The sequence below is a fragment of the Polypterus senegalus genome, chromosome 3 (assembly GCF_016835505.1).
Source record: "Polypterus senegalus isolate Bchr_013 chromosome 3, ASM1683550v1, whole genome shotgun sequence".
NCBI lineage: Eukaryota > Metazoa > Chordata > Cladistia > Polypteriformes > Polypteridae > Polypterus > Polypterus senegalus.
The window spans coordinates 29,916,436-29,988,524 of record NC_053156.1 but is presented as its reverse complement, the minus strand read 5'-3'; the positions used below and the strand labels follow the sequence as shown (position 1 = coordinate 29,988,524).

The 72,089-nt window shown below is 38.8% G+C and overlaps 1 protein-coding gene and 3 gene segments (V, D, J or C); 3 read left to right on the top strand and 1 right to left on the bottom strand.

Moving 5' to 3' along the window:
* Positions 1 to 23,439: 23,439 nt before the first annotated feature.
* LOC120524972 lies at positions 23,440 to 24,402 on the bottom strand. The segment is given in 2 exon segments: positions 23,440 to 24,118; positions 24,343 to 24,402. Coding segments are annotated over 2 exon segments (390 nt in total).
* A 3,112-nt stretch (positions 24,403 to 27,514) lies between these two features.
* On the top strand, positions 27,515 to 28,300 carry LOC120524971. The segment is given in 2 exon segments: positions 27,515 to 27,697; positions 27,806 to 28,300. Coding segments are annotated over 2 exon segments (399 nt in total).
* A 2,616-nt stretch (positions 28,301 to 30,916) lies between these two features.
* On the top strand, positions 30,917 to 33,833 carry LOC120526445. The segment is given in 3 exon segments: positions 30,917 to 30,941; positions 31,144 to 31,173; positions 33,380 to 33,833. Coding segments are annotated over 3 exon segments (414 nt in total).
* An 8,871-nt stretch (positions 33,834 to 42,704) lies between these two features.
* LOC120524961 (UDP-glucuronosyltransferase 2C1-like) lies at positions 42,705 to 54,564 on the top strand. Its single transcript, XM_039746871.1, has 2 exons — positions 42,705 to 42,774; positions 52,939 to 54,564. The coding sequence occupies exon 2, from the start codon at positions 52,946 to 52,948 to the stop codon at positions 54,545 to 54,547; it is 1,602 nt and encodes a 533-aa protein (XP_039602805.1). The 5' UTR covers positions 42,705 to 42,774; positions 52,939 to 52,945; the 3' UTR covers positions 54,548 to 54,564.
* The last annotated feature ends 17,525 nt before the right edge of the window (positions 54,565 to 72,089 follow it).

Here is a 72,089-nt window from a genome sequence, read left to right as displayed (position 1 = left end):
ATGATAAATATTACAGTATGAGGCATAAACATAAAAAAATACTGCAATACTTGTACAGTACACTACTGTATTTAGTTCACACTACACTACTGTAAATGCCTGCTGCCAGAAATTTATTGTAAAATGAATGCCTAATGACTCAAAAATTCTGAAAAATTAAGGTACCGTGAAATTATATTCCATTCTCCTTTCATTTTAAATGGTACAACACGTATCGACTGAGGTTAAGTTTGCTTTTAATGTTAAAAATTGAAGCAGGGTTAACAATAGGAGTGACTTCAAACAAGAAAGTCTATTGGTATGTATTAGATACAGTAACTACAAATTCAGATAATAAACATGCTATAATAGTACAAATGGTGTTGTGGCCAAGTGACCAGACATTGTACATGAGCTCTCAGCAGGAAAAAACATACAGTAAGTTCAATATCTGCTAATGTGAACATACTAACAAATCAATAAAGACTATTTTCAATGCGCAATCTGAGTCTTCTTTAGCAAGCATATTTAGCTCTGTTGCATTTTCTGGCAGCGTTTGAAAATGTTTATTCTAATAATTAGAAACAAATAAACAATTTTACCAGAATAGACTTACCACAATTTAAAACACAAAATAAATAAAAAATCATATTTAGTGTAAATCACTTTTTACTACTAAATGTATACAGAGATGGTGACACATTGGAAATTCAAAGAAGCTAACTCATAAAACACGTTTTAACTCCTTATGCTATGTTCCTGTTCAATCACTGGGTCGCTCCAACTTCCAGGTTTCACCTTTTCACATTTTGGCACATCCACATAATTTTCTGTTGGGCACATGGGACAAATACAGGGTTGCTGTTGTTTTGGTACTTGGATGAAAAAAGTTAATAAACAAATTAATTGTATGCTATTGTTTTCATGGAAGTAAAGAGCAAAATAAACATTTAAAATATGTATAATGCAATTAGACCAAAAAGTGGCATTGTTTTATGGACCAGGTTTGCCAGTAATGGATGTCATGCATTCCACTTCCATACTTCCACTTCCAAAAATTGATATTTGCAATGTAAAAAGTATTGCAGGAAAGCACTACAGAACAAAAGCATCAAAACATTTAGAAGAAAATAAAATTTCATTGGAGTAAGGTAAGCCTGTTCACTTTCTTGTGCCAGCATGCTGTTTCTGGTAACCTGTATTTTTATATTTAAAATTAGTTGGCTCTGTTTCAGCAGATGTAAGTATAATGTAAAACAGAACATGGATGGATGAAATAGTGAAACATAGGGATTGGGTGGTTCATTCTCTTTTCATATTTGATAAAACACATTGAGTGTCAGTCATAGGAACTGAATCTCAACACACAAGTAAAAGAATAAGTTCATAAACAGGCAAGCTGTCATTGATTATTTATTTCTGAATTGATGATCACTTATTAGTCAATATACCCTTTTATTACAAATGAAGCAGAGAACTGAGAAAAAGTCACAAACAAGGTATAAGGTATGGGGAATGGAAACATCTAGAATCAACAGATTAACCATAGGATCCACAGAAAGCTGGAAATTCAAAATGATGATGAAGGGATTGGGATTGGAATGTGAATTTTTCTCTCAAACAAAATGTTAAAACTTGTGTCAGTATTATTAATTGCTCAGCAGTCAACAGAGACAGGATGGGAAAGCCACAATCTGTGAGTCCTTCACTAGGTGGGTGCAGGCTATGTTTGAGTGGCAGCAGTGCCCTGGCAAGTAAAGGATGATTGAATTCTTTCAATACCCTCAAAAGAATTTAAGTAAGAAAGCAAAGACTTTCATAGAAAAGGAATACATAGGAGCTCCGTACAGGAATTAGAGGCTCTGTTGGTCTGAAGGCTGTGACTGTGGATAGCGAGAAGTGACAAAGATTGCAGATACCATGATAATAACTATATTCCAATTACAGGAGATCACTGCTTTAACTTTAAAATGGCATACTTCTGCCTTTAACGCCCTGAACGTTTTGATTATATGGTTATTAATTTTTTTATCTTACAACATTAATTCTATTGATGTTGTAGATATCTTACCTTTATAATTGTGTTTAGCTTTTTGACACTATTTTGTTCACAGCAATTACTAATATACTATTATTATTGTGGATTCTCCCTTGATGCATGTGGTGCCATTAGCATCCCAGGTTGCTCTTCTCTTGCTCTTAAATTTTAGCTTGGATGTGCTATGTCTGATGCTCTCTTTTGTCATTGTTTTGTATTACTTTTCATGTATTTATTAAATGCATCCATATTTGTTTTCATTAGTCTATTTTGTCATAATTTTGAATTTATGTAATTTTCTGGGTGTAACCCCAAATGGCAGGACCACCTTTGCATCACAGCTAAGGATTCACCACCACTGGGGAGCAAGTCCCGTTCTTTAAGTGGCAAGCAATTTCTTTGCTTTTGCTGGTTTTATTATTATGTTTTGCTTCTGATTTTTACTTGAATTTGTACATGTATTTTGGGACATATTCTTCTTAGTATTGTTTTTCAGGTAATTCCTTTTCGCTTTTCTGGGCATTTTCTTATATATGTCTATTTTGTGAATGAATCATGGTTTTATTATAAAGATTAATGTGGCACTGTATCTTCACAAGCCAGAGTTTTATAGTTTTCTCTTGGGAGACATTTTGAGATATCTGACACGCTCTCATCATTTTTGAACTTTAAAATCCTGTTAGATACTTAGAAGACCTGGACATCCCAAAGACTCCCATTTGCCTTCTATTTACTTAGGTTTTAGGCTTTCCTGGGTGAGATTTATATTGGGGCAGGTCAGTGAGGATTCTGACCAAATTTTGCCTGTTCCATTTAGCCATTGTTCTGGTATCCCAATATTTGGTGGCCACAATTTATGTATTGACAATAACAATTTTGGCATATGTGATTCTCGAAGGATTTTAGGAAAACACTTTTCTTTGCAAAAATTTTTCAGCTTTGAGTTTTCGTTGATGGTTTAGGCTTTGACTTCATGTTTTGTTGTCGTCCTGGCTTTCTGTACACATATTGTAACTGACAGCATTTTACAAAGCAATTTTATTTTCCATAGTACAAGAGTATGACTTATATGTTTATCCAGTACTGCAGTACTAATGGTACTCTCTGATCACCACATGGTATTTTATGTTCTGGTCGTAGGTAATGACAAAACTTCATTAAACTTTATTAAAGTAAAGTCTATTTAAGCCCTATTTCCTTGTATGGACTCCATATAAAACATTAATCCTGTATGGGATGTTCTATTTATTTTCAATCCCTGACATATCACTCAGAAACCATAAAACAGTTTATTTACTCACCTAATTCAATAGATCACATGTGATCTTTGGCCGGCTTATCATCCCGGCCAATACCCCCAGGCCACCAGATGGAGCCCTCCCTGCAGTATGGAGGTGCCCCGAAGACCAGCAGGGAGTCATGGGATATGTAGTTTTTATACAAGACCCTGCTGGATACCATAGGGGCCGCAAGAGGGAGCTGCAGGGAGGACCGAAGACTTATTTGTGCCCTATAACCCTGAAGTGAGTCAGAGGAAGAGCGACGTGCTTCCGGGGTGAAGAAAATTGACTTTTTATTTGACCCGGAAGTGATTGAGAATCACATGAACTGGGGATTGGAACACTTCCGGGTCAGGATATATAAAAGGACTGTAAGAGCTCCCAGACGGTGATCTGAGCTAGGTAGAAGGGTGGCAATGCGTCTGGGAGTTGGAGGATTGGATTATTGTGTTTGTTATTGATTTGTATGAATATAGTGGAGGAGAGGGTGCTTTGTGCACTGTGGCAATTTGTCAAGTCAAGTATTGGACTTTTACCTGGTGTCTGGAGTCGTGGACAGGGGTTCAAGGGAGCGATAGCTCCCCCTATCTGTCACACACAACACAACTACATGCAGAAAGGCTACAAATTGTGCCAGATGAAACATAATTAAATACATAATTAATGTTATTTGTAAAAAAAATTACATTGTATCATTAAAATCTGACATTCATAAAAAATATTAGCTAATATATGTTGGGGACAACAAGAATGTGACTGATTATCAGGTCTTTGCTTACAATGTATTTTTTTTTGCACTGGATGGTGGAGCTGTTTGCATTCAATTGCAGGTATCCTTAGAAATTAACATTATGCCCAATTTCAAGGAAAAAGGTTTTTGTTGTATGTAGTGCATGCGGTTTTTTAAAAAATATTGGATGTATTCAAGACTGAAATAAATTTTGCTTCTTAAATGGATGGTCTACCAAGTGAGTTTTCCAAGCACGTGTAACAAGTTTTCTGTTGCTCAATCCTCTTATGATTCTTGTTTGAAATCATTTTGACATTTATTCCGTTAGGTACTTTGTGCTTCCAATCATAATGAGCATTATTTTATTTAGTGAATATCTATCTATCTATCTATCTATCTATCTATCTATCTATCTATCTATCTATCTATCTATCTATCTATCTATCTATCTATCTATCTATCTATCTATCTATCTATCTATCTATCTATTTTACTGCGGTGGGCTGGCACCCTGCCGGGGGTTTGTTTCCTGTCTTGCACCCTGTGCTGGCTGGGATTGGCTCCAGCAGACCCCCATGACCCTGTGTTAGGATATAGCGGGTTGGAAAATAACTGACTGACTGATATCAATAGTGTTCACACTACAGGCTAACATTACTTTAACCTTAAAATCGCCTGCTTCTGCCTTCAGTGCTTTAACTAGGGTAACTTGTCATAGATAGATAGATAGATAGATAGATAGATAGATAGATAGATAGATAGATAGATAGATAGATAGATAGATAGATAGATAGATAGATAGATAGCTCTTGAAAAACTTTGAAAAAAGAAATCCTTAAATGGAGAAATAAATGTAAAAATTAAAATTGAAAGTATAAAATTGAAATTGAAAATAAAAGTGAATAAAATAAAAAAAAATATTTTACAAGTTTATGACTTGTAATTGAACTGTTATACTGTCATAACATCTCATACTGTTAATTATTAGTATTTTGTTACACAGTACCCACTAGTGTTGATTGATTGTGTGAGCTTAAGGGACTGAAATCAGCTGAAGCCTGAACAGTTGACCTATAATTAAAAAATATGAGGCAGGGGTCGGGATAAAACATTTTTGCTTGATTAGAAAGAAAGAAAGAAAGAAAGAAAGAAAGAAAGAAAGAAAGAAAGAAAGAAAGAAAGAAAGAAAGAAAAACAGACTGAACTGAAGGTTTAAAAAGTCTAGCTTGTAATACTAAGAAATATCCATCCATCCATTATCCAACCTGCTATATCCTAACTAGAGGGTCACAGGGGTCTGCTGGAGTCAATCCCAGCCAACACATGCAGGGCGCAAGGCAGGAAACAAACACCGGGCAGGGCGCCAGCCCACACACACTAGGGACAATTAAGGATCACCAATGCACCTAACCTGCATGTCTTTGGACTGTGGGAGGAGCACCTGGGGGAAACCCACGCAGACACGGGGAGAACATGCAAACTCCACGCAGGGAGGACCCGGGAAGCAAACCCGGGTCTCCTAACTGCGAGGCAGCAGCACTACCACTGAGCCACCATGCCACCCTGCAATCGTCTCCAACATATAACATCGAAGAGCAATGATCGGGGAAAGGATATCAGACTTAACAATTAAAAAGAACTTCAGGCTTACTGGCATTAGTCTTGTGCATAACTGGGAAAAAATCAGGGGCTGGGTGCAATAAATCAGAGATTAAAGCCTCTAATGCCCAAACCCGATGCTAATACTCTCACATGTCATAGCAGGTTAGATTAACTGACAAAGGCAATTGTCTTTATTGCTAATTTTAATTAAAAATCTTACCAAATATTGATATTCTATAAAGAGTGTTTCATTTAATTTAGAAAATAAGCAAGATTTTAATACAGCAAGTCCTGCCCTCAATGCAAAGAAGGCATTAACATTGGATGGATATACAGTGCTTACTGCTGATAGATAGATAGATAGATAGATAGATAGATAGATAGATAGATAGATAGATAGATAGATAGATAGATAGATAGATAGATAGATAGATAGCTCTTGAAAAACTTTGAAAAAAGAAATCCTTAAATGGAGAAATAAATGTAAAAATTAAAATTGAAAGTATAAAATTGAAATTGAAAATAAAAGTGAATAAAATAAAAAAAATTAAAATTAATACCTAAATACACAAAAGTATGGAAGGAAGTCTGAATAAAAACTAAAAATGTTGACATGAGGAGAAATTGTATTCACACAGGCACAAGTTATGGTTTAATCAGACACTGTCCATGCCTTCTATAAAGCCACATATATAAATAACATTCACAATCCTATCATAAATTTACTGTTACTTTCTAATAAATGGTACTGGATTTTTTGTTCGTAGGTATTCTGTATGAGTTTGTGAATCCTAAAAAATCACCACATAGCAGAATTTTGACAGAAACCAAAATAATATTCAGTATAAGCAAAGAAGTTAAACTGAGATGAAAGGTAAAGCACATATTGTGTACACGTACAGTTAGACTACTAACGAGTTGGCTTAGACTGTATGTGTGTTAACGTCCTTTTCCTGTTAATCAAATCAAGTTTTGTGATATGGGAGTGTCCTTTGGATGCATAGCAAAACTTGGTAGAAATAATAAAACCACATCCCAGACAAGGCGATTTTACTAATTGCCTCATTCTCCGTGAAGCTCTCTGGATTTGCAAATTGAATTCTCACTTCCCAATTGGCTCAAGCGAAGCACTTGGTTTCACCTGTTTTCTTTGAATCCCCTCTCCTAACATCACTTGTTCACATCTGTTACTGTACAGTATTGATGGAAGCTTCGGTAAGGTGATTTTACCTGATAACATCCGTGAACCCCACAAATCCCTCTTTTTATTACCTTCTTTGCCGCTCCATTTTTTATTAAAATTGTGTTTATGTTTTATTCTTTCTGCTTCAATTACTGTAGTTATTTAAATAAAGTTTCATTATTTTCAGTTTTTCTGTGTACTTAGTTCTTTCCGATCAACATTGCTAGATATCCATGATTGTGAGAATCTCTTTGCTTATGATGTACTGGTTCTTTCTTTGTCATCCTTTGTATCTTTCCCTTTCACCTTCTACATCGTATAAATACCTCTTCAATTTTCGTATTTAGTTAATTGTTTTTCACGGCCTTGAAGAAGAGGGTTTTTAGCCCTTGAAGCATGTTGCCAAGCCTTCGTTTTTTAAAAAGGTACAAGTCTAAGTTTAGCTATAGAGCCCAAAGACTGTCTCTCATCACGGGACGTGATTTGATTAACCCAGAAAGGACACCAATACTGTTCAGTAGTGATTTTCAATTTATTTATTTTCAATATTTTCTTGGTCATTTTATTATTTATATTACTTAGGAAAATTTAGCTTTTTTATGTTTTCATATTACTTTTTGTTGAATAAACATGTTGAATACCTGTATTTATTGATCTACTTGTTTTTAATGATATCTTAACATTCCACTGCTCATTTGTTACCACGTTCACATTGTTGTTTATATGTTTATTTTCAGTATATCTTTTTTACAGTTTCTAATATTGTGGCACAATTGTTTTGATTTTTAATTTTGTTATTTTTATTTCTTCCATCTACTATGTTCATTTATGTTTATGTGAATTTCCCCTTGGGATTAATAAAGTATCTATCTATCTATCTATCTATCTATCTATCTATCTATCTATCTATCTATCTATCTATCTATCTATCTATCTATCCATCTTTGAATTTACAAAGATCAATAGACAACATTTTCCAAAACCACTTCCATGTCTGCTTTAGTCCGGAATCAATTATTCTACATAAGGAGATCAATCACCTGTAATATATTTTGGCTTTGTTGAAAATATTTTGATAATGTTACTACAGTATATTCATGTAAAACCAATAATTATTAATCTTGTTACTGTACATTGCAATACACTACAGAATAACTTTGTTACAAGCATTAAAAGTGTATACTACTGTGGTCGAAATATAACATCTTATTAAAGAAAGAAACGTCCTCTAACAGGACAATTCAGTAATCAAGCAGGGGAAAAGCTTTTCATTATATCTTTTAATGACTCCTCTGCAAAATGCCTTTGAGGGCGTATTCTTCAAAAGCAGTCTGTTACAGCAAGGTCAGAATGATCAGAATCCAAGAAACTGTTCAATTTACATACAGTGTAAATCAATGCATACATTTTACTCTGGTTGGTTCATTGGTTTACACCCAAATTATTTATATAAATTTAAAGTCTATTATATTATATTCTGGTTTTTCTTATACCTTTTGAGATGAGCTACCACCCTTGAAATTTCTGTGCATATAACAACTGCCAATTCTAGTTTATAGGACATCTGGTAGATTTCGTAGTCATCCTTCAGTACATTTTGTATATCAACCTTTCTTCTGGTACATTCTTTGTTTACTTCACATAAAGCCTAATGGCAAGGCTGAAGCAGCCTTGAAAATAGCAAAGAATCTCATCAAAAAAAAGCACTGTGTGATGGCACCGATGTCTGGAAGACCATACTCCAGTGGTCTAACACGCTTACTGAAACAATGGACAGTAACCCAGCATAGTGCGTAATGTCCAGGCGCTTGAAGACTGCCCTTTCAGTCGCCAATACACTGTTAGATCCCAGTGTCGTGACAGGTATTGTGGAGAAACTATTACAGAGAAAACAGATAGCAAAGCTTACTTATGGTCATTGTGCAAAAGATCTCCCAGAGCTTTCAGCAGGGGAAGCCATTCAGTTGAAGCCGCCACCATGTGATCAAACAGGCATCTGGAAGCTGGGATCCAGTGCACAGAAGGTAGATGTAGATGGCTCACTGTATCATCAAAATAGAGTGGATTTGAGGCCAACAGAGTCCTCTGTGCAAAATACAGATTTAATGACTGGGAGTTTTACAACTTACAGTCAATCTGAAGGAAATGGCAAGGCAGAGGTATAGAAGGAGGAGGAACAGTCATCTCCTGCAATAGTAACAACATCCCCTCTTTAGGACTCCTGCCCTAACAGTAGTGATAACACCTCCAAACAACATACCACTGTCATTTCACGCTTTGGTCTGGTGTCCAGGCCTCCCAACAACCTCAATTTGTGATGTGCTCCCCTTTTGCCGTTATTTCTGAATGCTTTTTTTTCCTACTTGTATGTTATTGTTGCAGTTAAGTTGATTGTTTAAAAAATAAAAGTATATGTACATTGTGGAATATGGCCGGCCAGTCATCCCGGGCCAATACCCCCGGGCCGCCAGGTGGAGTCCTCCCTGCAGCATGGAGGTGCACAGAATGCCAGCAGGGAATTATGGACTATGGAGTTTTCATCCACAGACCTGCTGGATACCACAGGGGCCCCTAGAGGACGCTGCAGAGAGGCCCAAGGACTGTTACGTGCTCTATAACCCGGAAGTATGTCTTAATCACAGCGACAGGGAAAATGATGTACTTCCGGGATGAAGAAGAGGACTTTTGATCTGACCCAGAAGTGCTAGGAAGTCACGTGGACTGAGGGATCAGAAGCACTTCCGGGTTATGAACTATAAAGGACTGTGGGAAATCACAGACGGGCAAGATGAGCTGGGTGGCAGGGTGGCAACATGTCTGGGAGTGGAGGATTGTGATTGATTATTGATTGTATTGTGTTTATGAGTATTGTGGAGAGGAGGGTGCTTTGTGCATAATTTGGACTTTTATCTGGTGTCTGGCATCTAGTCTGAGTTTTCAAGGGGACGACAGTGCCTCCTGTTACAACATCTATACTAATAAAAGGCAAAGCCCTCACTGACTCACTCACTCACTCTCTCACTGACTCACTCATCACTAATTCTCCAACTTCCCATGTGGTTAGAAGGCTGAAATTTGGCAAGCTTATTCCTTACAGCTTACTTACAAAAGTTAAGCAGGTTTCATTTCGAAATTTTACACGTAACGGTCATAACGGTCGACAACATCCGCCATGTAGAACTTTCTTATTAATGGCCCCATCTTCAAGAAATCTGGTACGCGGCTTCCCTGCGCTAACCAAAACCGATACTTATACGTACTTATTTCACTGGTATGACGCCACTGTCGGCTGCCATATTGAAAATTCCAACGTCATTAATTCTCCAACTTCCCGTTGTCGCAGATGCCAGGGGTGACGACCTGGCCAGGACGCCTTGGAGGACCGGAAGTGGGCGTGCGCCCAGCTGGGATCACGTTTGGGCCGTCATCCTGGTTGCTTTGGGGGCCACGGGTCGAAGGCATGGAAGCCCCACCCTGTAGGGGCCCGTGGTCACCGCCAGGAGGCGCCACAATGCCTTGGGGACTTGTAACCTCAGCACTTCTGCCACACCAGGAAGTGCTGGGGGGAAGATTTAAGAGGACACCCGGAGAGCTGCCGGGAGAACAGCCGGTACTTCCGCCATGCTGGGGCGTGGCCAACGAAGGAGTGTCGGGAATCACCTGGAGCTCATCTGGGAGGATATAAAAGGGGCCGTCTCCCTTCATTCAGGGCTGGAGTCAGATGGAGGAAGGACAAGGCACGAGAGGTGTGTGGAGGCGGCCCAAAGAAAGACACTGTGAGGCCAGGACTGTGTGTTGGGGTTTGTTTATGTCTGAGTGACACTGGAAACGTGTGGTGGTGATTAAGAACATGTCCGCCTGTCTGTGTCTGGGTCGGTTCCACACCGTGTAGGTAGAAGGCTGACCCCATCTTCACGAAATTTGGAAGGCGGCTTCCCTGCGCTAACTGAAACCGATGTACATACTTATTTCAGTGGTATGATGCCACTGTCGGTCTCCATATTGAACTTTGCAACGTCACTAATTATCTAACTTCCCGTGTAGATATTTGGGAGGCTCATTCCTTATAGCTTACTTCCAAAAGTTAAGCAGGTTTCATTTCAAAATTCTACGCGTAATGGTCATAACGGTAGACAATGTCCGTCATGTTCAACGTTCCTATTTATGGCCCCATCTTCATGAAATTTGGTAGGCAGCTTCCCTGCGCTAACCAAAACCAATGTACATACTTATTTCGGTGATATGACACCACTGTCGGCCACCATATTGAACTTTCCAACGGTCTTTGTTACTTATGGGCCCATCTTCAAGAAATTTGGTACGCGGGTTCCCAACACTAACTGAATCCTACTTACATACATATATATGTCCATAGCCTGCAGCTCGGTCACCGTGTGAGGCGGTGTTGGGTCCCCCATCCCAACGCCTCCCACGTTATTGGCTGCCTGCCTATATAAGGCCGTCCGTTGCTCTGGTCTCTACATTCCCTTCCTTGCTTCGCCACGGGATTCACGTCTCCTTGATGATAACTGCAGCCTTTTTATTTAATCCACAGCTTCTCTGCTGTTTAATTGTTCGTTTATTACGATTATAGTTATTATGTAGGTATTTTAGACTTACTTTACATTGTTCAGGTACCAATTTCCATTATCATTCCAACCGTACCCCCATTAACATGTCTATCGAGGTGATCACCATCGATCAAAGAACTGTAACTTACCGAGTGGTTTCCATGACCGGAGATGGCACCTGGCCATATCAGGCTCACTCTTGATATACGGACGAACATTATGTCTTGTGTATTGAATGACTGGGACAGGTTCAAGGTGTGGACTGATGACGGTACAGGAGATAATTATACTACACAGGAGCACTATAAGAGTGAAATGCTTAAGCCCTTCACCTATGGTTCTGCATGTGAGTTGATGGCTGCCGCTGAATTGTTCAGTTGTTGCTTTGAAGTGTACCGAAATGGCCAAATATTTTACACCTTTTGAAAACCGCTAATGCCTCTTAAACATCTTAGATTCACAGGTGACGATATCAGTAGTGGACACTTTGATGATTATGAATGTTTCAACTCTCAAAAGCTGGATGTGAATTTATCTATGAAACCGGTTGTTTCATCGGTTTCACCGGTTGCTTACAACACTTGACAGATGTCGAATGTCACTTCAACACAACAAGTTCTGCAAATACTGTCGTAATTGAAACAAACCATGAAACTCAAACCGATTATGACAGAGATTTGAAACAAGATTACTATTCCCATGGTCAACTGTACGTTGCATGCTCAAGAGTAAGCTCAGCGCACAGCTTGGTCATATTACAACCGAAGGGCTGAACTGACAATGTAGTATACAAAGGGATCCTTAACAAATAATTATTGATATATTTTCCCTCAGTTTAAAAAGGTTTAATTTTTTTCTTAATAAAAATTCTAAGGCAGTACTTCTGCGAAGCGCGGGTATTTTGCTAGTGTGTATATATATATAAAGACATACTGTATTTACTGTATATTGAAGAAACTGCAGTACTTACTATTGGTCTATTATGAAAAACCAAAATAGTTTACTTGGTGTCAATAGTAATTCTAGTTATTGATTTGATGGCTAATTTTGTTCAGAAAACAGAGAGGTTAAGAGATGTTAGCTAGTGGGCTGGTGCAGCACATGATGTTATTAGTGTGAGTCGACACCAGCATGCTTTTGTTTGTGCTGTATTCTTACAACATGACCGTCTTTGAACTGACTGCCTGAGTGTGATGATGTGGGTTCGGCTCCATGCTCCCATCCGCTGTTCAGAAGCCCTTCAACCCAACACCGTCAATAGTTATAACCGAGATGAGCTAGACAGTGGCGTCAATAACAATTGAGCAAGGGGATGGTTCAAAAGGTGCAACGTGCTTTTATTTAAAAGACAATCAAAAACAGTGTTCAAATAAATAGTGCTGTGCTTTCAAAATTCATCAAATAAATAATCCGTAAAAGAAAAATGTGGAGGTTAAAATCAATAAATAGAAAATCTTCTTAAAACAGTGAGGTTAAAAAGTTCCTTAGGAAGCAATCTTTAAAAATCAACAACAATGGCAAGCCTGGTGCTTCTTTCCTGTTAGCATTAGCGTCTCACCTACTTCTCCCATACAGGCCCTTCAACAGGCGAGACGCTCTCTCTGCAGCTGCCCTTTTCTCCTACATCCATCCACACGAGACTGGAGACCTCTCGATCCCTGGCTTCGGTCTGGCACTCATCCCAGTCCTAAGACTTGGTTCATACCCAACGGCCAGGACGCTCACGTTGGGGAATCCACCACCAAGCCTCCCGACTCCCGCTGCCTTTCTGCGGCCAGTCGCCTTTCCCTGGTCACTCCCGCTAACTGATCACTCTGTGGGAGCAACTTCAACTACGACTCCTGGGCGTCGGCCTAACACCCAGGCTTCCTCGCAGCTGCCCACGAGCGCTCGTTCGCTTGCTCGCTTTCCTGCACCGAATTGTGCGCATGCTTCCTGCAACCTCCATCCTTTCTCCCTTCCCATTTTGTTCTCTCGCGCTTCTTTTATACAGCGAGGGGCCATAGCAGCTGCAGCACATTAGCCACAGGAACAATCACGGATGTGGGCAGTCCCTCACCTATGCATTAGGTGAGAAACACCCACACCGCAGATCGCCCCGTGGCTTGTTATGGCCACCACACCCCCTCACTAAGCTGCCACAAGTGCAGTAATTATTTATTTAAAAAAACGGCCTTTGCTGTGCGAGCTGTCGACCCATAACAACACATTGAGTACTGTCATTATTAACATGAGAAACATTTCTTTCTGGTAAGTGTTTTAAAAACGATTCATTTAATGGTTGCTTTAAAGATTTCACAGATGAGAAGTCAATTGTTTCGCTCTTGACAAAACCACTTGTGGCGAATGTCAATCAAATATATTTTCCGCCGTTTCCAATAGATGACAGATCTCAGTTTGAACTACAACTAACAGACTTGGAAAGCAAAGATTTTTGGATTTCGAAATTTACAAGTGGAACTAGAAAACCTGGAAAGAGAAAAGGTGACTTTAGCCATGAGTCACAAATGGACGGAACTTTCCAACTGTCAAAAGGAGAACCAACTGATTTTTGTAACGTGAAACAGCCTACCGGACTATTATTGTCAACTCAAAATAGTAGCGTTTGGAGTTTTGACATTTTTTAGGTCCACTTTTTAATGTAAGGAGACACTCTCCAACATGAATGGTATCAAAAGCAAGCTAAGAAGTTACCTTAACAATGTAAACTTGGAATTACATTTACAACTGAAGACTTCCCACTACTCACTGAACATGAAACAACTCTGTGCAGAAATGCAGTGTCAAAAATCTTTTATTATTGTTTTTGTATCAAATGCATATATACCCATATCGCATTGATAAAATTGTTTTTCAAACCCCCATCTCTATACCGATTTAGTCTCTTTGTAAATCTTGTGTCAGATATTTAGAATAAAATGACTCTTTGCTTTAAAAAGGTTGCCAACCCATGTTCTGGTCAATGCAATATTTTTTATTCCAATTGTAATTTTTGTTTTACTCTCAGATTCAAATACTTTTTTGCTCCTTTTCTATTCTCCTCTATTTTTAAAAATCACTCTGTTCGTTCAGGCTGTGCAAGATGCATGTGTGTATCCACTTCCACTACAACATTCTGCATTATCTTCATTATCGCTTTGGTTTATACAGTTTGTACTCTTCCCTTTACATGAGAGATGTTCATCCACCATTAAGCTGGTGGAGGATGAGATGACTGTGTCCAGTGATGTCCTTTTCTTTCTCTGTCTCTCTCTCTGTTCTTTTCATTATTCACAGGTTTGTAGGATGGACAGGGGGTTATTTATTTGTGTTCCAACAGTACTCTTAAAGTTCAGTTTCAGCATTATCAAATTAAGCATGCATTAAAATCCTCTTCATGATTTATTCAAATGTCTGTGACTAGATTTAACAATACTAAAAAAAGCAATGTTCATCACAAACACTCTCACAATGGAGATTGCAAGCACTGTAGTTTGATTCTTACTGTGCTGTTTTGTGGTTGCAATGAGTGCCTACACTGAAGATATATTAAAAGGATTAAAAGCTGTCCTTGATAAACCATCTTACCAAGAAAACATGCAGCAGATCTTCAGGCTCCATCGTGAACCATTAAACCACTTGACATTGCCATATTCTGGACTGAGTATGTGACAGACAACAAAGGTGCTGCTCGCCTGCATACTGAATCATATCATATGCCATGGTATCAATATCAGTGTATGAATATTATATTGGTTTTACTATTAATGATCCATCCATCCATTATCCAACCCGTTATATCTTAACTACAGGGTCACAGGGGTCTGCAGGAGCCAATCCCAGCCAACGAAGGATGCAAGGCAGGAAACAAACCCTGGGCAGGGCGCCAACCCACCGCAGGGTGCGCACACACAAACAAGCACACACCAAGCACACACTAGGGGAAATTTAGAATCGCCAGTGCACCTAACCTGCATGTCTTTGGACTATGGGAAGAAACCTATGCAGACACGGGGAGAACATGCAAACTCCACGCAGGGAGGACCCGGGAAGCAAATCCAGGTCTCCTAACTGCGAGGCAGCAGCGCTACCCACTGCACCACGGTGCCACCCACTATTAATGATAATTATCTATATAGTCATTTTCAGTTCATGTTAACAATTGTGGTACAAAGTTTGTACAAAGGTACACATCATACAATACATTTTTATAATGGTTTGTGCTTACACTACATAATCTATCTGCTTAGTTTGTAACCTCTAATTATACTTTTTCAGTTTTTTTCTTATTTTTGATTCGGCATCATACCATTAACTAATCCATAAAATTATGTTATCTTATGTGAAGATTTGTTAATTCTATATAAAAAGTAAAGCATACTTTGATGGTTAAATAAAATGTCTATCAAATAGTCATAAGCAAAAAACAGGTCATTTACAATATCATAACCGGTTCGCTTCCCGGGTCCTCCCTGCGTGGAGTTTGTATGTTCTCCCCGTGTCTGCATGGGTTTCCACCGGGCGCTCCGGTTTCCTCCCACAGTCCAAAGACATGCAGGCTAGGTGGATTGGCGATTCTAAATTGGCCCGCTTGGTGTGTCCTGCGGTGGGTTGGCACCATGCCCGGGAATGGTTTCTGCCTTGTGCCCTGTGTTGGCTGGGATTGGCTCCAGCAGACCCCTGTGTTCAGATTCAGCAGGTTGGAAAATGGATGGATGTAACTGACAGGGAAGTTATTAGCTTATATCCAGATCACCATTTCAAATGTCTCCATCTTGGAGGTCATTTATTATAACAAGCTAGACAACAAGCCTAGTCATGTAGATAAGTTAGTTCATTGTTCAAGACTGGAGAATATAACAAGGTAAAAATCCCATATAAGTTAGGTTCATTTGCATAACACAGTTAAGAAGCAGATAAATGGTTATAATCCTTAGCAGACCTATATCTTTTTCTATATCTAAAGGTCCTGAACTAGTTAAATAGATTAAACACTGTGTCTTAATGTCTGCCAGACATCTATATTTAAAGAGGGATTTCTTATTTATAAATCCCTATAAAAATAAAAAGTATTAGCTGTCAATATCTTATTTTCTTAAAAAATGTGCTGGGTATGACTGGCACAGAATGTCTTTGTTAAACAGGCAAATAGTCAGAAGCACTTTACAAATTTATACAAAAGTGTTTCCCTAACAATCACTGAATATACATTATACAAGATTGTAATTATATTATAAAGTGTTCAAAGATCATTTATGGGTTTGGGATTTTTTTTTTTTCAAATAGAACTTTGGAAAATGGTAAGGGTGTCCATCCATCCATCCATTTTCCAACCCGTTGAAACCGAACACAGGGTCACGGGGGTCTGCGGGAACCAATCCCAGCCAACACAGGGCGCAAAGTAGAAACCAATCCTGGGCAGGGCACCAACCCACCGCAGGACACATACATCCACACCCACACACCAAGCAACAACAACAACAACATTTATTTATATAGCACATTTTCATACAAAAAACAGCTTAAAGTGCTTTAAATAATGGAGAAAAGAAAAATAAAAGACAAAATAAGAAATTAAAATAAGACAGCATTAGTTAACATAGAAAAGGAGTATGGTCCAATGGCCAGGGTGGACAGAAAAAGCAAAAAAAAAAAAACTCCAGATGGCTGGAGAAAAAAAATAAAATCTACAGAGGTTCATGGCCACGGGACCACCCAGTCCCCTCTGGGCATTCTACCTAAAATAAATGAAATAGTCCTCTTTGTAGTTAGGGTTCTCACGGAGTCAATTGATGTTGATGGTCATACAGACTTCTGGCTTTTAATCCATCCATCATTGTTGGAACATCACGGTGCTTTGAGTAAAAGGATACCAGAAAAGGAAACAGAAGAGAGAGTAGGGGTTAGTACAGATTTCAGAGCCACCATGAAAAGTTATTATAATGAGTTGGATATACAGAGTATCAGGATTTTGATTACAGTGAAGTTATGAGAAGGCCATGTTAAAGTAATGTGTTTTCAGCAGTTTTTTAAAGTACTCCACCATATCATCCCGGAGAATTCCCATTGGCAGGCTATTCCAGATTTTAGGTGCATAGCAGCAGAAGGCCGACTCACCACTTCTTTTAAGTTTTGTTCTTGGAATAGTAAGGAGATACTCATTTGAGGATCTGAGGTTACGATTTGGAATATAAGGTGTCAGACATTCCGATATATAAGATGGGGCGAGATTATTTAAGGCTTTATAAACCATAAGCAGAATTTTAAAGTCAATCCTGAATGATACGGGTAACCAGTGTAGTGATATCAAAACTGGAGAGATGTGCTCAGATTTTCTTTTTCTAGTTAGGATTCTAGCAGCTGCATTCTGCGCTCATTGCAAATGATTTATGTCTTTTTTGGGTAGTCCTGAGAGGAGTGCGTTACAACAATTTAGTTGACTGAAAACAAACGTGTGAACTAATTTCTCAGCATCTTTCAAAGATATAAGAGGTCTAACTTTTTCTATGTTTCTTAGGTGAAAAAATGCTGTCCTAGTGATCTGATTAATATGCGATTTAAAATTCAGATTACAGTCAACAGTTACCCCTAAGCTTTTTACCTCCGTCTTGACTTTTAATCCTAATGCATCCAGTTTATTTCTAATAGCCTCATTGTATCCATTATTGCCAATCACTAAGATTTCAGTTTTCTCTTTATTTAACTTGAGAAAGTTACTATTCATCCATTCTGAGATACAAGTCAGACATTGTGTTAGTAAATCAAGAGAATCGGGGTCATCAGGTGCTGTTAAGTACAGCTGTGTGTCATCAGCATAGCTGTGGTAGCTCACATTGTGCCCTGAGATAATCTGACCTAACGGAAGCATGTAGATTGAGAAGAGCAGCGGACCCAGGATAGAGCCTTGTGGAACACCATATCAGATATCATGTGTCTTTGAGTTTTAATTACCACAACTAACAAAGAATTTTCTCCATGCCAGGTAGGATTCAAACCAATTTAAGACCCTGCCAGAGAGGCCCACCCATTGACTGAGACGATTTCTAAGAATATTGTGATCAATGGTGTCAAATGCGGCACTCAGATCTAAGAGGATGAGAACAGATAAATGGCCTCTGTCTGCATTCACTCGCAAATCATTTACTACTTTAACGAGTGCAGTTTCTGTGCTGTGATTTGTTCTAAAACCCGACTGAAATTTATCAAGAATAGCATGTTTATTTAGGTGGTCATTTAACTGCATAATGACTGCCTTCTCTAGAATTTTACTTAAGAAAGGCAGGTTAGAGATGGGTCTAAAATTTTCAAAAGCCGAGGGGTCAAGATTATTTTTCTTGAGCAGGGGTTTAACTACAGCAGTCTTAAGACAGTCTGGGAAGACCCCTGTATCTAATGATGAATTTACAATGTCAAGAACATTATCAATTAGCACGTCCAATACTTCTTTGAAAAAATTTGTTGGTATTGGGTCAAGGACGCAGGTGGAGGGTTTCAGTTGAGAAATTATTTTATGTGAATCAGGTAAATCTATCCTAGTGAAAGAGTTTAATTTGTTAATAGTGGATTGCTAGGGTTTAGGAGGATCCTTAGTGTTGGGGAGATATACTATGTTATTTCTAATATCATTAATTTTTTGCTTGAAAAATACAGCAATAGCCTCACAGGTTTTACTGGAAGTACTTAGGAGGCATTCCTTTAAGTTTAGCAGACAATCAATCGTAGAGAATAAGACTCTGGGATTACTAGCATTGTTATTTATAATCTTAGAGAAATAGCCGCGCCTCTCAAGATGGACTGTGTTATTGTATTCTGTTATTTTAACCTTCAATATTTCATAGTAGATAGTTATTTTACTCTTCCTCCATTTATGCTCAGCTCTACAGCATGTTCTCTTTAAATCAGACACTCTTTGTGTCTTCCATGGTATAACAATACCACACACTAGGGACCATTTAGAATTTCTAATCCACCTAACCTGCATGTCTTTGGACTGTGGGAGGAAACCCACACAGACACAGGGAGAACATGCAAACTCCACACAGGGAGGACCCAGGAAGCGAACCCGGGTCTCCTAACTGTGAGGCAGTAGCGCTACCACTGCAACACCGAGCCGCCCTGGTAGGGGTGTTACTTGTGAAAAGTGGTGCTTTTGATTTCCATGCTGTTTACTAATTTGAACCACATCACTGGACTTTGCCAGAAGGCACTGAAGGAAACTAGTTTGTGGCACATAATTTACCTTAATTAACATGGTAAAAAAATAAATTTTAGCTAGTGACATTTCATTTAGCTTAAGTTCTCTCAGAACTATTAAAAACGTTTTCGACTTGTCAATTTAGATTTACTTCTAATACATAAATAAATAGATATGTTACATACAATAAGATCATAACTGAAAGTTTTGCTGCTGTTGAAGCCTGCATCAGCATTGCCATGGTGAGTGAAACAGTGCCTCCTGCTCTTCTGCACAGACTTGCATATTTGTCTTAAAAATGGAGGTTCTGACTAATTTTGGTCAGACATTAAAAGTGATATGATTTTTGTTTGCAGTATGCAATTAGTCTTCTTAAAGGAATACCTCATCCAAAAAAAAAGATAGTTTGCTCTACATTGACAACCAAGAAAAAAACTTAACTTCATCTTTTCATGGAGGATGGAGAAACCAAAGTTTTCCCATAGAATGTTTTGCCAATCACTTTGGGACAACAGCAAACAATATCAAAAATATACATAAAAAATCTCATGTTTCTGTGACACACAATCCATATGTCAGGTCATCAAGTAACTTACTCACAACATGCAAACTGCATGCATTGTTTTCTAAAATATTGTTAAATACCTCTGGAAAATGAAAGTAGCTCACACAAAGAATGGGATCAGACTTTTGATTGAAGGTTTGGAATGAGAAGTCTTGACCAGTGAATGAGAGGGTGAGGCAGTTGGACTGACTGAGGTATCCATTCCATCCAACACTGGGTGGCTTTGTAATTACTGAGCATCAATGCCCAACATTGTGTGTAAAGTAGGAACCATTCCTACAGGGGACATCAGTTGATGGCAGGGCAAACTTAAACCAACAATTCCTGTAATAATTAGAAAAGAAGTGTTGTCCAAAAGAGAAATAGTAACAGTTTTGAGGGAACAGAATATAATGTAAAGCATTTCATAAGTTCTAAAGGCTTTTATTGACAATTACATTAGGTTTATGCAAAGAGTCAATATTTGCAGTGTTGGTCCTTCTTTTTCAAGACCTCCGCAATTCACCCTGGCATACTGTCAATCAACTTCCGGGCCAAATCCTGACTGATGGTAGACAGTTCTTGTATAATCAATGCCTGGAGTCTTAATTATCACTTTTGCCTTATGGCACAGTGCTCCATCATGCTGGAAAAGGCATTGTTCTTCACCAAACTGTTCTTGGATTAAGAACAAAGAAGTTGCTTTTGGAGGATTATTTGGTATTATTCTTTATTCATGGCTCAAGATCAGGGCACCACCAGTGCAGAACTTGCTCAGGAATGGTGGCAGGCAGGTGTGAGTGCATCTGCACACACAGTGAGGTCAAGACATTTGGAGGATGGCCTGATGTCAAGAAGGGCAGCAAAGAAGCCACTTCTCTCCAAGAAAAACATCAGGGATAGACTGATATTCTCCAAATGGTACAGGGGTTGGATTGCTGAGGACTGGGGTAAAGTTATTTTCTCTGATGAATCCCCTTTCCGGTTGCTTGGGGCATCCATAAAAGGTGAGAGCTACCATCAGTCCGGTGTCCTGCCAACAGTAAAGCATCCTGAGACCATTCATGCGTGGGGTTGCTTCTTAGCCAAGGCAGTGGGCTCACTCACAATTTTGCCTAAGAACACAGCCATGAATAAAAAATGGGACCAAAACATCCTCCAAGAGCAACTTCTCCCAACTGTCCAAGAACAGTTTAGTAATGAACAATGCCTTTTCCAGTATGATGCGCCCGGAGTTCCTCAAGGCTCTGGATGTTGTAGGACTGTCTTGGTTGACACGTCTCTGCAACATCGCATGGACATCAGGGACAGTGCCTCTGGATTGGCAGACCGGGGTGGCGGTCCCCCTCTTTAAAAAGGGGGACCGTTGGATGTGTTCCAACTACAGAGGGATCACACGCCTCAGCTTCCCTAGAAAAGTCTATTCGGGGGTTCTGAAGAGGAGGGTCTGTCGGGTAGTTGAACCTCGGATTCAGGAGGAACAGTGTGGTTTTCATCCTGGTCGTGGAACAGTGTACCAGCTCTACACCCTTAGCAGAATCCTGAAGGGTGCATGGGAGTTTGTCCAACCAGTCTAGATGTGTTTTGTGGACTTGGAAAAGGTGTTTGAACGTGTCCCTCGGGGAATCCTGTGGTGGGTGCTCCGGGAGTAAGGGGATACCGGACCCCCTGATAAAAGCTGTTCGGTCCCTGTACAACAGGTGTCAGAGCTTGATCCGCTTTGCCGGCAGTAAGTCAAGCCCGTTTCCAGTGAGAGTTGGACTCCGCCAGGGCTGCCCTTTGTCACCGATTCTGTTCATAACTTTTTTGGACAGAATTTCTAGGTGCAGCCAGGGTGTTGAAGGGGTCCGGTTTGGTGGACTCAGGATTGGGTCACTGCTTTTTGCTGATGATGTTGTCCTGTTTGCTTCTTCAGGCCGTGATCTTCAGTTCTCTTTGGATCGGTTTGCAGCTGAGTGTGAAGCGGCTGGGATGAGAATCAGCACCTCCAAATCCGAAACCATGGTCCTCAGCCGGAAAAGGGTGGAGTGCCCTCTCAGGGTTGGGGGAGAGATCCTGCCCCAAGTGGAGGAGTTCAAGTATCTCAGGGTCTTGTTCACGAGTGAGGGAAGAATGGACCGTGAGATTGACAGGCGGATCGGTGCGGCGTCCGCAGTGATGCGGGCTCTGCATCGGTCTGTTGTGGTGAAAAAGGAGCTGAGCCGTAAGGCAAAGCTCTCAATTTACCAGTCGATCTACGTTCCTACCTTCACCTATGGTCATGATCTATGGGTAGTGACCGAATATCGTGAATACAAGTGGCTGAAATGAGTTTCCTCTGCAGGGTGTCTGGGCTTTCCCTTAAAGATAGGGTGAGGAGCTCAGTCATCCGGGAGGGGCTCAGAGTAGAGCCGCTGCTCCTCCGCATCGAGAGGAGTCAGATGAGGTGGCGCGGGCATCTGATCAGGATGCCTCCTGGACGCCTCCCTGGTGAGGTGTTCCAGGCACATCCAACCGGGAGGAGCCCCCGGGGAAGACCCAGGACACACTGGAGGGACTATGTCTCTGGAAGAAGAGCTGGAAGAAGTGGCCGGGGAGAGGGATGTCTGGGCCTCTCTTCTCAAGCTGCTGCCCCCGCAACCCGACCTCAGATAAGCAGAAGAAGATGGATGGATGATAACTTAGTGGCTCAGGAAACAAAACATTGAAATTTTGAATCCATGGCTAAGAAACTCCAAAGACCTAAATCCCATTGAGAGGTGGGTGGACAAAGAGAAACTTACAAATTTTGACAAAAGAATGGCCAACACTGCAAATATTGACTCTTTATATAAACTTAATGTAATTGTAAATAAAAGCCTTTGAAACTTATGAAATGCTTGTAGTTTTACTACAGTATACCATAGAAACATCTGACAAACAATCTAAAAACAATGAAGCAGCAAACTTTGTGAAAACCAATATTTATGTCATTCCCAAAACTTTTTGCCACTACTGTAGGCTCCCAGTTCCAACACCTGCACTCAGAGGATAGCTCAATACTAAATTATATTAAACTTAACATGCATTTACAATGTGGGGTAAGTTTTTTGTCACATGTGTGGACTTGGTGAATATCTTTTAGGGACAGGTATGTGACGTTGCATAGTCGACCATTAAGGACCAGTAACCTTCGTTTGTATCTATGCCATCCCATGCCAGCCTTTGAAAGAGAACAATGACAAGAAGAGACAGCTGTAGTGCTGACCATATATTACCTATTTTTTTAAAAATCTTTCTTTGCCTTAAAACTGCATTTATGATTATTTTGTATTTTTCCATTTGGGACCGAAAATCTTTTTATGGCTATATTTTTATCTTACAGTCTCAACCTAAACTCTAGACTATATTTAACATTAGTTTACAATATTAATATTAAACTGAATAGAAGAGCATTTGTAAGTGTGTATCTTTTGGCCCCAAATCTATTAAGCTAAAGTAATCTAAGCTACTTTACTGTACAAATTTCTACATTTAAGTTTATGAAAGTTACTTTTTCTTCTGTCCATTTATTTTTTAGCCTGCTTATTCAGTACTTGGTGGTGGCAGAGCCTGTCCTTGGAGCATCCCTTGGTGTCTGTGCTTTTGGTCTCCTAAATGATCATTCTTGCTCAACAGTACCATCTACTGCTCAACCTTATAACTTATTCAATATATTTATTTGCAGTTTTTGTGTAATAGCGCTGCTTAGGCAAGGCACTGTGTTTACTGCTAGCACAGAAGTACACAGCGGAGTCGCTCTTCTGAACATTGCTGATGTGTAAATAGAAGCTCTTTTTTTCTTTCCTGGTGCCAGAAAATCTTTCGTAGCTAGTCTCTTTTTCAATGTCCATATTCTCAAGCCTTGAAAATAGTATCATTTGCAGCCCCTGCAAGTGAGTTTGTCTGTACCAATACATCCAATCATCTGAGCCGTCCTGTTCACATGTAATGTCTGTGTTTTCTCCAGGTTTTAATAAAAAGTGCTCCTTTTGTTTTACAATGATACTGTGAGCTCCATCTAAAACAAACAAACAAACAAATAAATAAATAATACAGTCTTAGGTAATATTTGAACAACTATTAGTTAATACAAATTCTGAAACTTGGATGGAAAATAATTCAGCGAAAAAATAATGTCCGGAATACATCATGTTTGGATATAAATGTTAGTTTATATTCACAAAAGTAGCTTAACTCTATTATTTCAAAAGTACAGTTATAACTGTATAATGAATAACTTACAAATAAGGAGCACTAAAACAATTGCAGTAGACATTATGCCTTTCAGACCAGAAGGCAATACAGCGCCTCACTCAGATATGCATACTACACTATGATGTCACAGCTTCCTTAGAACTTATGTCTACAGGGCCTGATGGTGGTGCAGTAGTTAGCAATATACACTGACGGCTCCATATACTTGAATCAAAAGCTTGTTGCCTATTTTTACACATTTTCTTTCTTTCTTTCTCTTTCGGAAAAATGGTGTGTCCATTACGCAATTTGTAAGCTTGAAGATAATGCGCTGATTTTTCTTACTTGACATATGAATTAAGTATTGTTTTCTTTTTGCGATGAGCTGATGTTTTCTTTGTTTGCTTTACTTTCCATATTGTAAATGATTTATTAAGTATTGATTAATAAAGTTTAATTCAAAACTATTTCTGTTTTATTACTGGTTGCGTTTTGTCTCTGTGAGAGTGTGTGTGATTCGGGCCAAGGCTGAGTATGTTCCTGTGATCCTTACTGAAAACATAAATACATCACCGTCAAAGGCAGTGAGAATCTTAGCTAGGTTTTAGTCCACTACAACACATCCACTAAAAATTATATTTAACATGATTAATAGCAAACAGTGTTACAGTCGTGAGCATTCCTACCTCACTGAAACAGCCTCGTTGCTTTGAATCGTGAATTCTGTCTCTGATTGTGAGGTGTCTTCAAAGTCTCACCACCAAAAAAATCTGTTCTATTCAAAAACAGTTTCTATAAGTTATAAAAACCTGATTAGTTTGGCTGGTCTAGTAACACAGAGGAAATAAGAAATGGCAGAGCAGACTCTTTTTTTCAAAAGGAAACTGCATTTCTGCACTGCAGGTAGTGGCGTCCTTTACATATTTTATAACTATGATGATTTTCTGTGGGTTTATGTGATGAGTTAGTAACATCGCTTCCAGAGAGGTCCACGAAATCAACAAGTTCATTTAAAAGGCAAGCTCAATTATGGGATGCACTTTTGACCCACTGGGAAATAACGGAAGTGAGAATGAAGTTGAAAGTGATTAAGTATTATGGACAGGGTTGGCTCAACTCTCTGATTGCTTCCAGGGGCCACTCGAACCCAGAACCATCGATAACTTGCTCAAGACTGAGCTGTGCAAATGAGGACACATAGACAGCAAGGTGTTGGAACAAAGTGTTTTGGCGCTTTTATTTAAAAACACTGTCCAAAGTACAGTGCTTCATTTCTCAAATAAATAATCCAAAAAAATCAAGGTGCATGTGGAGGTTACAAAATGTCCGATAAATTGAATCCATTAAAATGGAGTTACACACAGCAGGAGACAGTTCTAAATAAATAAAACCCATTGTCCCAAATGCATCCTTATAAAAACTTGCCTCCTTCTCTGCTTACCCTAAGATGATACCCTGCAGCCAAAGGAGACGTCATTCAGATATACACAACTACTCTGGGCCTTACTTCTCTGACTTCCACTGCTACCCATTGGTCTTACATAGGACCCTTCCTGAGTGCTTGGTCAGTCCAGATATCAAAAGATGCTCATCCAAAGTTGCCCTCTTCAGCCCCCTCAAGCATTCGGCCATTCCCAGGTGCCTGCCTCCTCCTTATTGCTCAATTCTGTCTCCTGAGCCTGCTGTCTCCATCAACTTTTTCTTCATTCTTTAACCTACATCTTTGCCTTTTCCTTTTGCAATCTTTTTCTCCTGATTTTGCCATCCCTTTATAGGACAAGTTGGGTACCAGGTGCTGTCCGCTTCCTGCTCTGAAGTGTGAATGAAGCACCTGAGTGACCTGCTTGCATTAGCACGTGAATGCACAATCAACCAAGCACCTCATCCAGAGTGGTGGATGCAAACACACACCAACAGCTGCACCCATTTGGAGCCTGGATGCTCCAGAGGTTGTGCTTATTCATTTAAATCGCATTTAAATACAGACCTCTTATAACAGCGATAATACTAGGAAACATAACGTATACAGTATCTAACCAGGAAACTTAAATAAACTTCACCTTCTTTTACAGTCTTTCTGACAATTAAACTTTAGACTCTTGCCTTCCATATACCCACATTTTGATATTTATTTTTTTTTTTTTGCTATATATTAGAAAATTGTATAATACTGCATTGCTGGTTAAATTTCCAGTACTGACTCACTTTGTGACTTGAACAATCAAGTCACTCAGCCTGCAGTCATACATTAAAAAATGAAGGAAAAAATATATACCTGCAAATTTTGACTCTTTGTATTCCTTTATGAAAAACATGACATTAAAGTTTATCCTTGAAGCATAGGGATCAGGTCAATATAGTATGGCAGTCATTTGCAAGGCAAACCCACACATAAGGGGCAAATATAGTCTCTTGACTTTTGACTCTTGACCAATAAATGGTTTATAGGCATTAAAGTCAGTCTACAAAAGGTTGTGAACATTTATTCTGAGAAAAATAAAAAATAAAAATAACATTTATGTTTTGTTATCATTAATTCCTTGTTAATAGAAGATATTTTTCTGACCTCAGTATTACTAGCTTGAAGCTTTATGACAATCCCTTCGATTAACATCTTCCACTTGAAAAAATAAACATGGGTAAAACACAGACATAACTGTACAAAGATAGAAAGGCAAATTAAAGATGCTGAAAGATGACATAACTCAAAAAGTTACAAAGTTTTGCATTTTTTTTTCCTTTTGGCCTGAAACATTTTTATTGGAGTTCAGAGAAGATGAAAGCTCCCCAAGAGAAATATCAGATAGGGAATCGAATCCTGAAAAATTCAACGTTATTGATGCATCTATCTTTAATTCAGCGTTTCTCAACCTTTAAGTATTTGCGACCTGAGATTTCATAACAGTTTTAATCGCGCCCCAACATTTTTTTGATGTAGATGCATATTTTATTATACCTCATCCACATTTTTCTAACTCTATTGTTCTAGTATCAGAATGTAGTTTAAGTTCATTTGTTTTGGTTTCAACAGATTTTTTTTTTCATATTTTTCATTCTTGTTTTCTTTTTTTCACATCTTCGCGCCCCCCTTTTTGTTACTTCGCGCCCAAACCCCCCGGAGAGCCGCCACACAGGCTGAGAACCACTGCTTTAATTACTTAAATAATCCGACTTTTAGCAGATGTATAGTTAAAATAAAAATGACATTTTTTTTCCCCCTGAGCATTACTTCCTGTTACGCCTTCACGTCTAACATCCGCAGTACAGTTTAAATACAGCGTTTTGCATCACCGCTACCATAAATTAATTGATCCTTTATCTGGTTTTAATTAAACTAAAGCACTCATCGATACTATGATGTTTTTAAATCTAATACTACTTTTATTTTTATATTGGAGAACAAGTAAGGTTTTACAATATTAACATCCCGGTTAGAATGCTATTAGGCCGTAATGAAATGGTTAAATAGTTACATTTTTGATATATTTCTGATTATTTTTTTTTTTTTAAGATATCTATAAATGTGATGATGTTCATCAGAATCCCACGTTCATCATAAAACGTCCAGGAGACCCTGCAGAAATACAATGCGAACACACTCGTACAAGCTCAGACTACATGTACTGGTATCGACAACGGTCGGAACGGAGAATGGAATTAATCGTGTTTGCAGTAACTGGTGGCCAACCACAGTCTGAAAAAGAAGCCGAGAAGAAACGATACACGATTGTAAAAAGTGAAACTCTTCGGGGGTCTTTCGAAATTAAATCACTGCAGCTTGATGATACGGCGGTGTACTTTTGCGCAGTTAGTAAACACAGTGAAAAAATATTATCGCAGCGCCTGTCAAGAATTCTTTAGATTATACGCTCCAAAGAACTGCAATTTCAGCAACTGACAAACATCTATACATACTTATCAAAAATGGACTGACATCATTTACTGGCCCACCACAAGCAGCCAGACACCCACTAACGCATATCAGAACTTAAGAATGTAATATATTGGTGCACTTTCACTGAAGTTATCGGTGCTACATGGTGTTTGCCCTCTGCTTTTCTTCTTTTAATTGCTTGGCTACCTTATTTATTTGTTTGTTTGGTTGGATGGTTGCTATCAGTGCAGAAATCACTAACTGGCAATGCTATTTATTCAGTTAATTATGTATGTATGTATGTATGTATGTATGTATGTATGTATGTATGTATGTATGTATGTATTAGGTTATGACAATAATAAATAACATATTACATAATTAAACGATGTCCTCTAAACAAAGCAACCAACAGTAATAACGTACAAGATCAATTTCAATGACAGAGTAGGCATATGAATGTGACTTGTTATGCACTGGCATCCTGTTCATGATTGCGCTTTCTCATAATTAGGACTGCTGTTCAATTAAAACATTCAAAATCGTCATTAATCGCACAATTAAACATTTTAAACGAATTTCAATGCGTATTAATCCTAATTCATTGCATTGCCTTTAAGAATATTAATGTTTCTATAAAACAGAAATAATCCAGCGATTATTTTTCATACAAAACAGTTTTAATTCTCACTTGCTGTTAGTATATTGAACAGTTTTGCGTATCGGAAACAATTGAATGAACAGTGACACTCTAGTCAGTCAAAAGCTCATTTATTTATTTATTTGTTTTATTTTATTTAAGCACTTTGATCGGTTCTGTCAGTAATTTTATCATTTAAACGATATGAAGATAAATAGTAAGTCATCATTGATGTTCTGAGTATTTATTCGGCCATTAAGCCGAAGGGAATTGAGATTTGATTTGCATTGGTAGTTCAAGGAATGATAACCAGATACAGAAAACAAGTGTTATACAAGTGTTGTAAAACGTTAATATTAAAATTAACTTTGACTTACAAAAAGTAACTGAACATGTTACATAGTTACTTATTATAAGACATAATGCGTTACAAACTGTGCTTTTCTGTTTTGTCCACAGAAAAAATAAAGCAAAGGAAATCTTTTCGGATATTGATAGACCGGCAGGCCCGGCGCTGATAAGGTGCCTTTGTGCAGAAACTGATTTGGCGTCCTTCATAAAAATTACTTATTTTTCGAAACTACATTACCATTTTACAATTCAATTTTCGTTTTCAGTTGCCTAATTTATCTAATTCTTCGTTTTCTATTGCAATTGTTGACAAATTCGACAACCGTGACTCATTGCTAAGTGATTTTTTTTTATCATTTTTAATTTAGAAAAACATCATGCTTACGCAACTGTAACCAGCAGTGACAAATAAATTCTTAATGAGATAGCTGCATTTGGAAATGAATGGATTAAATTATTATTGTAAATAAAATTCAGTACATCTTGCGCTGTCATATTTTTATCCAAAAAACATTGTAAAGTTTTAATTCCTCGGAAAGAGACTGACAATCTATATCAGCGTTTCCCAAGCTCAGTTCTGGGGACCCCTTGTGACTGCAGGTTTTTGTTCCAACCAGCTTCTGTTTTTAATTGGACTCCTGGGCTAATTAAGTGATGTGTTATTTCCCAAGTTCTGTGTTTAGGGAACAATATAGAAATTAGAAAACTAAGTTTGGTAAACAATATATATATATATATATATATATATATATATATATATATATATATATATATATATATATATATATATATATATATATATATTAAAATGTACCAAGCACTTATATGGGAATAATGTACTTTTTTCTTTTTTAAGAGTATTTTCATCTTGATTTTCATTCTACTTTTCAAAGTGTTCTAATTGTTTAATTAGTCCATTATTTACTAATTAGTGGGTCTGACTGTAAAGTAGTTGCAGCCTTTGATAATTCGGTGTTGTTTGCCTGGTTGTCTGCTCTGCTCGTTTTGTCATTATTAACATACAACGAAGGGGGGAGAACTGCACAGAGAAAGGGCAAAATAGAATGAAATCAACAAAAGAGAGTTAATCATTTAAATTAAATAGCAACAGCAGAAATATTTCTAAATGTCTTATAAATGTAAAAATCATGCTGCTCTGCTTTTCAGAATGTCAAATAAAAGAAAAATAATCCCAGCTAATTAAATGATATCAATGCTATCAGGTGTTGTCACTGATTAGGAATCTGGTTGGAACAAAAACCTGCAGCCACAGGGGGTCCCCAAGACCGAGTTTGGGAAACACTGGTCTGTATTGATTAATTGTTGATGCAAATCCTTGCAATGTTTTAGGATGTCACTTTTATTCCAATTCGACAACAAACTTTGCGATATAATTTTAAACTTATCATTGTACTTCTCTAAAAGTTGAAATCGTTCGCATATCGACATGGCTGAATTGATTATTATTTAAAAAAAATGAAGTTTTAAAAGTGAATTTTGCATCTGTAGTTCATTCGTCGTTTAACTCGTAATCAAAACATCTTTTTCTTCTTCGCTTTCTTACATTATCATAAAATGTTGGTTCAACATCTATTTTTTCTGCAATTTGTCCTGCACTTTTTATTATTGATTCAAATGATTCATCTGTACTAAAATCATTCAGTAATCTTTAAGATTTTTTTAGATTTTCAAGAGCTTCATTTAAGTTAAAATCCTCTAAAGATAGCAAAGTTAGACTGATTGATGTTGAGCGAGTCATGAGAGAGAACTCCCTTACCCCAGGTAATAAGAGGCAAAAGAGAGGGTGAGGGTTCTATAGACTTAATGTAAAATCCAATTTGAGATTCTTAGAATATTTTAATCCGGTAATTATTCAATTTCCAAAACGGGATTACAATACAACATAGCGGCTCTCAATGGCTCTGAGAGGCGTGCCTTGACCCCCCTTTTTTTTTTTCTCCCTTCGTAAACGCCACCCATGGAGTCAGCCAATATGATCGGAAAACTTCATCTGGTGAGAAACCCCTTTAAATACCATAGAAAGAAAGACCAACATATATTAACATTTGTGTTGTCGTTGCATCGATTCCAGTAAACCGGCTAATTCGGAACAACTTTGTTGCAACATTGTTTCTCCATATTTTGGTGCGGCTCTAGGAAACATGCTCACAACGGGAAAAAGCCTCACACGAAAAATGAATACTGTACATTCTTTTTCGTTGTGGGCCTTTTTTCCGGTCACGTTTTAACGCTCCGTCTAGCTTTGCGCCCTTGCGTAGTGCACAACCTGCACGTCCAATTGCGCTGGCCCTGTACTGGTGGCTGTGCCCGTTAGATCAGATCACTAGTCCCTGTCATTAATAATTTTTTAATGAGGAAAAAATACTCTTTCGTTTAAAATACACATAGATTCACAAAGAACCGAATAGGATATTTGTTTGATTAGTCCTTCAAACGGGCATGATGACAAACCATACCCAAATGGCGTGGACAAAAACTCAGAATTACCTTTTGCAGGCAGTTGTTAGTATATCACGTGGACCGTTAATCGTTTTAAAGCGCATCAATTTCAAAAAATGACGTTACAAATAGGGTAATACCGGACATTGCTCCCGTTCATTAAATGTATAACTTTTTAGCTGATATTTCGCCGAACGATCCTCATTAGAAACTTGCAAATTTCTCCATCAAGCAGTGTTTGCGTGACGAAGGCGCCGATCAGAGTTTGGGCTGAGTCAGCAGGTGTCAAATTCGATTACTGTGGATGACACGAAAAATCAATCTAGTTGTATTGAACAAATAATAAGAGAGCTCCATAAGTTTAAAAAAAAAAAAAAACAATTTTGATCTCTTTCTGTGCTTTGTGGCGCGATGGCAAATGTCCTTCAGCCGCCGTTGTCTTCTTAGCCTCATTCGTACGTGCTGTCATGCTTAGTGATGCACCTAACTGATATCGTTTATGTCATTAATATAGTCTGAAAGCCTGCCTTACGTTTATTATTATTATTATTATTATTATTATTATTATTATTATTATTATTATTATTATTATTATTATTATTATTGGGGGAAGGGTGCTCATTTAATGCTGCTTCGTTGTGTGGCGCGTTCTCTGTTGACGTGAGTTCGTCTGCTGCTTAATCAGGCAGCGACCTCTCTTTAAAAATAATCTTTTCACATTTGTGGTTGATTGATTAGCGCGTTGTCATTTCTGATGTACATCTATTTTGAAATCGTTAATTTATTAAAATAGTGCAATAGGATTCACCTCATTTAAACTGGAAATTTATTTTGTCTATTGCCCACCCCCAGAAATGCAAAAGCCCGACTTCAAATTGTGTCTGGGAGACGGGTCTGCTGAAAGACAAAGAAACCCAGGACGCCTATATGTGATTGTATGCATTGTAGTGAGGGTCCTTTTTAACATCAAGAAATAATTGGTATTTGAAAAATCTTACGGAAACTGTTACTGATATAAATAAAAGGTTCTATGTGGAACCTTCAAAGTGAATGGTTCTTTTGGGATACAAAAATGGTTCCCTATGCCATCTCTCTGAGGATCCACTCTCTTTCCACCTCTCTTTTTGACTTTGATGGAAAGTCGATTTCCAGCAGCACAGAATCGTTCTTTCTATAAACTTAAAATAAGTTGTGTCAGGGGGTGGTGGATGGGAGTCGGGGGCTTGGGGTATTATTTACACAGTCTCCCCAAGACACAAAGCAGTAGGAATCAAATCAATTTCCCTACCTGAAAAGCACCGCTATCAAGTGAACCTCCTGTGTTCAGTAATTCACATCATCTGAGTGTTTAAATCTTTGTAATGAAATGAAAGATAAAGGAGTGAATAATACGTATCATCATTAACGCTCATCATTTCCTGTTACGTCTTCACATAACGGTCTATACTGAGCCTTAATACCAATTGTCATTTTGTTTATTACATTCGGTTCCAACACAATTTAACGCTATACTTAAATACTATAATGTTTTTACACCTATTTTTACTTGTCTTTTTATCCTGGAAAACTCGTAAGATGTATTTTTTTTTTTTTTTACAATTAATATGTGCTACCAATTAAAATTTACAGATTATCGATTAATAAACTTGCTAACGTGTTGTTCGTAAAGTGGCTGGACATATTTCTTTAGCTTGTTATACATACACTGGCTGTATTGTTTTCCATTTTATTGAATCTATTTGTTTACTTTTTCCCCCTAGATCTCTGTAAATGTATTGAAGTCCATCAGAAACCCTTGTTCATTATACGACATCCAGGATACGCCGCAGAAATACAATGTGAACACAACTCAGACTCTAACTACATGTACTGGTATCGACAGCAATCAGGACGGCGGATTGAATTAATCGTATTGGCAGCAACTGGAAGCGAACCACAGTTTGAAAACGAAGCCGAGAAGGAGCGATATAAAATTGTAAAAAGTGATATTGGTCGAGGGTCTATCAAAGTTAAATCGCTGCGGCCTGATGATATGGCAGTGTACTTTTGCGCAGTTAGTAGACACAGTAACAAATTATTATCATGGCACCTGTCAAGAATTCTTTACATTATACTGTAGGTGCGGCAAAGGTGCAATAGTTGAAAAATAGACGTGCAGTTCTATTGTACTATTCTTTGGATATATATTAAGATGCAAATCCTTCGACATTTCTACCTGACCAATTTGCAAAGATTTTGGCCGTATAAAACATGCTCGAATTCTAAAAAGTGTTTATCCTTCATCCATTCTGAGTTAGACTCCAGAAATGATTAAAAAAATCAAAATCAGTGTTGGGTTCATAGGTGTCGTTGTGTCATAAGTTCAGGTGTAGAAAGTGCATAAGGTACCAACCCTTATCGACAATAAAATAAATATTAAAAATAGAATGCTACTGATGACAGAATTTGATGAATCTGTACACTGTAGTACACATTGCTATCAGTAATAAAATAAACTCCAATGCTTGCAGAATGCAAGCAACTAAACAGTGGTATGTAAATAAACAACATTTTTTGTTCCTTTCATTTCCATTCTTATTATCTCCATTTTTTTTGTAAAAGCAAATAGCTAAAGGTATATTAGGGACTTTTACTCAAGACATTAACATAATTATTTTATACTTAAATGGCGCACTGCATGAATACACTTGACCTGAGCATTCCTAGATTCCATCCTCTTTCTCTGTCTCTGTTTAGCATTCGTTTGCTCAGAGGTTGATGCACTTGCTGCTTCATGAGCAGTTCTTCTTTTCTCAACCCTAGCGGTCAGCTTCTTCTCTTCCTCCATCGGTATCTTTTCACGTTAAAACTGATTAAGTCAGTTTTTGTATTGCAATTACTCAGTATGTTTTCCTTAATTTTTCAATCAAGATAGCACTTAAGTCTTCACAAATATTTTAAGATATGAGGAGGAAGGGGAAGTGATGGCGAAGATGGTTGGGATGAGAATGCTCCCTTACGCATGTGCCGCACTGGAGCCCTGCTGTCCACTGCCGAGAGTTGATTCTATAATAAAATAAAATAAAAAGAGTAATAATTCCAAAACTCTTCACTTTTGATATAAAGCTGTAGTCAGAGTTTCAGCGTAGTATATGTGTACCAAATTTCAGGCTACAGGTTACTTGATTTTTGACCTTCACCTTCCTGGGTTGACCTTTGACTGTGGAGGTCAATCATCACCCCAAAAGTGGATAGTAGACGTCAAGTGATATATGTGTACCAAATTTCAGGTGAATGGGTCAAACGGTTTACGAGCTACAGGTGATTTAAAATCCTGGACAGACCAAGGGACAGCCATGGTAGCTATTATATAAGAAGACTTGTCTGTTAGATGTACTTTCCTTTAAAGAGATTTATAAAATTCATTAATGCAGTCGTGGCCAAAAGTTTTGAGAATAACACAAAAATTGGTTTTCACAAAGTTTACTGCCTCAGTTTTTATAATGGCAATTTGCATATCCTCCAGAATGTTATGAAGAGTGGTCAGAAGATTTGCAATTAATTGTAAAATCCCTCTTTGCCATGAAAATGAACTTAATCCCAAAAATAACATTTCTACTGCTGTTGTGAAAAAGGCTTCAGGCCACCCAAGAAAGTTCAGCAAGCACCAGGACCATCTTCTAAAGTTGATTCAGCTGAGGGATCGGGGCACTACCAGTGCAGAACTTCGCACAGTGAGGTGAAGGCTTTTGGAGGATGGCCTGGTGTCAAGAAGAGTAGCAAAGAAGCCAATTCTCTCCAAGAAAAATATCAGGGACAGACTGATATTCTACAAAAATTACAGGGATTAGACTGCTGAGGACTGCTGGGGTAAAGTAATTTTCTCTGATGAATTCCCTTTCCAATTGTTTGGGGCATCTGTAAAAAAGATTGAGAAGCAAAGATGCGAGCTACCATCAGTCCTGTGTCATGCCAACAGTAAAGCACCCTGACACGATTTATGGGTGTGGTTGCTTCTCAGCCAAGGCAGTGGGCTCATTCACAATTTTGCCTAAGAGCACATCCAGAAATAAAGAATGGTACCAAAACACCCTCTGACAGCAACTTCTCCCAACCATCCAAGAACAGTTTGGTGACGAACAATGCCTTTTCCAGCAAAAGTGATAACTTAGTGGCTTGGGGAACAAAACATCAAAACCTACACTTTTTCCAGATGGCCCATGGAAAAAAGTGGCTCTGGACATTGCAGGACCTATTGACATTGCTGAATGGGACAGTAGATATGCCTTGACCCTGACTGACTACCACAGCAAGTGGCCGGATGTAGCCTTCACCCCTTCCATAACTACTGTTAATGTACTCACATTCCTGTCTTCTGTTTTCAGTCACCATGATAACCCTGTGAGTCTGGTGACAGATAATGGGATTCAGTTTACCTCTGCTGCTTTTCTGGAAGAAAGACAGATTAAACATCATCGCTCCCCACTGTATTAACCTGCTGCCAATGGAGCTGTAGAGCGATTCAATCGTGTGCTAAAACATATGATTCAACTAGCTATTCAAGAACACCATTCCTGGAAAGCTGCCGTTACAGACTTTTTGCATGTTTACCATGCTACTCCACATGCAACTACTGGTGTTTCTCCATTTGAACTCCTTCATGATCGATGGATCCGCAAAAAATTGACCATTCTAGCACCTACTTCTTCAGGTTTACAGTCTGCCAGTGATGTCCTTACCACAATTGATCAACACCAGAACAGGATGAAAGTCTACATTGATGCCAAACGGGGTGCTCTCTTGCCTAGTTTCAAAACAGGGAATAAGGTGAGGATCAGAAATCCTCTGCATGTTCCAAAAGGACTCCAGAAGTTCAGCAACCCTATCACTATCAATAAGAAACTGGGTGCTCATACATACTGTGCGTATTGTGTGATGGAAAAACCTGGAATGCATCTCATCTGGTTGCTTCCCCAGACTGTACATCTACACCTGTCCAGAAGGAAGTCAAACCACCAGAGCTTCCTCAGTCACCCAGACCCAAATGCAGTATTCACCCACCAAACTGGTTGAAGGACTATGATACTTATATTAATATTGCTGAACCTGTATAATAATATACTTGCATTTGCTTTATTCTGGATGTGGAATATACACATCATGTTCTCCTAACTTTAATTATTTCATTGCTTGATTACATGGAAGTTCTGGGAATTTTTGTCATGTTAATCTCATTAGCAGGCAGAAGCAAAGCTTTTCTTTAAAAAAAAAGGGAAAATGTTGTGTTCAGTTGTAGTTTCTGTGAGAATGCTAGGGGTTTGTTTTTAAAAAATGTGTTACCTATTGAAAGAATAGGAAAGGAGTCTTGCATAAAAGAATGTTCTTCTTGATTGAAGATCATAAAATAAAGAAGTTAATGTTCTGAGTAATTCATGCCTGGCTAATTATTTTACCCTGTTCTGGTCACAACAGAAGGATAAAAGGGAGGATTATTTAAGAGTTTCAAATTACTTGTTAATATAAACTGCTCAAAAAAATTAAAGGAACACTTTGAAAACACATCAGATCTCAATGGGAAAAAGAAATCCTCCTGGATATCTATACTGATATAGACTGGGTAATGTGTTAGGAACGAAAGGATGCCACATCGTTTGATGGAAATGAAAATGATCAACCTACAGAGCCCTGAATTCAAAGACGCCCCAAAAATCAGAGTGAAAAAATTATGTGGCAGGCTAGTCCATTTTGCCAAAACTTAATTGCAGCAACTCAAAATTGTACGCAGCACTTTGTATGGCCCCTGTGTTCTTGTATACATGCCTGACAACATCGATGCATGCTTCTAATGAAATGACAGATGATGTTGTGGGGGATCTCCTCCCAGATCAGGACCAGGGCATCACTGAGCTCCTGGACAGTCTGAGGTGCAACCTGGTGGCATTGGATGGACCAAAACATAATGTCCCAGAGGTGTTCTATTGGATTTAGGTCAGGAAAGTGTGGTGGCCAGTCAATGGTATCAATTCCTTCATCCTCCAGGAACTGTCTGCATACTCTCACCACATGAGGCCAGGAATTGTCGTGCACCAGGAGCCACTGTACCAGCATAGGGTCTGACAATGGGTCCAAGGATTTCATCCTGATACCTAATGGCAGCCAAGGTGCCTTTGTCAAGCCTGTAGCGGTCTGTGTGACCCTCCATGGATATGCCTCCCCAGACAATCATTAACCCACCACCAAACTGCTCATGCTGAATGATGTTACAGGCAGCATAATGTTCTCCATGGCTTCTCCAGACCCTTTCACTTCTGTCACATGCTCAGGGTGAACCTGCTCTCATCTGTAAAAAGCACAGGGCACCAGTGGTGCATCTGCCAATTCTGGTATTCTATGGCGAATGCCAATCGAGCTGCATGCTGCTGGGCAGTGAGCTCAGGGCCCATTAGAGGACATGGGGCCCTTGGGTTACCCTCATGAAGTCTTTCTGGTTGTTTGGTCAGAGACATTCACACCAGTGGCCTGCTGGAGGTCATTTTGTAGGGCTCTGGCAGTGCTCATCCTGTTCCTCCTTGCCCAAAGGAGCAGATACTGGTCGTGCTGATGGGTTATGAAACTTCTATGGCCCTCTCCAGCTCTCCTAGAGTAACTGCTTGTCTCGTAGAATCTCCTCCATGCCCTTGAGACTGTGCAGGGAGACACAGCAAACCTTCTGGCAATGTGCCATCCTGGAGAAGTTGGACTACCTGTGCAACCTCTGTAGGGTCCAGGTATCGCCTCATACTACCAGTAGTGACACCCACTGTAGCCAAATGCAAAACCAGTGAAGAAACAGTCAGAAAAGATGAGGAGGGGAAAATGTCAGTGGCCTCCACCTGTAAAACCATTCCTGTTTTGGGGGTCATCTCATTGTTGCACCTCTAGTGCATCTGTTATTAATTTCAATAACACCACAGCAGCTGAAACTGATTAACAACCCCCTCTGCTACTTAACTGACCTGATTAATACCCCATAAGTTTCATTGACTTTATGCTATACTCTGATTAAAAAGTGTTCCTTTAATTCTTTTGAGCAGTATAGTTAGTGTTTTAACTATATTTTGTACAGGGGTTTTATTAGCCTATTGTAGTGTTGTTGTTTGTATCTGTCTTTGGGTGCCAGATTTCAAACTGAAAAAATGAAGATGATAGGGTTGTGAAAACTTCTTTTGCTGCAGGGGTTTTAGTTCCCATTACCTCACTAGTTGGCATAATTGGGATTTCCCTATTGGATGGCTTATCCACTACAGTCATTCTGTAGTGCTTCTGCAAACGTGGAGACCACTCCCTGTAGCAGTAGTCCCACTCCATATTCTTCAAACCTTTTCTGTGTAACCCAAGTAGGTGGAGTTGATTCCAATAGGTGCCAATAGAGGCAAGCTGCACACCTCCAGAGGTCGGCCCGGTTACACTGTGGTTAGTTTTGTGGAAGGGTTATCTGACTAATGAATAATGACAACTGTCAGTAAGTCAACTCCAGGTACTTGGAGCTCCAAGTTGGAGGAACTGCTAGCAGCTCAAAGAGCCACCTAAACTCCTCCCACTGCCTTGAGTGAGGATTTGAAAGGCTGCCTTGCATGAGACCCTTTCCTTGGATATGGCTATCACTCACCTGCACAGGCCCTCATGTGCTTGCAGGATGATTCAACAAGTAACTTCGTGGTGTCAAAGCTGGTACCTTACTGTACCTCTTCTTTTGCTCAATATTTACTAAAGCCACCAGAAGGACATTTTTTGGTTTCAGCCTCAACACTTTTCGCTGGGTACCGGCTATTCAAGTTTTGGAGTTCACCAACAAAAAGCAAGGGAAGAAGACCCAAGAAGACTCCACTGTTGATAGAAAAATATGAAAACGCCAGGCTGGAATTTGCTAAACAAAGCCACAATGCTTCTGGGAGAATGACCTTTGGACAGATGAGAAAAGTAATGGCTTTATGTCCACTGAAGAGAAAATGAAGCTTTCAGTTATTTAAGAGACAATTGTAGTTTTTTTTTTTTGGAAGTACCAACAAATTTGTCCACGTCTGTATGGCCATTGTTATGTGTCCTTTTATGTAGTTGATGTTATTACAATACAATACAATACAGTTTATTTTTGTATAGCCCAAAATCACACAGGAAGTGCCGCAATGGGCTTTAACAGGCCCTGCCTTTTGACAGCCCCCCAGCCTTGACTCTCTGAGAAGACAAGGAAAAACTCCCAATAAAAACCTTGTAGGGAAAAATGGAAGAAACCTCGGGAAAGGCAGTTCAAAGAGAGACCCCTTTCCAGGTAGGTTGGGCGTGCAGTAGGTGTCAAAAGTAGGGGGTCAATACAATACAATATACACAACAGAACAATTCCTTAAGACAGCATAATAAAAATTTTAGAATTACGGTTTAACAGTAGATGATATGACATAATTAGGTTTCGATATTTTTAGAGTCCTGGAGACCTCATCCATCTTGCTGCATCTCCATTTGGCCATGCCACGGCTGAAACATTGCTCCGATGAAAGGACCCCTCTTTCCCATGATTCCTGTGATCCTCCATCAGGGATGACTTTACCATAGGCAGGCAAACAACTTGGCAGGTGGGCGTGGCACCAATGGCCACATTTGGGTACCGAGAAAAGAAACAGAATAGGTGAGGGTTAGTATTCAAATATAATTATTCATGTTACTTATGTTATAGTGCTAATGACTAACAACAGAGATGCAGTCTGTACAGTTAATCAGCAGCTCTAGTCAGGATATGCTAAACTGAAGTAGTGAGTCTTCAGCCGGGATTTAAAGGCTGAGACCGAGGGGGCATCTCTTATGGAAGCAGGAAGACCATTCCACAGTTTAGGGGCCCTGTAACTAAAAGCTCGACCTCCCACTGTTATTTTATTAATCCTTGGAATCCTAAGCAGGCCAGCATCTTGAGATCTTAATGTGCGCTCAGGTTTGTAAGTCATGATAAGTTCAGACAAGTAAGCTGGACCTTGGCCGTTTAATGCTTTATATGTTAAAAGGAGGATTTTGAAATCTGCCCTAAATTTAACTGGGAGCCAGTGTAAAGATTTAAGAACTGGGGTTATGTGTTCATATTTTCTTGTTCTTGTAATAATTCTTGCAGCGGCATTTTGGATTAACTGGAGGCTGTATAGAGAACAGTTTGAACAGCCAGTGAACACCGCATTGCAGTAGTCAATCCTACTAGAGATAAATGCATGAATTAATTTCTCACAATCCTGTTTATTTAGAAAGCGCCTTAATTTCCTAATATTTTTAAGATGGAAAAAACAGGTTTTGGACGACTTTGTAATATCGCTTTAAATGACATGCTAGAGTCAAAGATAACTCCTAGATTGCGGGCTGATTCAGTAAAATTAATTGGGATTCCAACTGAGTTAAATGACGACAAAATATTGCTGTGATCAGCGTCATTCCCTCCAACAATTAACATCTCTGTTTTATCTGTATTTAAAGACAAGTAGTTCTCATTCATCCATTCCTTTAATTCACTAACACAACTAATTAAAGACAACATCGGAGAAACTTCATTTGATTTAAATGAAAGGTATAACTGGGTGTCATCTGCATACGAGTGAAAATTAACATTATGTTTCCTAATGAGAGATCCCAGTGGAAGCATGTAAAGTGAAAACAGTAAAGGTCCCAGTACTGAGCCCTGCGGGACACCATATTCAACTTCTGTGTATAATGATGGAGTACTGTCAGCACATTTCTGTACATACTGGAATCGATTTGATAAATAAGAATTGAACCAAGCGAGCACGGGGCCTGTAAGCCCAACATCGTTTTCTAGCCTGTGCAGTAAAATAGAATGGTCAATGGTGTCAAACGCTGCACCTAAGTCCAACAACATAATTACAGTGGAATTTCCTTCATCAGAGGATATCAGAATGTCATTTACAACCCGTGTTAGTGCCGTTTCTGTACTATGACCAGTGCGAAAGCCAGACTGGAATTTCTCAAATAAATTGTAATGCGTAAGGTGTGACTGAAGCTGACTGGCGACTACTTTCTCTAGTATTTTAGAGAGAAATGGTAAATTTGAAATAGGCCTATAGTTATTTAGTATGTGTGGGTCTAGGTCTGACTTTTTAAGTAATGGTTTAATGACTTAAACCATTACTATTATGATAGTAATCTTCTTCTTTGGTCCCAGTAGTGACTGTCTTATTTGCGTCCTCATTTTAAAAGGTTTAAGAACTCCCACCTTATAAGATGTGTTCACCCCTTACAGTTAGAAACTCTCTCTGCCCAAACACGTGCATCAGCAAATTATTTCATGCACGTCACTTATTAATCAGATTAAAGGAATCTATATATTTGCTGACGTAATGCACCATTTCCAATGTTGCACTATTATATGGAAGATGACTGAACAAAAATGATTAGAAATCATGCAGAGCATTTTAAGCTAAACAAACTTTTTCTTTTTCTCTCATAAATTTCCCCGCTTGCCTACATCATTTTTAATTGCACGGATCTTCTGGAAGCCTGTGCCTATGCCATCTCATTAGTTTCTGGGTCGAGACCGATTGTTCATCGCTAAAAAACCCCAAGTGCACTATGTACCGATTTTATTTGGAATTTTCATTTTGTTGCGTGGCACGGTGGCGCAGTGGTAGTGCTGCTGCCTCGCAGTTAGGAGACCCTAGTTTGGTTCCCGGGTCCTCCCTGCATGGAGTTTACATGTTCTCCCTGTGTCTGCGTGGGTTTCCTCCCACAGTCCAAAGACATGCACGTTAGGTGTATTGGCGATTCTAAATTGTCCCGTGTGTGCCCTGTGGTGGGCTGGCACCATGCCTGGGGTTTATTTCCTGCCTTGCGCCCAGTGTTGGCTGGAATTGGTCCCCCGTGACCCTGTAGTTAGGATATAGAGGGTTGGATAATGGATGGATTTTCATTTTGTCAATCCCTTAATTCCCAAGTAATACTGTCTATTTTTCAAACTCCTAATAGAGATAAATGGACCATATCATGAGTGAGTACGAAAGGTCATTAATAAGTAACTGGTCTACTTTAAAAAGGAAAACTGACGTGTTTGATCATAAAGGTTAAACTTTCGACCAGTAAACGTTATTCAGTTAGGACTTCACACAATAAACCGTGGCTCAGAAAAAGAAAATCAGGTTCTACAGCACAGGTAAAATATTATTCTTTCTTACTCTATATGTGTCCTTTTAAGACACCTTTAAGCTTCAATGGCGTGTGCAGCTCAGTTCTCTTTATTTTGTGCATTAACTGTAACAGTTTCTAATATTTAACAACAGTTTCTAATATTTAAACTTAAAATCTCTTATGTCTAATAGCCTGTATTTATAGTAAATAATACATAAAAACAAGATTTTACATCTGTGAATGTTTTGGAAGTAGCACTTTTTATATTTGACCATATATTTTAGTTTATTTATAGCATGTTTTTGAATCATATATACAAATACAAATATATATAGCATAGGATTAGTAATTATTATGATTTCAAATCCTGAATTAATCTTCATTTAGTCTTTTGAATCTTGGTTTGAGCTTTATTACTTCCTTGGTGCTTACTCTATGTCCACTTGATGTTTTGATTTACTACACCCTTAATTTCTTAGTGTAATTAAATGTCTCCTAAACATTTAAAAAACTTTTTTAAAATTTGGCCCTCTAATTTCTTGGAGAATCTAACATTTGTGGAAAGTCTCATATTTGTCTGCCCACCTTGGTGCCCCCAAAATCCCATTTTCTGCAATGAGGTGTTTTGAATTAGTGGTTACTGTATACCTTTATCCTCATCTGGGTGTGAAAACACAGAGTGACATATTTATGAACTCAGGTGTTCCTCCATTCCACTCATTATTTTCAAAGTTTTGTATTCCTTCTCCTTCTTTTTTTCCTACCTTTTACTACCTAGTCACGTTTGGAGTGGTTTGGTTCTCTTTTCTTCCCCTTCTCCACTTTACATATTTTACTGATTAACTGCAGCTAGGGAGCCTGACTCCACACTTCATGTTATTCTAAGTAAGGATTGCAACTCTTATAATAATAATAATAATAATAATAATAATAATAATAATAATAATAATAATAATAATAATAATAATAATACATTTCATGTATATAGCACCTTCCTAATGCCTGTCCTCTCTTTATTTGCTTTATCTGGAACCTCAGCCTTCCCTCTGCTATTTAATTCATGCAACATTCATGTTTTACACTTTGCCTAAATTTTATGATTTTGTTTGTTTTTAAACAGTATAACCTATTCTGTTTTAAACTCCCAGGCACCTTTATCCATATGTTTTTAATTTGTCCTCCTGTTGCTTCCTTCTGGTCTGTTGTCTCTAACTGTCTTTTAATATAATGGTTTTAAATATTCATCTACTTAATTTGTTCTGCCTCTCAACCTATCTGTGCTATCTCTTTAGTCTGCAAAGTATATACTGTTCTGTTCAGATACCATAACAGTAAAATTTGTTAATATCTCTGATTCTCTTCTCCCTAACTACTAGAAATCTCCTAATATGTCCTGGATGAAGGAACTGTCTAGTGCCACAATCAATGAGTGGTTACTTATCTTTCAGTTGATGGTAGACTGGACGGCTGTGGTCCGGTGATGTCCCAACCCCGCAAACCCCTATACCACGCATACCTCTCTCTGTTTTCTTATGTGTAGAGCTGTGTGAGTTGGGAAGTGGGTGGGAGAATGGTTCTTGATTTGTGTTAGATTACTGCATGTGTATTTAGGCCTTTTCTAAAGACTGAATGGTGTCCCTGAAGCTAAGGATATGTTGATGGGAATCAGAAGGTTGCTGGCTCGAATCCTGTAAATGCCAAAAATCAATCAATCAATCAACATTTATTTATATAGCACAAATTCATACAAAAAAATATTGCTCAAAGTGCTTTACAAAATGAATACAAAAATAGAAGACACAATAAAAATAAACATAAGTCAACATTAATTAACATAGAATAAGTAAGGTCCGATGGCCAGGGTGGACAGAAAAAACAAAAAAAAAAAACTCCAAAAGCTGGAGAAAAAAAAAATAAAATCTGTAGCGGTTCCAGACCAAAAGACCGCCCAGTCCCCTCTGGGCAATCTACCTAACATAAATCAAAAAGTCCTCTTTGTATTTAGGGTTTTCATGGAAGGACCTGATGATGATGGTCACGTAGACTTCTGGCTTTCAGTCCATCAATGTTGGAGCATCATGATGCTTTGAGTTGCGCCACCACAAAGAAACCGGAAAAAGAAACAGAAGAGAGAGTTGGGGTCAGTACGGATTTTAGAGCCACTATGAATAGTTATTGTGATGAATTGAACATACAGAGTATCAGGATTAAGTTAAAGTGAAGTTATGAGAAGGCCATGTTAAAGTAATGTGTTTTCAGCAGTGTTTTAAAGTGCTCTACTGTATCAGCCTGGCGAATTCCTATTGGCAGGCTATTCCAGATTTTAGGTGCATAACAGCAGAAGGCCGCCTCACCACTTCTTTAAAGTTTAGCTTTTGGAATTCTAAGGAGACACTCATTTGAAGATCTAAGGTTACGATTTGGAATATAACGTGTCAGGCATTCCGATATATAAGATGGAGCGAGATTATTTAAGGCTTTATAAACCATAAGCAGTATTTTAAAGTCAATCCTGAATGACACAGGCAACCAGTGTAGTGACATCAAAACTGGAGAAATGTGTTCGGATTTTCTTTTCCTAGTTAGGATTCTAGCAGCTGCATTCTGCACTCATTGCAAGTGATTTATGTCTTTTTTGAATTAGTCCTGAGAGGAGTGCGTTATAGTAATCTAGTCTACTGAAAACAAAAGCGTAAAGTAATTTCTCAGCATCTTTCAATGATATAAGAAGTCTAACTTTTGCTATGTTTCTTAAGTGAAAAAATGCTGTCCTAGTGGTCTGATGAATATGCGATTTAAAATTCAGATTACAGTCAACAGTTACCCCTAAGTTTTTTACTTCTGTCTTAACTTTTAATCCTAGTGCATCAAGTTTATTTCTATAACCTCATTGAATCCTTTATTGCCAATTACTAAGATTTTAGTTTTGTCTTTATTTAGTTTGAGAAAATTACTATTCATCCATTCAGAAATACATTGTGTTAGTGTATCGAAAGAGTCGGAGTCATCAGGTGCTATTGATAAGTACAGCTGTGTGTCATCAGCATAGCTGTGGTAACTAACGTTGCAACCTGAGATAATCTGACCTAAAAATGACTCTACTCCATTGGGCCTTTTAGCAAGGCCCTTAACCTGCAATTTGTCCTGGGTATGACGTTAATGTGCAGCCAGCCTTGCAAGCAGGTACCCCAACTTCAAGGGAAAGCTTGCGGGTTGGTGGCAGGATTGGCACTCCAGACACTGTAGAAAACCTCACGCTGTTCCAGTGTAGTGCTGAGGTGTCACCTGCTGCAATCGGGTTCCAATCCAGTGACTCATTTTGTGTTGTCTGCGGCAACATTCTATCAGAGCATGGTCCCTTGTTCAGGAAAAATTGAATGTACTCCATGAAAAAGTATTAGGTAAGAGTACTTTTTTGGGTAATTTTGTCAATTAGCTTAATTAATTCACTTATGCAATTTTAAATAATAATAATAATAATAATAATAATAATAATAATAATAATAATAATAATAATAATAATGTAGCCACAATGGCAAAGTGGTGTGTACTGCAGGAAACTGAATGAAATTCCCAGCTCAGTCAGTCATTTTCAAACCTGCTTAGTCCTAAATGGGGTTGCGGGGAGTCAATCCATTGCAGGGTGAACACACATAAACGCACACACATACCCAACCACACAAAGGACAATTTAGTATCACCAATCCACCTAACCTACATGTCTTATGGCAGTGGGAGGAAATGCAGGTACTTGGAGGAAACTCATGCAGAAGGGGAAAACATGCAAATTCCACACAGGGAGGACCCAGGACACGAACCCTAGTCTATTTACTAAAGGCAGAAGTGCTACCCAAAATACAAATGTCAGTTCAACTGCCCCCTTGATCTAAATGATCGTTCAAGTGGACACTAAGTGTTTAAGTGTGACATGCAATCAATGAAATGATTGTGTGTAATTAAATCTGATGCAAAAAAATAATAAATAAAACGCCAATGTGTTTTTCCACACATTAGTACAGACTTTCATCTCATGTGCAACCTTTTTTTCCTTGTGCAAAACCATGGGACACTTTATTATGGTGCAGAAAATGGAAAGTAAAAAGTGGGGCTGGTCATCAAATATTTGCAAGCACTTCACCATTGCTAAAATCCATTGGTCTGAGTATGTGGCCACCGGCATTGGGGAAAATGAGCATAGATGGGGTTATCCATGGTGTTATTTGCCCCTAAATAAATGTGTGAGTCATTACTGGTGCTGTGAGTGTGTAGGCTGACACCGTGATGATATTACGAGGAGTCACATAGAAGCAGCAGTGGAACTTTGGGGCAGCAAAGGTAGCTGAAAGATGGACAAGGAAAGAGAAAGTAGTATCATCTGTTGAATAACTCTTAGAGAGCAACATTGCTTAGTTCTACTCCAAAACACTTTGAAAAACCCACAGATTCACATTTTAATCAGATTCACATTTTGCAACCATAAAATCATTAGCAAAGGTAATTTTTTTGTCAATTTCACATAACTGTATACAAAAGGAAACTATGCTTGTTCATTCATCACTATGTATATAAAGTAAGTAAGTAAGTAATTTGCAGAGAAAATCTTTTCTGCCTACAAATATCTTTAAGTAATCATAGTGCCTGAAAAAAAGTCCAGAGAAGAGGGATTAGGATGATTCCAGGACTGCAGAGGAAGAGTTACAAGGAATAATTAAAAGAGCTAAGCATTTTCAGTTTAAGCAAAAGAAGATCAACATGAGACATGATTGAAGTGTTTAAAATTATGAAGGGAATTAGTCCAGTGGATCAAGACTGTTATTTTAGGACTGTCAATCTTTGTTGGGCAAAATGGCCTGTTTTCATCTAGTTTGCACAAATGTTCTTAAAGTAGGGCAACATTTTGCATGTTGATAATTAGAAGCAAATAAGAATTTCACTGTACTCTGAAATATATAACAATAATGATCCCATAAACATACAAGATATCACCAATAGACACTATAAACCAATTAATATTAATACATAAAATAGATAGGTGGGGACATTATTATCCTTCAACAAGAGGAAGTTTAACAAGAATACCTTAATAGATTTTCCTTAGGCCACTCAGGTTTTCCTCCCACATGTCAAAAGATGAGTAAGTTAAATGAGGTCAATGCTTCTGGCAAGTAAGTACAAATGACAGGGAAATGACTGCAACAGTTATACTGGAAAAAGTACTTATTTCAGAATGTGGTCATTCACTGGGATCACCATGAATTAGCCTTCTTAGTGATCTGTTAAGACCTTTTAACAGTCCAGTCTCCCCAGTCTTGTTTTTTTCTTCCTAGTTCATGTTTTTTTCTACTGTTTACAACTCCAAGTTGTTCTTGTCCGTTATAAGAGATGAACATCTGAAGCAGAACTCTGTTAGCAGAAGCTCAGATCTCCCGGGACCCCAGGCCACTGCATCATCTCCAGTCGAGAACAAAACTAGGAGCGAATGTGCAAGTGATGCAGGTCACGATAGCTCGTCGATTCTAGAAGATCCATTGAAACTGGAAATGGCCTTGCCTTCCGCGTTTTCATCTATTCCTCAGGAGCCGGGAGCATCGACTCTAACAGGTCTTGTCACTTCACCTGCAGAGCACGAAGGCCGAAACGATCTGTCCGAACTGAAGGTAATGATCAATGCAATGGCCACCATGGCCAGCGCTCAAGACATAAAGGAGCTCAAGAAAGATATAAATGACGTGCTCAAGAAAAACGAGAAGCTGCTGTAGGAGCTTCAGCAGAATAATAAAGACATGGAGAAACGTTTATATAATCGCTTCGAGACAGCCTTAAAAGTTATGCTGGAAAAAACGGAGGAACAAATACAGCTCGATCAGTGTTCAAGGCATGTGGCGTCTCTTTATCTTAGCCTTTTCCTTAGCACCTGCATTTTTCTTTGTTTTTTTCCTAACTTGAAGAAGCCTGTCTCCACCATCTGTTCTACTCTTTAAGTCTTTCTAGAATTTTTTTCCTTTAATCTCACAATGGTCCTGTGATCTTCATCCACATCCTTCCCCTCTCTTTTTGTAAAATATTTTCAGAATGTCATATTTCTTCCAAAAACCCTACGTAGCAATTAAAACAACTTAAAATAATTTTTAAAATGTACCATACTCCCAATGAAGATTTTATTTTAATGGGTATTTCTAATCATTTTTCCTTCATTTTGTCCTTTGTGCTTGCTTTCTATATCTGGCACCTGCTCCATATGTTGTGCCACTGCCTTCCTGTTTTTTTTTTTCTGGCTACAAATAAGCCGGTTTGTCTCTTCCTTTATCTCTCTAAAGACCGTTCTACAATTTTCCTTCTTTTGGACCTCTCAAAACTTTATCTCACCTCTCACCAGTGTGAACTGATCTTTCTTGTCACTATACTTGCTAAATTAGCCTCTCGATAGAAACCTCCAGAGCTTATTTTTTAAAAAATTGTCAACTTTTCTTTTTAAATCTAATTCATTTGGAACTGCGTAACTCATGGACTAATGGAAAATTCTTAGAATCCATGGAAATTGGTCTACCTCAGTTTTAGAAATAAAAACTGTATTTTTTGACACCCATTGATATCACTGTTCCATCACAGTTAGGTTTATTTGGCAGCAGTGTTGGGGGTAATGTTATAGATAATATGTTACACAGTCAGATTATTTTTAAAGTAATGAGTAACCAAAAGCAATACCTATTTTATTGAAATAAAAATGTCTGCATTACTTACAAAAAAAAGAACAGATATGCATGACTGTGTTAACTACCTGACACTTCAAAAAAAATACTGCTTTATTTTATAAAAAATATTGTTGCTTATTTGGTACCCTTGTGCACTGTGTGCTCCAGCCGTCTAGAGAATGGTAGTGAGGAAATACCACATGTGTAGCATGCAATGAAGATAAAAAGAAATGGACAAAAGTTCAAAGTATACATATTCAATCCTGAATGTGCTGAGGAGTAAAGTTAATTGGACCAGTTTAGGGTCATAGGGAGACAGAGATTAGGGCAGCATAATGGATGTATGGTGTAGTCTATGGCCGGCCAGTCATCCCCGCCAATACTCTCAGGCCGCCAGGTGAAGCCCTCCCTGCAGCATGGAGGTGCCCCGAATACCAGCAGGGAATTATGGACAATGGAGTTTTCATCCACAGCCCTTCTGGATACCACAGAGGCCACTAGATGGAGCTGCAGGGAGGAATAACGAGTATTTTTCATACAACCCAGAAGTGCGTCCTAGTCACATGGACAAAGGGAATGACGTGCTTCCGGGTTAAAGAAAAAGGAGTTTTCATCTGACCCGGAAGTGCTAGGAAGTCACATGGACAGGGGTTTAGAAGCAATTCCGGGTCACGGACTATTAAGACTAAGGGAAATACCAGACGACAAGCTGAGCTGGGTGGCAGGGTGGCAACGTGACTGGGAGTGGAGGATTATTGGTTATTGTGTATTATTGTGTGGATTTATGAGTATTGTGGAGAGGAAGGTGCTTTGTGCACTGATCTGCTTTAATAAAGTCAACTTTTGGACTTTTATCTGGTGCTGGCGTCTGGTCTGAGGGTTCAAGGGGACGACAGCGCCCCCTATCGGTCACAACGGTGAGATGCAAATGTGTCCAGTCTTCTGCAGGGCTGAATCACACAGTCAATCTGAAAAGAGTGTGCTGGGTGCAACCCAGCAACAGAAACCTATAAATAAAGAGTCAGTTTAGTTTTCAATCAGGTGTTCACAAAAGTTATGTTGAAACAGGTTGAACTGGAGGCACAGTTATTCGGGACCTCACATTGGGGATTGAAAAAAATGGGATGGAAGTTATTTACTTTATTAGACATGAAGGACTAAATGTATTTATAAAACACAAAGGTGAGTCAAATTTGATTGTCTTTCTGGTCAGTTTCATGAAAGTTCATTTGGGCTTATGATTTAATAAAAAATGATTGCCAGAGAATTATGCACATTTTCATATACAAGAAGAAAAAGTAAAATGCTGTTTACAAAGCATTACATTTCATGCATTTTATGCACACACATTGAAGAATAAACCTGCATTCTACCTTCTGTCCTTTTCAGTGTGAAAATAACCTTACATTTTCAAATAACCTATATAACATATTTACATTTTTGGTAAATAATTTGTAAAGTTAATAAGTTACTTTTAAAAGTCATGTTACCAGGTGCTGTTTAGTAATGTTTATGATGCTTTTGTTATCAAATTATTTTGCTTCTCTGGAGTTATGAGTGGTTAGGCAGTGGTTTTTTATTTTGAGAATTTGCTTATTCATGTATGATATGATGAGTCTATGTAAGGTACACATATCCTAACTGATAACGTTCCCCATAGCTATTTTATTTTATTTTCCACAGTGCTAGAGTGCAACCTTATGGTTAATCCAGTACTGAAGCACGTATGATAATCCTGGATTACCTCATGGTATTTTACAATCTGGTCAAAGGTTAAACTTTAAAACTTAATTAAATTTAAAACTTAATTAAACTTGCTTTAATGATACTGGGGAAAGCTGAACGCATGTGTAACATCTATTTTCTGGTTTGGCTTCCTAATAAAAAAAACATGAATCTCATATGGATGTTCTATTAATTTTAAGACCCATATATTAAACTATATTAATGTTAACCAAGAAAATTATTAGTAAAAAAAAATACTTTATTTCATTGCAATTTGGGTATTGGCTGTTATTAATTTAAGCATGTGGTGTACAACAAGAATATGATTGATTATCGGATCATTGCTTGTATTTCTTCCCCCATTTGTGTTTAAAGACATCAAGATGTATTTATTCCTCTTAAAAGAATAATTGATACCTTTCAGTAGTGGATGTTGGAGCAGATTGGTATTTCACTACAGATGGCAAGAGAAATTTACATTATGCCTAATTTTATGAAAAATGTCCATCTATAAAGAATGTTTATGGTTGTTAATTAAAATTTGAGTGTGTAACAGAATATGACGGATGATGGACATGTTATCCAACAGCCATATAGCTCTGAAATTCTTGTGTTCTTGTTGTATTTTTATTATAATTTTTATTATGTTATTCCCCAGAACTTTGTAATGTTTTATAATGTTTACAGTTGTCAAAGCACTTCCTTATTAAATGGCTCATGTCTTACAATATGTGATGGTATTTCACTTTAAGTGAAAAACGGGCAGTGTGGCGCAGTGCAGGGTGCTCAGCATCCAAGGTTTTGGATAGCACTATGAATTGTAGTTATCAATTTTCTTTTTTGGTAATAAGGATCTTATGTCTACCCAGACAAAGAATTGTATGTGTTAGTTGTTTAGTTAGTTGTGTGTTAGTTTTGTTTATAACTCGTCATTCTGCTCATCCCCTGGTCCTATATCATGTTAGATATAACAACTCCTTTCATGAGACCAGTATTCACCTCTGTTCTGCTTCCTATGAAGATGGAAGTCATGAGGATGAATAACTAATAATCTGCATCAAATATTTAGAAAGATTGGATTGCAATGAATAAAACTATTTAGATTTGTCTGTTTAGATGGATAGATCGATAAAGCAATTGCAGGTAATTTGGCAAGGGAAAGGCAAACTTGGTGGAATATTTGTTTAAAAAAGGAGATACTGAAGAGCTGAACAGTCATCAATAATGTGAACATTAAAGGAAGTGTACGATTTGTGTAGAAATATACTGAAGTAATAGCCAAAGAAATTAACAGGCAGAATTTAGGGGTTAGTTGTATTTGGTTTAGACAAAAGTTCTGATGAATTTGGAAGGTATTTTATTAGAGTACAGCACAGAGTAGCTAATATCGTAATAACAGAAAGGGCAAAGCAATACTCATTTAAAAAGGAGATTTTTACACATGAGGTTGCGTGCTGTCAACTGAGGTGGCTTAGGCATTGGGCACCTCAAATGGTGGTGAACCGCGGGCAGACTCAGGACACATTACACAGATTCAGCCTCTTATCTGATTTATGAAAATCTGGAAATTTTGCTGGAAGGCCTTGAAACAGCTGCTACAGGAATGTTCTTTACAGCTTAGGATTTTTCAAAGTGAATCTCACCAGGAAAATGATTATTAGTTTTTTTTAATTCAGGTTGGTTTCTGATAGTTTCTATGATGCAGCAATAAAATGACATCTCTTACTTAATTCTCCAATTATTTATTCAAAATGAATATTTTATTCTTTCAGGTTCAAAATGAAGTTTTCTTCCTGGATACAAATTTTGAAAACTGTCATTTCAATGAGTCTTCTCTTTCACTACCCTTATTGCCAGGCTGGCAAGATTCTAGTTATTCCAGTTGATGGAAGCCACTGGGTGAATATGAAAATTCTCATTCAAGAGCTGTACAATAGAGGACACAACATTACAGTAGTGATGCCCTCCACCAACTGGTACATCAATGAGGAGTCTCCATTCTACACTTCAATTAGAATACCTCTTCCTCTTCCACAAGACACAAACAGAGATGAACTGTTTCGTTCAATGGTGAATAACATGATTTACACCAAAAGTAAGGGATCTTGGTTTTCCCTTCTTGCCCTGCAGTATCAAATGTTCAGTCTGATATCTAAGGGTCACCATATGTCTTGTCTAATGGCTTCCACCATGTTTGAAAACCAGGAGCTGATGACGAAGCTCCAAGAAGCTCATTTTGATTTGGCCCTTACAGACCCTGGTCTGGGTGGAGGAGTGCTTATAGCCCACTATCTCCAGCTTCCTATGGTTTTTAATGTCCGCTGGGTATCCAGTAGTGAGGCACATTTCTTTATTGCTCCATCTCCAATTTCTTACACTCCATTACCAGGGACCGAATTTACTGATAAAATGACTTTTTCCCAAAGACTAAAAAGTGTAGTAAATTATGGATTTAATACATGGTTAGAAAGGTTTTTCATAAGACCATATTACGATGCTGTGTGCTCACGGTACTTTGGTCCTGATATTAATATTAATACTCTCATTCAGTCTGCTGACATTTGGCTCATAAGGGTTAATTTTGTCTTTGAATTCCCAAGGCCATCCATGCCAAATGTTATCTATGTAGGTGGTTTTCAGTGTAAACCTCCTAAGCCTTTACCATCAGATTTGGAACAATTTATGGAAAGCTCTGGTGAGCATGGTGTCATTATCATTTCATTAGGAACTCTAATAAGCAACCTCCCAGAAGATATTACAAATAAGATAGCTGCTGCTTTTGCACAGCTACCCCAGAAAGTGATTTGGAAGCATTCTGGAGAAACTCCTACTGGTTTAGGTAATAATACACTTCTGGTCAAATGGATACCCCAAAATGATATCTTGGGACACCCTAAGACCAGAGTATTTGTGTCTCATGGAGGCACTAATGGAATCTATGAAGCAATTTACCATGGTGTGCCCATAGTAGGACTGCCTCTTCTCTTCGACCAATTTGATAACTTCGTCAGGTTAAAGGAGAGAGGTGCAGCCAAGGTGCTTGACATCACTAATTTAAACACTGAAGATGTATTAGAAGCATTGGAAACTGTCCTTAACAAACCATCCTATCGAAACAACATGCAGCGACTGTCCAGACTCCATCATGACCAGCTTGTTCAACCACTGGACGCCGCCATATTCTGGATTGAATATGTAATAAATAACAAAGGTGCCAGTCATTTGCAAACTGAATCATACCGTATGTCATGGTATGAATACCACTGTGTTGACATTATATTGGTTTTACTATTAATGATAACCATCTTCTTTATATTCATTTTCACTTCATGCAGACTATTGTGGTACAAAGTTTGTAAAAAGAGAAAAATCAAGCAATAAATATTTATAATGATATAATTCTATTATTAAACAATCTGTCTAGTCACTCTAAAATCTATTTTTATAAGTTTTCCTTTTTTCATACAACGTCATAATTACATTTACTAGTACTTAATATTTTGTTTTCACAAATTAAGATTAGTTTATGCAATATAAAAACATGGTGTGATGTACAGGCCAGGGCATTTAGGACCTCATAACTAATCCTTTGGACACCCTAAAATTTGAGAAATCAGAATAGCTGAGGGTGTAACAGTTAGGGAAATTGCTATCTTAAATTAAGGACAGCCAAGATCATCATTACAGATGTCTCCATCTTGGACAATGGACTATTACAACAAGCTTCAGAGAGCTAAGTCATGTGGACAGGTAAGTTTATCATGACAACAACAACATTTACTTATACAGCACATTTTCATACAAATGATGTAGCTGAAAGTGCTTTACAAGATGAAGAAAGAAAAAAGAAGAATATAAACATTAAATTCGGCATTACTGAGTAACATAGAATAAAGCAAGGTCCAATGGTCAGGAGGAAAGAAAAAACAAAAGAAATCTCCAGGGATAGGAGAAAAAAAACAAAATCTGCAGGGTTTCCGAGGCCACGAGATCGCCAAACCTCCACTGGGTATTCTACATAACATAAATAATCTAAATCAGTCCTCTTGGTTTTCAGGCTTCACGTGGAAGAATTAGATGATGATGGTCATGTGAACATCTGGCCTTCTATCCATCAATTTAGGGACCCTGATCAGGAGGTGGTGGAGCAGATCACCACTACTAAAAAACAGAAAAAGAACAGCAGAGAAAGTAGGGGGTAGTACGGATTGGTTAGAAATGATAAAAATGATTATTAAATCCATATACAGAATATCAGGGTTACACAAAAATGAAGCTCTAAGAAAGCCATACTAAAATAATGGGTTTTTAGCAGTTTTTTAAAGTGTTCCACCATATTAGACTGGTTTGTCATGTGGTGGGTACGGCAACACCCTGCAATCTGTGCATGCTCCTAACCTATATTAATTCCTTAGTAATGAGCTCTTTTCCATTGTTACAGAATATCAGAATTCTTAAAACTTTTCATGATATAATAAATGATGACCATTACTGGGTTTGTGAGAAAACCTTTTCAAGAACAAATTCAGAAAAATCTAACCGTAGGGTTGTGTCCTTTTATAGTAAGCTGCCTTGCCTTTGAAACAGAGTGCTTCCGACTTCCATGCTGTTAACTAGCTCTTGGTCTGTTGCAGGAAGGAACTGCAGCAAACAAATATGTGGTACACAATTACCTTAATGAAAATAGAAAAAAGCTGTTGCATGTTAGCAATATTGTTTCATTTTGGCCAAGAAAAGACAAATAAGGTTTTTGATATGTCAAATTGACTTTTCTTCTTAAAAATCAAATGAAACAAATGTTACACACAAAGAGATTTTAGCTGATAGTTTTACTGCTGATGAGGCCAGCTTCAGGATTGCCATGGTGAGTGAGACATTGGCTTCTACTCATCTGCACAGATGTGTGTATGTGTCTTAAAAAGTGTTAGTTGTGAGTGATGCTGCTTATACATTAAAGGTTGCCTGTTTTTTGGTTACAGAACGAGGGTACGTATATGATCTGATTGGTCTACTAAAAGCAATACTCTACCCAAGAAATTATAATTTTTACATATGGTTTGTAGTGATGGCTAAAATTTAATCTCATGCTTTAATGGAGTACAGAGATAACAACGTTTCTGACAGATTGGGGGCTTATGGTGACCAATGCCGGATAAGAGCAAAGAGTATCTAAAACTTCCATGAAAATATTTCACTTCATGCATGGCAAACAATCCACATGTCAATTCATCCAGCTGTATGTTCACAACATGCAAATCACTAGTTTTACTATTTAGTTTTTTTCTAATATTTTGTTAATACAGTACCTCTGGAATATGAAAGTAGTCCTCACACAAGACGGTATCAAACTTGACCAGTGAATAAGGGGGAAAGGCAGACTAATTGAGACTAATTCAGACTAATGGACTAATTGAGGTATCCATTCCCCCCACACCTGGTGCCTGTATCCCTTCTTTGGCTTCACTGGGTAAACGGCAGGAAGCACTCCTGCAGGGGACATAGCTGACAGCAGAGTACTCTCAAGCCCACAACAGTCAACCCAGTAATTACTGTAATGACTACAGAAATGAAGTTGTCCCAGAGACAAATAATAATTGTGTAGCAGAAAAGGAAGGTAATTTCAATGGCTGAAAATATTAAGAGTGGTAGATAAGTTCCAATACTAGAAGGACGAGAATACTGATCAGCTATTTGGACACTAAATAGAGACAATGACGACCAAAATATTCTTTCCTTATAAAACTAAAATTAAACAGTTTCAAAACTTCATCCAAAACTAGGACAATAATACTGTAATGCAGTATTACCATCTTAAATAGCATAATGTAGAAAGTGTCAAACACAATGACAGTGCTCAAACGTGACTAAAAATTAAAGTTATTGTCAAACTGTTTGAGTATGGACATGAAAATCACAGCCTTAAACAACAAGTCCGAGAAGGAAACTAACATCAACAGGTATGGCAACACATATGAAATGGTAAAAACATGACCATAGAAATATATAATAAAAATATTAAAATTAGATAAAGTCTTTTAAAAATTAAAAGGTACAATTTGTACAAGAAGACAGGATTCTTGATGAATGAATGAGAAGAGAGAGGCAGATCTTCAATTCCAATGCACAGTATTCTGGAAATGCACCTTCCTGTTTACAATGCGATTAATAGTATTTTATCAAAAATCCATGCATTTTGCATCTCATACAAATATAAGATTTCCCTGGCTACTCTGGTTGCCATGCACATGCTCTAAATATTATATTTAACAAGAATTAACAGCCAGGGCTGGCTATAGAATTTTTGCTACTCTAGATTAATCTTTTAAAGTCGTGCCCAAACTTTTATCTTACATTTACATTTATTAAATTAGCAGAACTTTGTCCTATAAGCGATTTACAAGTAAGGACAGTATAATAGAGTAAATATCAGTCTGGGGGATGACTTAGGAAACAAATGTTCCAAGATAAGGGTCCAAAATCAATCACCACAAGTGATGATGTCAGAACGAAATACAAGCGAGTTACAATTCCTACAGTGCAAAATCTAGCAGCTAGTATCAGACAGAAATTCACTAAGCAAAGTGTTTTCAACAACATCTTAAAAACATTGTGGGAATCATAATTTCGAAAGGTGGACAACTCATTCCACCAAGCAGGAACTACATATAAAAAGAGTCTGGACGGACATTTGATGCCATGCAATGGTGTCATCACCAGATGACGTTCAACAGCAGACATGAGTTGTCCAGAAGGAGTATAGAATCTCAGAGGTGTCTCTACACATATATAGGAGCAGGCCTACTGACTACTCTATAGGCATGTAAGCATCAAGGATTTGAACTTAATATATGCTGCTACAGGAACCCATTGTAGTGATCTGGGTTGTGTTTCTTGAAAGCATTGTAACGCTAAAAACATCATAAACTCCATCGTAACTTAACCAAATAAAGTAGCATGTTAAATCCTTTGTAATCTAACATACTCACTGACCTAGTTGTTTGTCGCTACATGTTCCTTAAATAGATTTCCTCTAGCAGTGATAGTAGTAATGGGCAGCGATCGATGTATGTAATACATAAAATACAAATTATGACAGCTCTCTGAACATTTAGAATACTAAAATTAATGTTGAGATTAAAATATTTTTCTGATGAAATGCAATAAAGCATTTCTAACGTGATATTTTACAGATAGTTAAAATAATTTTAATAATTTTGACTGTTAATAATTACAAATTCATAAGGTAATATTTCTGTGTTTTTCAAGTTTTCAAGGTTTCGGTTCGCATTGCTTTCACACAGGCGATTTCTGTTTGGGAAGGAAAAAAAGGAAAGGCAGGGTATAGTTGATACATGTTTGAATAGTGAGAGTACATCTCTAATAAAGCATACTCAGAATGACATCCATATGTTTGCATCTTCGAGCAACAGCTCAAGAACTTACAGTACACTTACACCTTATTAAAATGAAATCCGTGGGCTATAGCTGATGGCCCACAAGCAGGCCGGCCGGTGCCTAATTTAACCTGGCAAAAGGGTTCTCAACATTGAACGTATAAATCAATGGCTTTTAATGGGTACTGTGTGTTGGAAAGTAGCATGGGAATACCTATGATGCATTCTTCTGAGACAATTTGGCAGTGTGAAAGGGGAAGAAACTGAAGGTGGCAGACCCCTCATCGTGGAGTGTTAGCAGGTATCATGTTTGAGGCCAAAGCACAATTCAATGCAGCAAACTCAGTGCATTGTGGATTGTAGAGCGTAGATGTAGCTAATATGTGAAAAATATGCTGGCGCTGACATCCTATCATAAGAGTGTTTTTTTTTAAATTTACATATATATGGAAAATCTACATTAATATAAATACACGAGGGACATTCGAAAAATTCTCAAGTTCTGGGTGCTACATGCAGGTGTTTGTCCTCAGGCATTTCTTCTTTTAATTGGATGGCTACCTTATTTGTTTCTGTGTTTGTTTGGTTGGAAACTGTGGAAACTTTTTGAACGTATATATATATATATATATATATACCCCTCCTTGAACCGTCACCTTATCGTGGTGGAGGGGTTTGCGTGTCCCAATGATCCTAGGAGCTATGTTGTCCGGGGCTTTATGCCCCTGGTAGGGCCACCCAAGGCAAACTGGTCCTAGGTGAGGGATGAGACAAAGAGCGGTTTCAACAAACCTCTGATGAAGAATAAAACTTGGACGACGTTTTCCCTTGCCCGGACGCGGGTCACCGGGGCCCCCCTCTGGAGCCAGGCCTGGAGGTGGGGCTCGATGGTGAGCGCCTGGTGGCTGGGCCTGCACCCATGGGGCTCGGCCGGGCACAGCCCAAGAGGTAACGTGGGTCCTCCTCCCCAAGGGCTCACCACCTATGGAGGGGCCAAGGAGGTTGGGTGCAGTGTGAGTTGGGTGGTGGCGGGCGGGACCTTGGCGGTCTGATCCTCGGCTACAGAAACTGGCTCTTGGGACGGAATGTCACCTCTCTGAAAGGGAAGGAGCCTGAGCTAGTGCGTGAGGTCGAGAGGTTCCGGCTAGATATAGTCGGACTCACCTCGACGCACAGCTTGGACTCTGGAACCAATCTCCTTGAGAGGGGCTGGACTCTCTACCACTCTGGAGTTGCCCCGTGAGAGGCCAGCAGGTGTGGGCATACTTATTGCCCCCACTGAGCCTGTGCGTTGGGGTTTACCCCGGTGGACGAGAGGGTGGCCTCCCTCCGCCGGGTGGGGAAGGGTCGTGGCTGTTGTTTTTGCGTATGCACCGAACAGCAGTTTGGAGTATCCACCCTTTTTGGAGTCTCTGGAGGGGTTGCTAGAGGGCATACCTTCTGGGATTCCCTCTTTGCTGGGAGACTTCAATGCTCACGTGGGCAATGACAGTGAGACCTGGAAGGGCGTGATTGGGAGGAATGGCCCCCCCCGATCTGAACCCGAGTGGTGTTTTGTTATTGGACTTCTGTGCTCGCCATGGATTGTCCATAACGAACACCATGTTCAAGCATAAGGGTGTTCATATGTGCACTTGGCACCAGGACACCCTAGGCCTCAGGTCGATGATCGACTTTGTGGTCGTGTCGCCGGACTTGCGCCATATGTCTTGGACACTCGGGTGAAGAGAGGGGCGGAGCTGTCAACTGATCACCACCTGGTGGTGAGTTGGCTTCATGGTGGGGAAGATGCCGGTCAGACCTGGTAGGCCCAAACGTGTTGTGAGGGTCTGCTGGGAACGGCTGGCAGAGTCCCCTGTCAGAAGTAGCTTCAACTCCCACCTCCGCAGAACTTCAACCACGCCCCGAGGGAGGTGGGGACATTGAGTCCAATGGGCCATGTTCCGTGCCTCTATTGTTGAGGCGGCTGACCGGAGCTGTGGCCGCAAGGTGGTCGGTGCCTGTCGTGGCGGCAATCCCCAACCCGTTGGTGGACACCGCGTGAGGGATGCCGTCAAGCTGAAGAAGGAGTCCTATAGGACTTTTTGTCCTGTGGGTCTCTGGAGGCAGCTGATAGGTACCGCAGGCCAAGCGAATGCGGCTTCGGTTGTTGCTGAGGCAAAAACTCGGGCATGGGAGGAGTTTGGAGAGGCCATGGAGAATGACTTTCGGACGGCTTCGAGGAGATTCTGGTCCACCGTCCGCGCCTCAGGAGGGGAAGCAGTGCAGTGTCAACACCGTATATGGTGGGGATGGTGCGCTGCTGACCTCACTTCGACGTTAGGGTCGGTGGGAGGAGTACTTCAAGACCTCCTCAATCCCACTAACATGCCTTCCAATGAGGAAGCAGAGCCTGGGGACTCTGAGGTGGGCTCTCCCATCTCTGGGACTGAAGTCACCGAGGTGGTCAAAAACTCCTTGGTGGCAGGGCCCCGGGTGGATGAGATACCGAGTTCCTTAAGGCTCTGGATGTTGTAGGACTGTCTTGGTTGACACGCCTCTGCAACATCGCATGGACATCGGGACAGTGCCTCTGGATTGGCAGACGGGGTGGTGGTCCCCTCTTTAAAAGGGGACCGGAGGGTGTGTTCCAACTATAGAGGGATCACACTCCTCAGCCTCCCTGGAAAAGTCTATTCGGGGTTCTGGAGAGGAGGGTCCGCCGGATAGTCGAACCTCGGATTCAGGAGGAACAGTGTGGTTTTCGCCCTGGTCGCGGAACAGTGGACCAGCTCTTCACCCTTAGCAGAGTCCTGGAGGGTGCATGGGAGTTTGCCCGACCGGTCTACATGTGTTTTGTGGACTTGGAAAAGGCATTCGACCGTGTCCCTCGGGAATCCTGTGGGGTGCTCGGGAGTATGGGGTACCGGACCCCTGATAAGAGCTGTTCGGTCTCTGTACAACCGTGTCAGAGCTTGGTCCGCATTGCCGCAGTAAGTCAGCCCGCTTCCAGTGAGAGTTGGACTCGCCAGGGCTGCCCTTTGTCACATTCTGTTCATAACTTTTATGGACAGAATTTCTAGGCGCAGCCAGGGTGTTGAAGGGGTCCGGTTTGGTGGACTCAGGATTGGGTCACTGCTTTTTGCAGATGATGTTGTCCTGTTTGCTTCATCAGGCCGTGATCTTCAGCTCTCTGGATCGGTTCGCAGCTGAGTGTGAAGCAGCTGGGATGAGAATCAGCACCTCCAAATCCGAGAGCATGGTCCTCAGCCGGAAAAGGGTGGAGTGCCCTCTCAGGGTTGGGGAGAGATCCTGCCCCAAGTGGAGGAGTTCAAGTATCTGGGGTCTTGTTCACGAGTGAGGGAAGAATGGAGCGTGAGATCGACAGGGATCGGTGCGGCATCCGCAGTGATGCGGCTCTGCATCGGTCTGTCGTGGTGAAAAGGAGCTGAGCCGTAAGGCAAAGCTCTCAATTTACCAGTCGATCTACGCTCCTACCCTCACCTATGGTCATGAGCTATGGGTAGTGACCGAAAGAACAAGATCTCGAATACAAGCGGCTGAAATGAGTTTCCTCCACAGGGTGTCTGGGCTTTCCCTTAAAGATAGGGTGAGAAGCTCAGTCATCCGGGAGGGGCTCAGAGTAGAGCCTGAGTCTGATCAGGATGCCTCCTGGACGCCTCCCTGGTGAGGTGTTCCGGGCACGTCCAACCGGGAGGAGGCCCCGGGGAAGACCCAGGACACGCTGGAGGGACTATGTCTCCCGGCTGGCCTGGGAACGCCTTGGGATTCTCCCGGAAGAGCTGGAAGAAGTGGCGGGGAGAGGGAAGTGTGGGCCTCTCTGCTTAAGCTGCTGCCTTCGCGACCCGACCTCGGATAAGCGGAAGAGGATGGATGGATGGATGGATGGATATATATATATATATATATATATATGAAAATTAATTATACAGCACTGCACTGCATTGTACTACACTGTGTAAAGGAGTATTGGACTTGTTCATACATAATGGAATTTATTTACTTCATTTGAGGTTGCACAAATAATTTAAAAATTTTCACTAGGCTGTCCTTAGGCTTATTGTCTACAATGTATTTTTCTCTCTAACCATTCATCCATCCAGTTTGTTATCCTACTTATACGGGACAGGGGCACAGGGAAGCCGTTGCCTACCCCAGCAAACATTGTTTGCAAGGCAGGAACAACACCTGGAAAGGTATCAGTCCATATCTTCTGTAATCACTGATGTTTGGTAGGATATGTTACTTTCCTCATGTACTTTGTAGTGATAGCTAAGAGAATTTTTTATTCTCTCTCTCACACACACACACAGTCACACACTCACACACATTTAGGCTAATTTAACAAAGCTAATTTACCTAACCAGCATGTCTTTGAACTGTAGTAGAAAACTGGTCCACCTGAAAGGGTCTCAGGTAGGGAGAAAATGCAAACACCGCTTAGAGACCACCTGGATCTCCTTGTATCATCTGTTTATTTTTGCTGTTTGAAAAGATCCTGCATCCTTAAATAATAATAAAACTTTTAATTTATATAGCGCTTTTCTCACTACTCAAAGCGCTCAGCAATTGCATGTTAAGGTCCTTGCTCAAGGGCCCTACAGAGCAGAGTCTCCTTTGGAATTTACAGGATTCGAGCCGGCAACCTTCCGATTGCCAGTGCAGATCCTAGCCTTCGAGCCACCACTCCACCAATATAATGATGCTATCTAAAAGAATTGGATTTTTAATTTTTAAGTGATTTTAGTATGTTTGTAATTTTTCTGTTTAGAAACATGTTCAATTATGTGCTTGTTTATACACTTTGCCCTTTATGTTATTAAATTATGATGTTTTGTATCCTTCATATTAATTTTCACCTTATAATGAAAGCATTTCCAATCGACTGCTTTTCAATTGACTTGTGATGCTTAGTTGTAGGTGACTTCAATGGTCACTACTAAGATCTATTTGAAATGGGAAATCGAAATTTTCAACAGGAATGCCTCCACAACTTGGATTCTAACTGGGCAACTCTGGGATAGTCTGTCAAGTCTGAGTTTGTCCGACTTCAGATTTTAAATCAATCCAAATTGATAATGTACACCACAAACTTTAGTGAAAGCTGTATCATTATACTGTTTATTGGCACTTATGTCTATTTGTGTCTTGTTAAATCAGTCTTACACACAGTACTGTACAACCTCTATCTGTGGACATGTTGCTATGGTATTTGGATGCGCAAAATACTGCATAATATTGTTATCAACTGCTATTTATTCCAATGGAGCAAGCAAAACAAAGGTTTTCCTGGATGCGTCCATGTTGATTTTCTGGAGATTTAACTAGAACATGGTCAGCTCAAGTGTGATGTCATTTCCAGCTCCATTTCCAGAGTCATATATCTGCAATGCCAGTTCTTTTGTGTTATGTTAAATGTTTCCATCATATATTTATGTAAACTGGCATGCATGCCTGCTTCTTGGTAATGGGCTAGATTCTATTATAATGTTTTGCAGGTTACATTTCTGGAATTATTTTCAATATGTGCCCTGAACAATCAAGACACTCATCTTGCAACTGCTCATTTAAACTGTGCAATTTTTGGAGTGTTGGGTGGTAGAGGATTACCTCTGCACTTTGATTCTATTCTTTAATGTTCAACACGCTACACTATTTGGTCCTTTATTCCATTTGTCTGTGGTTCTCTGATTAAAGAAAAATTTCCTAATGTTTGTGCAAAATTTACCCTTAACAAGTGTTCAAAAGTGTTCTTGATGAACTCATTTTAAAGTTGCAGTCTCAATCCATTGGACAAATTCAACTAATAATTTTACACATTTAAATCTTGTTTCTTATTAATCTTCTTTTGCTTAAACTGTAATGATTCAGCTCTTTTAATCTTTACTCATAATTCATCCCCTGTGTAGTCCTGGAATCAGTCTACTTGCTCTTCTCTAGACTTTTTCTAGCACTGCTTTGTCCTTTTTGTAGCCTGGAGACCAAAGCTGTACACAGTACTCAAGAAGAGGCCTTAGCAGTGCATTATAAAGCTTGAGCATAACCTCCTTGGACTTATACAGTACACTACACATCAGGGCATTATACATTTTGTTGGCCTTCTTAATGGCTTTTGAACACCCTCTGGCATTTGTGTTGTGTCAACTATGACTCCTAAATCCTTCTCATAAGATTTGCTTTTGATTTTCAGACTTCCCGTTGTGTATTACCTATATAGTGTTATTACTTCTTATGTGTAATAATTTACATTTACTTACATTAAAATTCATCTGCCTCAAATCTGCCCAAGCTTATATGCTGTCCTAGTCGCTCTACAATGATTCAATGGATTCTAGATTATCTGTCAGCTTGTTACTTAAAATCCAATCCAAATAATGTATATATATTAAAAATAGCAGCAGCACTAGCACTGCCCTCTATAGAACACCACTCTTAAAATTGGCCCAACATCTCATGTGGCACCTTATCAAATGCTTTCTGAAGGTCAAAATAAATAATATCATTTTCCACTTTGATCATACCCTTTTGTTGTTTCCTCATGGAATTCCAGCATGTTACTAAAATGCAACCTTCCTCATCTGAACCCATATGTTAACTGTTCAGTAAAAGTCCTGTTCTTGCCATGTGTTGCTCAGTCTTTGCTTTAAAAATTAATTTCATTAATTTACCTGTGATGCATGCTAAGCTTACAGGCTTATAGTTGCTCAGATCTGCCCAATTACACTTTTTATATGACGGGATAATATCTAACATTTTTCAGTCCCCTGGAATTTATCCAGTATGCAGTGACTTCCTAAAAATATGCATCAAGGGTTTATATGCTAACTAAGCTACTTAAGAACTATATTATATGGACCAGGTGAGATAGTTTTACTGTTCAATAATGCAAAGAGTACGCGACACGTGTTTCGCCCTTATTTGGGCTCATCAGGCGTACACACTCCACTGCATCCCCTCGCGGTGATCGAACCTCTGTCACGGCGTAACATTATGATCTGCGTGGTGGACGTTTGCCGACTTGCAGACCAACCACACGCGTTACCTGGTAGATAACCATCCATACAATCAGATCGTGTTTTAGACTAGGAATGCTATGAATATATATTATAAAAGGAAATCTTGGGATAAGACATTTTCGGAGACAATTTAAGGTCCCACAAGACGAGACTTTTTGCCAAGAGATTTTGACAAGTCCCGCCCTTCTCTCAAACATTTACAATCAGAGAGATCGAATATATGGACATAGGTAATTTAACAGAAGTATTTAGATATTGTTCGGCTTTAAACTTAAAGTCAGAGACTTGTAGATCGTCTAATTCGTGTTGCCATCAGAGAAAATGAGTGTTTCTTCCCAAGGCGTATCCGCGAGAATTAAAACATGTGTTGTTTGGTGAAAGTGAAATCCACATACGCGAGCGGCATAGACGCGAAGTGGCTGGCGCGCCCATGGGTCCATTCACTTCTCATGCGTGTGAATGCAGGAAAACAAATAATAAAGAAAGAAGACGTATTTCTCCAATATGATTGTTTGTTAGTGAATAGTATACAACGTGAATTTAAAATGATAAATGAATATGCAAACAAATCTGGTGAAGAAGAAAAAAAAAATGATACATAGCTAATTTTTAAAATATATTAACAGAAGAAAACAACATGCATTGATGTATTCCATAAAGTACATGATATGACTAGAGAAACGAGCGTATTAGGTCTATATTTGGAAATATTCGATTTTCAAAAGACGAAATGTGGTAATGCAGTTGGGGTTAGAGAAGTAGGACAGATTTATGTTGAAATCGAATAACGGAAGCTGAAAACAACTATGAGATGAAGCAATAGTAAAGACACTGAAAAACTGCTTGCAAAAACAACAGTCTAATACTGTATTATGAAATCTGCAGGTAACCATACGTTTCGAAAAAGAACACTTACTATATTGTGAGTTTGCTTTATATGCACGTCCCGTAAATAATCAAATGTTTAAACATATGATTATATCGAAAATGCCTGATGCATGGAACCGATGAAAACAGCATTAAGGAAATAATAGTGACACACTTTACTGCAGGGAATACTCGCACCATTTGTTTTACAGACGCCAGGTCGCCCATAGAATATGTTTGGAGACCAAACAGGAAAGTCTGAGGTGTTGCTTATCCTTTCGTGTTGATTTTAGGCTCAACCATCTTCCTGTTATGAAGTATTTAAAATGACTTCTACCGTAGAAGTCAGTCAGTTAGTCATTTTTTAAACCGCTTAGCACTGAACGGAGCCTTTAGCATAGGGCGCAAGTCAGGAACAAACCCTGGACAGGGCGCCAGTCCATCACAGGGCATTTACCAGAACTAGGAGAATAAACAAACAAACAAAACAAAAAAAAAAAAAAAATGGCAGAAACCTTCGGAGGACTAGTTACTTTACTTTTTCCATGTAAGAAACTCCCAGATAGACATTTAGGGCAACTTGGTTTGTAGATTGTAGTCTTGTCATTTTCTTGTGCTAAAGTAATTTAATTAATGGATAAGCCTTCTGTTTTTGTTTTTTTTTGTTTTTTTTTTTAGTATAGTGTTATTAATATTACTACAAATATTATTGTTGTCACTATTTCTTTTGTGGCTGTATTAGTTAAATCAGATATGATTGTTTTAAACAATTTTTATATTAATCACAAACAACCCTTACTCTTTAATATTTTGCAGATCTAGTCAACAGCATTACGTTCCTTCAGTCTCCATCGAAGGTGCTGAAGCCTGGGAGTTACGCAGAAATTAGTTGCGGCCATGACCAACGTGATCATTATTATATGTATTGGTACCATCAATCAGGAGCCAGTGGTGCTTTGAAACTCATATCGACATGACGCAGGAAGCTAACCTTGAAAACGAATACAAAGACTGATTTACATTCATGAAGCAGGAGGTCATGAAGGGTGTCCTGTGTATGGCCAATGTCAGTAAAGAAGACACCGGGGTTTTCTACTGCGCCGCCAGTCAACACTGTGCTTCACATCTATTGTCAAGGGTGTAAAGATCTATCAGTCTCAGTTTTTCTCAGTATTAATCAGTATTAATGTTTTCAGTTGAACAAGACTCTTTACTCTCTGGGATCTTTCTTTCTTTCTTTCTTTCGTTGTACGTTTGCTAATTTTTCAGTCAGATGAGTGCCTTTTCCTACATTGAAAAATCAATAAACCATTGGCAAATCTGATTATTTCAATTTAGAGTTGCAGGTGACCAGTCTAACTTAACAAAGGTCATCACATCAACTTGCAACTTGCAAACTCCACAGATCAACGACGGAGGCTCGATTTTGAAACAGTGACGATGAATCCAGAAGGAAGCAGTACAAAGCAGCAAATGGGGAGAACAAGCAAAGTGCACGCAGGGAGCTCTCAAGACATTAACCCTGATCTCTTTATTGTTAGGCAGTAGTGCTACCTTAATTTTATTATGATTACTAGTATTACTACTGTAAATAATTCTATTTTCTCTTTTGATGCAGAGAATTAGGTAGACCACATTAGATGATTTGCAGGAAAACGATCCCTTTATGTGATGTTCTAGTCAGCAGTGTGGTATAACTATATGGTCCATATTGTAAATGTGAGCACACGTTTTACATCTTTTCTGGCAGGGAGATGTGCCATTTTCTGTTGGTTCACTTAGGGAGCTTTTATATGTAATTCTATATAATTTTAAATTCATATTGGTTAATTGGTAAAATAGTTGAATTAAATGTTGTATTATGTTTAATAGTTTATTTTGGATAGTTTAAGTGGGAAACTGATTTTTTTTTTTCATCTGTAGAATAGAGATTTTCTACCTTACATTAATTATTTAAAAGAGAACCCTGGACTAATACTGCTTTCCAAGTACCTATAGGAAGATGGATGTCAGAGCTGGGAATTATGTCACACCTGATTTGACCATGTTCCAGTAAAATATTAGGAAAATCAATATAGACGCCTCCTGGAAAATCTTGGTTGTGCTTGCTCCATCAGAATAAATGGCAATTAATAACAACTCATTATGCTGTATTATGTGTATCCAAACATCGCAGCAACATGTTCACAGATAGAAGTTGCACAGTGTTGTGTGTACAACTGATTTAATGAGACACAAATTGACAGAAGTGACAACATTATATAACTAAAGCTTTCACTAAAGTTTGCAGTTTATGTCACCATTTTCTATTGACATCATAATCTTCTTCTTCTTTCGGCTGCTCCTGTTAGGGTTTGCCACAGCGGATCATCTTCTTCCATATCTTTCTGTCCTCTACATCTTGCTCTATTACACCCATCACCTGCATGTCCTCTCTCACCACATCCATAAACCTTCTTTTAGGCTTTGCTCTTTTTGTCTTCTCTGGCAGCTCTATCCTTAGCATCCTTCTTCCAAATACCCAGCATCTCTCCTCTGTACATGTCCAAACCAACGCAATCTCATCTCTCTGACTTTGTCTCCCAACCATCTAACTTGAGCTGATCCTCTAATATACTCATTTCTAATCCTGTCCCATCCTCGTCACACCCAATGCAAATCTTAACATCTTTAACTCTGCTACCTCCAGTTCTGTCACCTGCTTTCTGTTCAGTGCCACTGTCTCCAACCCATACAACATTGCTGGTCTCACTACCATCCTGTAGACCTTCCCTTTCACCCTTGCTGATACCCACCTGTCACAGATTACTCCTGACACTCTTCTCTACCCATTCCACCCTACCTGCACTCTCTTCTTCACCTCTCTTCCACAATTCCCATTACTCTGTACTGTTGATCCCAAGTATTTAAACTCATCCACCTTCACCAAATCTACTCCCTGCATCCTCACCATTCCACTGACCTCCTCTCATTTACATACATGTATTTTCTCTTGTTCCTACTGACCTTCATTCCTCTCCTCTCTACAGCATATCTCCACCTATCCAGGGTCTCCTCAACCTGCTCCCTAATATCACTACAGATCACAATGTCATCAGCAATGATCACAGTCTGCGGAGACTCCTGTCTAATCTCATCTGTCAACCTGTCCATCACCATTGCAAATAAGAAAAGGGCTCAGAGCCAATCCCTGATGTAATACCACCTCCACATTGAATGCATCTGTCATTCCTACCGCAGACCTCACCACAGTCACACTTTCCTCGTGCATATCCTGTACAGCTCTTACATACTTCTCTGCCACTCCCAACTTCCTCATACAATACCACAGCTCCTCTCGAGGCACCCTGTTATATGCTTTCTCCAGGTTCACAAAGACGCAATGTAACTCCTTTTGGCCTTCTCTATACTTCTCTATCAACATCCTCAGAGCAAACATCGCATATGTGGTGATCTTTCTTGGCATGAAACCATACTGCTGCTCACTGATCATCACCTCACTTCTTAATAACCTAGCTTCCACTCTGGGTGGAAAAAAGTAAATTATAAGCATCTTTAAGGCAAAATGGCTTGTTTGTTACTATTCTATATGTCTTCTTTAGTAGTTTATTCTACTGTGCTTAGTGCAGGAGATCAGTGTTGGGCTGTATTGGTTGAGTGAGGTAGTATATTAAGTGAAGATAATGTTAATCTCTATAACATTACTTTTTTTTTTAATTAAATATAAGGAATTTTATGAAGTTTAACATGCATTTTCACAAAACCAGGGACATACATTAAATACATTTATCCATCCATCCATTATCCAACCCATTATATCCTAACTACAGCCAACACACGGCACAAGGCAGGATTAAATAAATTCAGAAGACACAAACATTTATGTTAATAAATTATATTCTTACATAATTCAAAAGTTTTTGCTTTAGCATTTTTCAGGCCTTTTGTTCAGGTAAATGATATTTGAAATCCACTGGGAGTCGAAAGAGGGATATTCTTTGATCATTCCAATTTATGAATATGAACTTTACCAAAACTAATTAAAACATTTATAATTAATAAATTAATAATGTTTCTTCCATGTTTTATTATATACAAAAGAATAAAATTTCAAATTTTTAAACTTAGCAAAGACCTTTAAATTTTAAAAAACAAATTTATCAAATTAGTCCAAAGCTTTTTGAAAACATACAGCAAACAAAGAGATACACCACCAAATCAACAGTACAAAAAAAGCACTTATGTTTAAACTAAGTAATTAATAATTTAAAACAATAAACTTATACATTTTCAAAGATATCTGATTTGCCTTATTTTAAATACAATACCTATCAGTAGTCCAGGCAAATTTCTAGTTTAAAGTGAAATGCGGTTTACTTGTATTATTTTAAAGACCTTTTTAGGATAAAATAGGATTAGAAGATGGATGGGTGGATGGATGGATGGATTATTATACAGTATTTCTTTTCTTTGATTTCCAAATGTTTCTTGTTCGCAGTGCTACTGAATGGCTCAGGTACACTTCACTGCCACCTGCTGCTTTGGGTGTTTAGAGTGCAGCTTGTGAGCATCAGCAGAGGCAGCACCATAACCAGTTATTTAGCAAGGACAGTCTCATTTCAAGTAAACAAGAAACTATGAATTTTGTGATCACTTGTGAGAAGGAAGGCAGCTTCATTTGGATGGATTATAGATTGAGTAAGTGTGTCCAGTATCTGAGAGACTCAAACTTTCAGAGGCCTTATTTGGGAGCAGAGTAAGGTGCTAGATGGGGCAAGGGGATTGGTTATTTTGAATTGTGTTATTATTTATTAGTTGTCTTATATTCAATGACGTATTTTATACTTGAAGTAGAAGACCTGATGAGTTCATAGGTCCGTGTTTAGAGTGTGATGAATGTGCTAATAGGCCTGGGGTCTTCTGGTGCTCAGAAAGTTATCAATGGGCTGAAGGCCTATGGACAGATAACGTTTCTTTGGATTTTTCACATTCTGTCTCCAGTGGCCAGGACATATTTATTCGATTTGTCTGCATAAATTGTACATTTGGAGTAGAATGATTATTATTTTTATAGCACTTGATACATACAGACTATATAGAACATCTGGTTCTCCAAACAATGTAAACCTGTATACTTTCTTTCTTAAATTTTGATAATATAGTTTACTTTTTCCATCTTTCACAAACTCAAATGATTTAATATTAATTAAAATGCCTTGTAATGCTAGGAGAAATGTGTACATATCTTGCAAGTAAATTGTGCTGCACTATAATAATTTAAAATAAAAATTAACAATGAACTCCGGGCATAAGAGATATAAACAGAAAACATATTGGCATATTGGTGTTGTGGATGTTTATCCAGTCATCAGCTAGATATGCCAGGGGCTTGAAGAAATTTTTGAAAGTACGAATGACACTAAAGCCTTATGGTTAGGTAACTTAAGTAGACCTACTTTGACAAGTTCATACATAAATGGTTTTCAGTACTGTATTGTGAACTAATATATTGAATCAAAAGCTTTGGAATAGTCATGCTTTCAAACAGAGACCAAAAAAGAAAGGAATAAATAGTGGTAGAGTTACTGTAAAGAGTCTCAGCTTTTTTATTGTTTTTTTTTTCCAGAAATAAACTAATGTTAACAA

Excerpts from the sequence above, each read along its gene's own strand:
- LOC120524961 (XM_039746871.1), top strand. The coding sequence starts at position 52,946 with ATGAAGTTTTCTTCCTGGATACAAATTTTGAAAACTGTCATTTCAATG.